Raw genomic sequence first — 60,948 nt, 5'->3', positions numbered from 1 at the left:
TATCGCAAGCTTAACGCCATCACTGTCTCGGACGCCTACCCCATGCCCAGGCCTGATGACCTTTTAGACAAGCTGGGGGGAGCCCGTTACCTCACCACCATAGACCTCACCAAGGGGTACTGGCAAGTGCCATTAGACCAAGATGCCCGGCTGAAGTCGGCTTTCATCACTCCTGTGGGGCTCTACGAGTTCCTGGTCCTGCCCTTTGGCTTCAAGGGGGCACCCGCTACCTACCAGCGTCTGGTGGACCAGCTACTGAAAGGGATGGAGAGCTTTGCCCTGGCTTACATGGACGACATTTGCATCTTCAGCCAGACGTGGGAGGACCATGTGTCCCAACTCAAGCAGGTGCTGGACTGACTCCAGAAGGCCGGTCTGACTATCAAGGCAGGGAAGTGCAAGGTGGGAATGGCTGAGGTGACCTACCTGGGCCACAAGGTGGGCAGCGGCTGCTTAAAGCCAGAGCCAGCTAAAGTGGAGGCTGTCAGAGATTGGCCAACACCCCAGACTAAGAAACAGGTCCAGGCCTTCATTGGGATGGCGGGGTACTACCGGAGGTTTGTGCCCCACTTTAGCTCCATCGCAGCCCCCCTCACGGAGCTGTGTAAAAAGGGAAAGCCTGACAAGGTGGTCTGGACAGAGCAGTGCCAAGAGGCCCTCTGTGCGCTGAAGGAGGCTCTGGTCAGGGCCCCAGTGCTGGCAAATCCAGACTTCAACAAGCCCTTCCTGGTGTTCACCGATGCCTCAGACGTGGGGCTGGGCGCTGTGCTAATGCAGGTGAATGACAAAGGGGAGAAACACCCCATCGTGTACCTGAGTAAGAAGCTGCTGCCCCGGGAGCAGAACTACGCGGCCATAGAGAAGGAATGTCTGGCCATGGTGTGGGCACTGGGGAAGCTGCAGCCGTACCTGTTTGGACGGCGTTTCACCATGTACACCGATCACTCACCCCTGACCTGGCTGCATCACATGAAAGGGGCCAATGCCAAGCTCCTGCGGTGGAGTCTGCTCCTGCAGGACTACGACATGGAGGTGGTCCATGTGAAGGGGAACAACAACACCATAGCCGATGCCCTGTCACGCAGGGAGGGCCCCGAACTTCCCCAGGTCACTGGCTAAGTGACCCCGCTCAGTGCGGTCTGGAAGGGGGGAGAGATGTGATGGAGTGGGGGGAGTGCATGTGTGAGTCAGGCTGGATGTCTGAGGCAAGCAGCAGCTCCCAGTGGCTAAGGATGACCCTGGGGCTACAACTGGCAGGTAACACCTCTGCCTGAACAAAGAGCAGGGAGGAGCTGAGAGGGGTTTGAATCGGGGGTGGCAGGGAGAGGCTAGGAAAAGGGAGAGCTGGAAGGCAGCCAGCCTGAGGAGGGGGAAAGCTACACCCCAGAGGGACACCCCTCGGGGTCTTCCCCCCAGGACAGGTTGGAAGGACTGTCTCTGGCGGCTATGCTGTTGCTTCTGTGAGAGACTGGACATCTGTTGCCTAATAAACCTGCTGTTGTACCTGCTGAGTGAGAGTCTCTCCTGCCAGCGGACGGGGTGCAGTGCAGGGGGACCCCTGAACCCCATCACAGAAGGTGCCTGTGTGTCTGTGCAGGAAAGCAGTTTGTCCACTGGGAACAGCAAGTTTATGAGAGAAACTGCTTCACCTGCTGGGAGTGTGTGGAGACCAGCGGGGGTGCAGGGGGCTGGGACAAAGAAGAGTGTGTCTCTGATTGTCTGTTTGTGGTGAACAGCAGCTGCCTGGAGAGAGAGCAGAGCCTGCATTTGAAAAAGGTGCCAAGGAGGAAACTAGTCCATTGTTTGAGAAAGACTCCCCCAGCCTGGGGTGGCTGGAGAGGGAACCAGGAAGGAGCATTCCAGGTGGGACTCTAATCCGGCCATGGGGGCTGGAACAGAGGGAATGGCTCTGGGATGGGCAGTGGTATCCCTGATAAGGACACTGGTCCTTGGTGCAAGAAAGGTGCTTCTGCTTCCAGGGAAGTGAATCCCTTTTCTGAGCCTGTGGGGGCTCAAGATGGGGCCAAGACCCCAGAGCTGGATCTGAGGGCAGCTGAAGCCCAGCTGGGACGTGGGCCTACCTGTGTGTCTCTCAGGGAGGATGATGCTTTAACTCGGTCTGATCCAGTCAGTATCATCAGGGAATCCCAGAGATCAGGCGATTCTGGTACTTGTTCTTTGCCTGACACTAGCTGTGTCTACACGTGCACGCTACTTCGAAGTAGCGGCACCAACTTCGAAATAGCGCCCGTCGCGGCTACACGCGTCGGGCGCTATTTCGAAGTTAACTTCGACGTTAGGCGGCGAGACGTCGAAGTCGCTAACCTCATGAGGAGATAGGAATAGCGCCCTACTTCGACGTTCAACGTCGAAGTAGGGACCGTGTAGACGATCCGCGTCCCGCAACGTCGAAATTGCTGGGTCCTCCATGGCGGCCATCAGCTGGGGGGTTGAGAGATGCTCTCTCTCCAGCCCCTGCGGGGCTCTATGGTCACCGTGGGCAGCAGCCCTTAGCCCAGGGCTTCTGGCTGCTTCTGCGGCAGCTGGGGATCTATGCTGCAGGCACAGGGTCTGCAACCAGTTGTCAGCTCTGTGTATCTTGTGTTGTTTAGTGCAACTGTGTCTGGGAGGGGCCCTTTAAGGGAGCGGCTTGCTGTTGAGTCCGCCCTGTGACCCTGTCTGCAGCTGTGCCTGGCATCCCTATTTCGATGTGTGCTACTTTGACGTGTAGACGTTCCCTCGCTGCGCCTATTTCGATGTTGGGCTGAGCAACGTCGAAGTTGAACATCGACGTTGCTGGCCCTGGAGGACGTGTAGACGTTATTCATCGAAATAGACTATTTCGATGTCGAAACATCGAAATAAGCTATTTCGATGTTGGCTGCACGTGTAGACGTAGCCACTGAGTGTTAGTGGGAGAGGGTAAGAGGACTCTGTCCTACCAGCATCATCCTCTAGCCAGACACAGGAAGAGCAGACGGGCAATGGAGTTATGCTGCCTAATGAAGATAAAGAAGCTGGAAGCACAAGGGAGGGAAGTGACCCTAAGCTTTTGTCCAGTGGTACGAGCTGCCTGCCTGGAGCAGGGCTGTGTGAACCGCCTGGTGGGCCAGAAGTGACCCTGGCTGTAGGTGAAACCCAGGAGTTGGTTGTGGCTCAAGGGAGCAGTGCCCCTGTGGAGCCAGACAGGGGTGAGTAGTTATCTGGGGGAGCTCTTGAGGAAGAGAATTTTCCTGAAACTTTTCCTGAGCCGTCTGTGGGGACGGTGGGAAATGGGAGTGAGGTGAAGGAGAGTGAACAGGAAAGGTGCTTGTCTGTAAGAGCCAGAGCAGCCCTTTGCCTGGGGAGAAGTTTGTTTCAATTCCTGATGGCCAGGACCTGCCTGAGTGTGAAGCCACTGGCTGTGCTCTGGCACGGTCCAAAGCAGGCAGTGTAAAAGTTTCTCAGGAACGGGAAGTTGGTCCACGTAAAGTGAAAACTATCAGGGAATGTGAGCAGCCCTGTGATAACCAAGTGAAACAGCTGCACAGTCAATCTCTGTGGGATGCAGGAAAGCGCCAGCAATCCCCCTTCTCCAGATGCTGGAAACACATACTCTCGTAATGGACCCCACTTCTGATTCCATGGGGAGGCAGAAGTTGGAGGTGGAAGGACACAGGAGCTGTGGGCCTGGTGGGCCAGTGAGGGATAAACAGGGATTCCTTCATGTGGATTCTGAGTTCAAATTCGACACATTAACACGTGGTTTGAACCGGGATGCGAATTTTCTGGGTTATTATAGGGGCTCTTTTGCATACTTGGCTTAATCTAATTCTTGACTCCCCCCACCCCCTGCCCCTCTACTCTCTGATTTGCTCACCTTGATCATTTTATTTCTGATCTGTCAACCTTGACTACTGTTTTTGGTTCACTGTGCCTTAAATATTGCATCTGTTCTGGTCTGGCTCTGGGCTGAGGAAGTGGGTCTGTCCCACGAAAGCGCATCACCTAATAAATTATTTTGTTAGTCTTTAAAGTGCTACTGGGCTGCTTTTTTGTTTTAATCGTGTACAAACCAGTCCGGCTCCCTCTCTGTCAGCTGTCAGAAAGCAGTTTGGTTTGCAAACTTCCAGACTGGCTGGGAGCGGGAGGTCTTCCTGAGGATCATTAGTGGCCTACTATTGCTAGAAGGGAGGGCGCACCCAGAGAGATCAGATTTCCACCCCAGGGGGCAAGGGAAAAGATTAGAACTTGATGGTGCAAAGGAAAGGCCTCAGCCGTTTAGCCCCAAAATACCAGATTCTCAAGGAGGTTACCCAAAGGTTGTGGTCTACCAAAGAGCAACGTAAATGTACAATTGCAATGGGTTTGTTCCTGTTACTCACGCTGACTGCTGTAACCAAGGGGTGCTGCTACCCAAAGCTGTAGAATTGTACCACGTACTGCATGTTTGGAAAGAGCCATGTAACATGATGACATTGATGTAGAATCATGAATTGTATGTTGAACGAGTTTGTAACTCTGAAATGTCACCGTTGTTCCCTGTAACTAGTCTTGCAACCTCTCACATGAGGAGGAACATTCCAAACCTATTGTGTGGCAGGGAAGGGGAAACTGAGGCACACAACCATTTTGGTGGTCTGGCTAAATGCCAAGGGTGGAAAGCATTTGTACCTTCCTTTACTGGGCTGTAAGTGAATTCCAAACATTGGCCAGAGCAGCTGTATGGACTGGTGGGCAGACGGGACAGAGGCCCAGACCAGAGAAGAAACGTTTGATCTGCTGGTGCTGCAGCAGCTATATGGGCTCTGCCGACCTGACTTGAGAACGTGGCTGATGGACCGGAGACCGAAGCCGGGAGACCAACCAACCTGAGGGAACTAAAGGGACTTGCCCGGCTGCATCCCATGGAAGGGGCCAATGCCAAACTCCTGAGGTGGAGCCTCCCCCAGCAGGATTATGACATGTTGGTGGAGCACATCAAGGGGGGCACCAAAACGCAGGGATGGCCGTGAACTTCCCCAGGTCAGAGGCAAAGTGACCCCGCTCAGTTCAGCCTGGAAGTGGGGAGAGATGTGATGTGGTGGGAGATTCTTTGTGTGGCTCCCAGAGGGTGGGGGACTCCTGCTGAGAGTAACCCAGGAGACCAGGTGACACCTCAGGACTGCAGACAAAGGAGGAGGTGGAGACTGAGGGGTTTGAATTGGAACTGGGAGTTGGGAAGCAGTTAGTCTGGGCTGGGAGAGAGAGAGACAAACGAGGGGGCAAGGCCCCGGCTCCGAGGGCCCCTTGGTGCCTCCTCTCCCCAGCATGGATGGGACTGGCTGTCCCTGCCGGCTGTACTGACTCCTCTGTACGACGCTGTGTCCTGTCGGCTAATAAACCCGCTGTTCTCCTACTGAGTGAGAGTCACTCCTGCCTGCGGGCGGGTGCAGAGCTTGGGGATCCCTGACCCCCATCACACCTTCTTTCTCTCCCTCACCCTGTCTCCCTCACGGGGCGCGGCAGCTGGAAAGTGAAAGCCGGAAATGAAATACAATTCTCACTGTGCGCTTCCAAACGGAACAAATGGGTCTCTGCCTGGACTATCAGGGAAAGTTGCTTTTTGCAAGGCTCCTTAGGGCTTATTAAGGGTGGGATTTGAAGCGTGCATTTCACAATCCATCACGTACCATCACTTATCCAGAACATTTCCTTGTGGACGTGGTAAACTATAAGCAGTTGTCTGCCTCTTGGGGGAAGGGGAAGGGCTGCAAAGCAGGGGAAGCTGTCCAGTGTCCTGGGCCAAGGGAAAAACCTTTTTTGGCCATTTCTGAAGCAATTCTCCGCAGTGAGCAAGGCCCACAGAGCCTGGCTGCCACATGGCGAGTGGGGAAGTGTTCCATTCCAGCTGCATGGACGGCTAAGTTGGGGGGATCCCTGTAAGGGAAAAAGAAATGCCGGGGGGAAAGGAGGAGGGGAGAAGCCCTGGAGAGCTGCAACCTGCACTGGGTAACACAGTGCCCGGCAGCTGCTGCAGTGAAATGTAAAAGGGCAGGAAGCGTGGGGAAAAAATCCAATGCAAATTCCTGTGCTTCTGTAGGTTGCCAAGGCAGACATCACCCTCCTAGCATGAACAGCTATAGACCACGAAGAGCTGCTTGTCCTGTATCACACCTGTAGCCGGTGTGGGGAGAGCAGCAGAGCTCAGGTGTGATAACGTGGGGCTGTGGCTTCTTGCAGCATTTTGCAAACCACTTGCAACACCCCAGGGAGTAAATACGAGGCCCTGGGGTGTGCAAATTGGGTCCTATCTCTGCCAGTAGAACAGCAGCTTGCCAGTGGCGCTCCCTGTGTTCTCTGCTTACCAGCCAGCCAGAGCAGCGGGGCGTGTGTGACGAGGCCTTTCCTGGGGGACGCAGTAAGGAAACAATTATCTGCACCCTACAACGTTGCTGGGTTTCCTTCCCAGCAGGTGTCCGGACGCACCTGTTGTACAGATAAGGAAATCGGCAGGGAGGGAAACTGAGTCACAGGACAAGGCATCAGCTGTACCCAGCAGGAGGCAGCTCAAGTGGCAGCTTCCCCCTTGCACCTGCAGCACAGACTGGCCCCCAGGCAGCTGGGCTGCAGAGGGGAGGGCTGGCTGAAGCCGTGGGAGGGCTGGCTGCAGCCGGCTGCGCCCCATGGATCAGGGCAGGAGGAGAAGACAGGGCAGCAGGTAGCAGAGATACAGAAGAGGGTGTGGCAGGGGATGGACTGAACCCAGCCTGCTGCACCCCTCTATGTCCAGCCCAGCCCAGCCCCCAAACCCAGAATCTCCCCAGAGCCCCACTTCTCCAGCTTCTCCCCCAAACTCCACTGACCTGCCAGCCCCTTGGCACCCCCACAAATCCAGGTTCTCCTTGAAGCCCATCTTATCCAACAGCCCCCAACACCCCAACAAACCCAGCTTCTCCACCAAGGCCCACTCAACTGCGGCCTCCAACACTCACAAAGCCAGCTTCTCCCTCAGATCCCACTGACCACCCAGCACCCTGGCAGCCCCCAACACCCCAGCAAACCCAGCTCCTCCCTTGAGCCCCACTCACCCAGCAGCCCCCAACACGCCAGCAAACCCAGCTCCTCCCCTGAGCCCCACTTACCCGACAGCCCCCAACACCCCAGCAAACCCAGCTCCTCCCCTGAGCCCCACTCGCCTGACAGCCCCCAACACCCCAGCAAACCCAGCTCCTCCCCTGAGCCCCACTCACCCGACAGCCCCCAACACCCCAGGAAACCCAGCTCCTCCCCCAAGCCCCACTCGCCCAGCAGCCCCCCAGCAAACCCAGCTCCTCCCCCAAGCCCCACTCACCCGGCAGCCCCCCAGCAAACCCAGCTCCTCCCCCAAGCCCCACTCGCCCAGCAGCCCCCCAGCAAACCCAGCTCCTCCCCCAAGCCCCACTCGCCCAGCAGCCCCCCAGCAAACCCAGCTCCTCCCCCAAGCCCCACTCGCCCGGCAGCCCCCCAGCAAACCCAGCTCCTCCCCCAAGCCCCACTCGCCCGGCAGCCCCCCAACACCCCAACAAACCCAGCTCCTCCCCTGAGCCCCACTCACATGGCAGCCCCCCAACACCCCAACAAACCCAGCTCCTCCCCCAAGCCCCACTCACCTGGCAGCCCTTGACAGCCCCCAAAGCCACTTGGCGAGTTCCTGCACCGGGGTGGGGCGCAGCCAGTGCCCCCAGGACCTGCAGCCGGAGCATTTCAGGGGTGCAGTTTGCCAGCTGAGCAGCTCCATCCCAGCTTCACCTGCAGCTCCTTCTGCTGCCTGTGGCTGCTGCTCTGACTCCGCCCCCAGCCACTTGGGCAGCACAATGAGCTGCAAATGGCTCTTAAAGAGTCACATGCACCTCTGAGGGAGCTGCCCAGCCGGTGATCTGCGCCCCCTGGGGTGTGGTGCCTGAGGGGAGTGACAGAGGCCCCCAGTCGTGCCCGGTGCTGCACAGACACCTCACAGGAGACAATCCGGTGCCACCAAGCTCCCAGTGCACAGACAAGTTTTATCTTCCCATGGGGAAATTGAGGCCCAGCGTGATGCTGTGACCTCTACGCTCACATGAGGTGTGTGTGGCAATGGCAGAGAGAGAACCCAGGAGTCCTGGTGCCCAGCCCTGCGCCTCAGTCACACGATCTGCTCAAGTCTCCAGCATTTCACCATCACAGTTCCCCTTCTGCGGGGGGTCTCACCCTGGAGCACTGGAGACTTTCCTTCCTCGGGAGAATTCACATCCGCCCACCACCCACGCCCCAGAGCAGTGTGTGCTGGGAGCCAGGACTCCTGGGTTCTGTTATTGGCTGTGGATGGCTTGGAACTGCCTCTGAAATACTGACTGGTGGGAGGCAGCGAATGGGACATGAGGCCTTGTGCTCACTAGGCCCTGAGAGCTCCCACAGTCTCAGCTGTTTGCTAACTCTTTCCACTTGCATTTCACACCTTTCTGCTCTTCTGAGAGGAGGACCAGCCCATTCCTGAGCGCTCTGCAGGGTGACTGTGAGACGTGTTGCTTTTGCTCATTGTCTGCAAACCCAGAGCCTCAGCTCTGGCCGACCTGTGCAAAACTGGCTGATCTAGTTTGTGGCTCCAGCCTGGCAAGGAGAGGTGCAGATGGGGGACGGTCAAGGAGGGAACACGCACGTCCAAGCTGGCTCCCCACGGACAGGCCCAGGGTGGCCATGAAGAGACAGGAGGTGCCCATGGCCGGGTGCAACTGCAGCCCAGGAAGGATGGTTCTCCTGAGAGCACTGGAAACCAGGAGGGACCCAAATGAACTCATGGGGCCAAATCTCCCTGCCAGGTGCTAGGAAACTAAATGAGTCACTAGGATGGAGCAGAGCAGGAAGGGGTCTCGGGGTCAGAGTGGCTCCCAAGCAGCGCGTGAGTCAACAGTGCGACGCTCTCGCAAAACAGGCAAACGTGACCCTGGGACGCATGAACCGGAGCGTTGTGAGCAAGACACGAGACGTCATCCTTCCGCTCTGCTCCGCGCGGGTTGGGCATCAGACCGAGTTCTGGGTCCGCGTCTGGGCAGCAGGCTTAAGGAAAGGGGTGGAGAAACTGGACAGGGTCCAAGTGCTGGATCAGCTTCAGGAAGCTGGGCTGACTGTCAGCTCTGTGAGGTGGCAGGTGGGAACGGCAGAGGTACCTGGCTTGGGCCTCAAGGTGGGGAGCAGCTGCCTAAACCCAGAGCTGGCCAGGCGGGGGCCATTGGAGACTGGCCAGCGCCCCAAACTACGTAGCAGGTCCTGGCCTTCATTGGGATGGAGGGAACCCCCAGAGGCTTGTGCCCCACTTCAGTGTAAGGAGGTAACCCAGACGAGGTGGTCTGACCGAGCAGTGCCGGAGACCCCCCTGCACGCTGAGGGAGGCCCTGGTCAGTGTCACGGTGCTGACAAACCCTGACTTTGACAAGCCCCTTCTGGTGCTCACCAACACCTCAGACACTGGGCTGGGTGTGAGGCTGATGCAGAGGGTGAAAAGGGGACACACCCCATCGTGTGATGGAGTAAAGAGCTACTAGAGGTTGCACCTCCTCAAACCAGAACTCCCTGCTCTGGCAACAGCCCTCGGCCAGTAGGACCAGGGATGTGTCTTGAGCAGAGAGCCGGGCAGGAGGGCAACCAGCTGGCAGCCCTGCAGGGATGGGGCAGGATCGCCGGCTTCTCTTGCCAGCCCTGCGCTGAGCTGTAGACTGGGACAGGAGCACCAGCTTCTCCCAGCCTTCTCCCGGGGTGCTGGGTTTGGGCTGGGGAGCCGGCTGCAATTGCAAGCTAGCCAGGGAGCTGGGGAGCCAGGGCCGGAGGCGCAGTGGGGGGCAGCCAGGGACCAGGGGGAATTAACTTCCCCTAGTCCAGCAAAATCCATCACTTGGGACCACTGAGGTTCTGAGGGTGCCGACCAGAGATGTTCAGCTTGTATCTCAGAACAAAGCTACGCCCGGGGGCGGGGGGAGGAATGCCTGTCGGAGGTGTGGGCCCAGGTCAGTTCTCACCCCATGTATATGGATGGGGCTTCGCTGTGTAAACTGACCTCCCTCCCCTGACCCGGCTGCACCAAAAGAAAGGAGCCGCCACGGCGCTGCTGGGGTGGGTCTGCTCCTGCAGGGCTGTTGGAACAAAGCCTGGACAGCGGGTGTGAAGCAGGCAGGAGGGTTTATTACACCCAGCGCTGGTGGAGTGACGCTGCGCCCATGAGGGCTCAGTGGAGCACGGCCAGACGAGAGGTTGCAATCGATTACATAGACTATTGATGGGTGGGGGGGACTACGCCATGGGTGTCACCCACGCCTGGGGAGGTTCTAGCAGCAAGAGGAAATGAGCACAACACGCCAATAACCTCACAAGGTTACGTTGTATCCCCACCCCCAGCTCATAGGACGTTTTCTCTCCAGGGCAGGTGGTTTCCTCTGCATGTCAAACAACACAGATACACAATGAGGGGTTCGTGCCAGGCCAGGCCAGAGGATGTGGTGATACCTCCACACAGGAGCGTCCGGGGGGGTTCATCGACAACACGGTTTCCCAAACTGGGGGGGTGTCCCCCTGGGGGGACATGAAGAAATTCCAGGGGGGGCGCGAGTCAGCCCAGACCCCCCCCCACAGTCATTCCCCCCGCCCAAAGAAAGAGCCGCTTTGCTTCCGGCTCTCAGCCTGGCCATTTCACGCGGGCGACCCGGCGCAGCCGCTGTGAGGAGCAGGCAGCCGGGGAAGGCCCACGTGGGGCTGGCTGCCTCCTGCAAAGGGGAGGGAGTGTGGGTTGTGGGGCAGGAGCAGGACGGGGTTAGAGGAGGGGCTGATGGTGCCTGGCTTTGGGGGCTCAGGCAGGTGGCTCACAGGTGACTGGCCCACGGTAAAAAAGAGGGGTGTGTGGGGGGGTGATGCTGAAAAGTTTGGGAACCTCTGAGCTGGAAGATTTGAAGCACAAGCCAGTAAGAGCAGACGGCACTAACCCCTGGGTCTCACCCGCAGGGCCCCCTCCTGGGCTGTGCTGCCTGGGGCAGCCGTCCCTCCCTGCAGACTCAAGGCCCTGCCGGCCTGAGCTGGGACCACCTCCCCTGGGTCTTGGAGAGCTAAAGGAGAGGCCCCAGGGTGGGATATTTCCACTCCTGCTCGCTGGGTTCCTCTACTCTGGGCCGACTCCGGACGCTCAGACTCGCCAAGGGGTCCTCAGCAGAACACCACAACCTGCCCCAGGGTCTGTTTCCTTCCGGCAGGGGCGGCCCATGAAGCTGGTCCCTGGTAAGGGCAGTGCCGCTGGCTGAGGTCCTGCCACAGGCAGGTGGGGCTCAATGGCCCCAGGTTACGGACAGTCACACGAGTCAGCTCACGTCAATCCAAACTCTCCATTTCTCCCCCTCCCCCCGTGAGCGCAGAGCCTGCGACCCCCCCCACTGCCCCGTGAGCCCAGAGCCTGTGACCCCCAACTGCCCCGTGAGCGCACAGCCTGTGACCCCCACACCCCCCGTGAGCCCAGAGCCTGCGACCCCCCCACTGCCCCGTGAGCGCAGAGCCTGCGACCCCCACCCACTCCCCCGTGAGCCCAGAGCCTGTGACCCCCCCACTCCCCCGTGAGCGCAGAGCCTGCGACCCCCCCACTGCCCCGTGAGCCCAGAGCCTGCAACCCCCCCACTCCCCCGTGAGCCCAGAGCCTGCAACCCCCCCCACTCCCCCGTGAGCGCACAGCCTGCGACCCCCCCACTCCCCCGTGAGCCCAGAGCCTGCGACCCCCCCACTGCCCCGTGAGCGCAGAGCCTGCGACCCCCCCCACTGCCCCGTGAGCCCAGAGCCTGCGACCCCCCCACTCCCCCGTGAGCCCAGAGCCTGCAACCCCCCCACTCCCCCGTGAGCCCAGAGCCTGCAACCCCCCCACACCCCCGTGAGCCCAGAGCCTGCAACCCCCCCCACTCCCCCGTGAGCCCAGAGCCTGCGACCCCCCCACTCCCCCGTGAGCGCACAGCCTGCGACCCCCCCACTCCCCCGTGAGCGCACAGCCTACGACTCCCCCCACACCCCCGTGAGCGCACAGCCTGCGACCCCCCCACACCCCCGTGAGCGCACAGCCTGCGACCTCCCCCACTCCCCCGTGAGCGCACAGCCTACGACTCCCCCCACACCCCCGTGAGCGCACAGCCTGCGACCCCCCCCACTCCCCCGTGAGCGCACAGCCTGCGACCCCCCCACTCCCCCGTGAGCGCACAGCCTACGACTCCCCCCACACCCCCGTGAGCGCACAGCCTGCGACCCCCCCACTCCCCCGTGAGCGCACAGCCTGCGACCCCCCCACTCCCCCGTGAGCGCACAGCCTACGACTCCCCCCACACCCCCGTGAGCGCACAGCCTGCGACCCCCCCCACTCCCCCGTGAGCGCACAGCCTGCGACCCCCCCCACACCCCCGTGAGCGCACAGCCTGCAACCCCCCCACACCCCCCCGTGAGCGCACAGACTGCGACCCCCCCACACACCCGTGAGCGCAGAGCCTGCGACCCCCCGACCCCCGCGGCCGAGGGAAATACGAGAACTGAGCCTGTCTGCCGCTAGCAGTGAGCTCTTACCCCAAACAGCGCTTGGTCTGTGGAACCGCTCCCTGCGTGCAGGGGCTGCCGGTGCTCAGGGCTGGGACAGACCCTGGCTGGGGCTGGGGGCATCGTTCCTTTACTGCAGCAGGGGATCCTCATCTGAACCCCCAGATGCCCCCTGCCCCCTCCTCCTCTGCCTGGGGGTGTTGGTGCCTGCTGAGCCGTGGCCACTCTGCCCTCCTGACTTGGCCCCCGCCCAGCGACCTGCCGCTGTCCCGACCAGACCTCCCACTAAGCCCCCTGCCACTGCCCCGACCCCACATCCTACCGCCGCCCCAGGAGGCCCCGCAATTACAGACCCCACATATGCACCAATTGCAGCACCTGCCGCAGCTCCTCCCACAGCTCCTCCCACAGCTCCCCTTTTAGTGAGCTGGTTCCTCTTTCTGCTCTTCTTGTCTTCGAAGCGGCTCTCGTAGGCTGACAGGAAATGGACTTTCTTCCTTTCCAGCTCCTCCTCCAGCTCCGACAGCGCGGCCTGGACCTGCTGCTCCTTCCCCTGCAGCTGCCCCCGGCAGCGCTGCACCAGCTCCTGGCGCTTCCCCTCCAGGCGTCGCCGCATCTCCGCAGGCTCCACGCTCAGGCACGTCTCCATCTCCTGGTGGTCACAGTCCTGCCGGCAGAGGAGCAGATGGGACGGTAGGACAGGCAGGAGTGTGACCCAGCCACACCTGCAGCCCCCTCAGCCCCGACCCACAGCCCCTACTAGCCCAGCTGGGCCCCCCCCCAGCTCTGCCGGGGCCCCTCACTCCCGACCCGCAGCCCGTCTGTGCTCACCTGTCGCTGCACAAATTCTTCAAAGTCCTTCCTGGTGGCTGTTACCGCTCTGCTGTTTTCCTTCTCCTGCCTCATCGCTGCCAGCGACTCGGCCATCTGTGGGGGAAGAGGGGTCAGGCTGGGGGGGGATGGGACCTTCTCTGAGCTGGGAGCCCCCCCACCACCACCTCCCACCCCAGTCCCCCTGGGCCCTGATCTCTTCTGTCACCTGCCCCAGCCCATCCCCCAACTCCCCCAGAGTCGGGGCACCTCCCCCCACCCCAGCCAGGGGCACATCCCCGCTGCCCTAGTGCAGGGAGCTGCTTCTCCGGCCAGGCTCCCTGGGGTCCCCTTGTGCCTCGGGGGGGGAGGGGTGTCTGATCAGGGCATTGGGGGAGCTGTTGTGGTGCCCAACCACGGCACAGTGCGACCGGCCAATGGCAGGAGGAGCTGGGCTTGGGGTGCAGAGAACCGAACACCCCGAAATGAAGCCAGAAGGAGGCAGGCGGGGGAGGGGCGACCTGGTACCTTCATGAGGGAGGAGAAGTCGTAGCGTTTGGTCTTCAAGTCTCGTGAGAAAACCTGTGGGGAGCAACGGCCGTGGGACAGGGACAGCTCAGCCAGCTTCTCGGGGAGCCCCCACCCCCCTCCCTGCAGCACAGCGCCCCCTGCCGGGCCCTGCCCCCTCCCTGCAGCACAGCGCCCCCTGCCGGGCCCTGCCCCCTCCCTGCAGCACAGCGCCCCCTGCTGGGCCCTGCCCCCTCCCTGCAGCACAGCGCCCCCTGCCGGGCCCTGCCCCCCTCCCTGCAGCACAGCGCCCCCTGCCGGGCCCTGCCCTCTCCCTGCAGCACAGCGCCCCCTGCCGGGCCCTGCCCCCTCCCTGCAGCACAGCGCCCCCTGCTGGGCCCTGCCCTCTCCCTGCAGCACAGCGCCCCCTGCTGGGCCCTGACCCTCCCTGCAGCACAGTGCCCCCTGCTGGGCCCTGCCCTCTCCCTGCAGCACAGCAACCCCTGCTGGGCCCTGCCCTCTCCCTGCAGCACAGCGCCCCCTGCTGGGCCCTGACCCTCCCTGCAGCACAGTGCCCCCTGCTGGGCCCTGCCCCCTCCCTGCAGCACAGCGCCCCCTGCCGGGCCCTGCCCCCCTCCCTGCAGCACAGCGCCCCCTGCCGGGCCCTGCCCTCTCCCTGCAGCACAGCGCCCCCTGCCGGGCCCTGCCCCCTCCCTGCAGCACAGCGCCCCCTGCTGGGCCCTGCCCTCTCCCTGCAGCACAGCGCCCCCTGCTGGGCCCTGACCCTCCCTGCAGCACAGTGCCCCCTGCCGGGCCCTGCCCCCTCCCTGCAGCACAGCGCCCCCTGCCGGGCCCTGACCCTCCCCTTAGGACAGCGCCCCCTGCTGGGCCCTGCCCTCTCCCTGCAGCACAGCGCCCCCTGCTGAGCCCTGCCCCTCCCCGCAGCACAGCGCCCCCTGCTGGGCACTGCCCCCTCCCTGCAGCACAGTGCCCCCTGCCGGGCCCTGCCCTCTCCCTGCAGCACAGCGCCCCCTGCTGGGAACTGCCCCTCCCCGCAGCACAGCGCCCCCTGCTGGGCCCCACCCCTCCCCGCAGCACAGCGCCCTCTGCAGAGACTCCAGCCCAGCCTGTGTTGCACACCGCCCCCTGTTGAGAGCCCCACTCCCTTCCCTGCAGGATGATGCCTCCTCCTGAGTTCCCCCCCACCTCCTTGTGGCCCCCTTTTTGTCTCCCATCCTGTCCCCTCCCTTCAGCAGACACCCCTCTCCCACCTTGATCTTGGCAGCCAGCTGAGCCCCGGTCAGCACCTGCCCGGCTCGGTCCGTCCGGACGTGTGTCCCTGCTGAGCCCACCACGCTGGTGACGTAGTCACCCAGCCACTGCCGGAAATCCTCATCCGTGTCTGCAGGGGGGAAGGACCCCGGCATCCGGGAGGGACCCGGGCACCAGGACAGGGCACGAGTCACATGGGGGATGTGGGAGCTGGTTTGGGAACCAGGAACTGAGATGGCGTCTCTGGGCAGCAGCTGCTTCCGACCCCCCCAAACTGCCTGGGGGCAATGGAGGAACAGGGGGAGGGGCTGGAGGAGTTGCAATGGGAGGGCTTTGAAGGCCTCAAATAGGACAACCAGCAGCAGTCCTTGGAATGGAGGGAGGGGGAGGCGGGGGCTGAGATCGGGGGCTGGGCTGGGCTGGGGTGAGCAGTAGGAGGGCTGGAGGAGCAGCTCAGGAGTTCGGGGTGGGGCGTTGGGGTCTCTTACCAGCTAGTGTCCCTGCCGTGCTCTTGGTGAACCCAGTGCCGGGGTGAGGCAGGACGTAGCACTGGGTGCCAGTCGCCTTCAGGGCTCCCAACACCCGGGGCTGCTCAGCAGAGCCCTCCAGTGTCTGCAGGGGTCAGAGGGACACTTGTGGCCACCAGCAGGAACTCGGAGCTGCCAGGGGACTGTTCAGCTCCTTCTCAAACTGCAGTTTGCTGCTCCCATGAACACATCTGGCGCCCGCTCTGCTCATTACCTGTATGAGGGTATCGAGGTACTCCCGCCCCCCAGCCGCCCCGTAGGCTTCAGCGTTGTCCCCATCTCGCACCAACAGATCCAGGCGCTGCAGCAGAGAGCACAGGGGAGGGTCACATGGGGATGGGGCCACAGGGAGGGGACCACAGATGGAGGCAGCCAACCAACCCAGCACGGATGCCGAGAACTGGGCATAACGTGAGCATGATTGCAGAACTATGGGGCCAGGATCTGGGTGTTTGCTCTGGCCTTGTCCAGCCCCTGTCAGTACAGGGCCCTGGTCTAGCAGGGAGGTTCTGAGGTGCTCTAGGAATAGAGACAATGAAGAGTAAGAATCCAATGGGGTGATGGGAACGGGGGAGGCCCCAGCATTGTAACCCCACCTCGGTGTTGTGGGAAGCGAGTACTCACCTGAACTTGAGGCAGATTGCAGGTCTCTCCCACTTCCTCTGCAGTGTGGACAAACACCTGAGATGCAGAGAGAGAGTGTCAAAGAAACCATTTCTCGTTTAGAGCAGAACATCCCCCCCAATCGATGTCCAATCGAGGCGCGTGGCCCAGGATTAAACAGGTGAAAAAAAAACACAGAACCTAATTAAAACATAAACAATATTCAGTGAGAACCAGTCACTGAAGAGAGAAAAGGGAGAAAAGGAAGAGAGAAATCAGTGTCAAAAATCAGAACTGAACACATCACCAACTTAAAAGCAATAAGTGAACTCGAAAACCAATAGCTGGTTCTAGGAGAGCAGTGATTGAAGACATGGAAAGCCAATAATCAAATTCAGCAAGCCAATCATTTTAGTTTGCAAAGAAATAATTAGAAGTAGCAAGCTGCAAGGAGGCCAATGGCACCTGAAAGATGAACACATACATTTGGGCACTAGCTTTCATGGGAAAACAACCCACTTCATCAGATGAATGACAAAATGGAATTCGCCCCATGGAAGCTTATGCTGAAATCCATTTGTTAGTCTTTAAGTGACACAGGACTTCTCCTTGTTGCTTGTGGAGAAAACTAGTGAAAGACGTCAGTCACTTAGCAGAATTAGCAAACTAAAGATTAACGTAAATAACAGCAATTATTGTAAAATCCAAAATCAACATCTGAAAACCATTTTTTAAAAAAATGGCTCTGGAGCCAAATAAACCAAAAATCAAAGACTCAAAAAAAGTAATGGAAGTCAGGGAATCAGACAGCAAAGTACAAAAGAAGAAAAAAAAAAGTCAGAGACAGAAAACCTGCAATGAATACGAAGAAAACCCAGCAACTGAATGCAGATGTCGACAATGAAGTCAACCAATGACCAAAACACAAAACCAGTATTTGAAGTAGAAGAAGCAGTCACTGAGGTCACAAAACTCAGTCAAATTTAGCAAACAAATAATGCTGGGTGGGAAAATCACTCGTTAAAGAAGTAATATATGAATACCAATTGAAACAAATGTTTAAAGACCCCATATTTTTGAAGAGAAATTAAAAGCCAATTACCAAGACACTGACAGTAGTAAGTGAAGCTCAAGAAACGCTGAAACTTTATGATGAAAAAACAAAAGCAGAGAAGTGCTGAGGAGCAGACCAACTTCAGTGTGAATATTAAAATATGCCAATCAAAGAAAGAAGCCCAATACATGAACTATATAATCTGAGAACTAAAGTCACAATATTGACAACCATGGGCCAAAACATCATACAAGAGAACTGAAAACCAAAGATTGAAAGCTGAAGGCCAAAGCCGCGAAGGGAGTGAAAAGTGCAGAGGGAAACCCAAGAAACACTCAGCTGTTCTTTGTAAGTGGAAATTTGCATGAAAATATTCTGGTTTTCTTAAGTTGTATTTTGTATTTTCTCCACTGTCACTCAAACAAGCTAATGGGGTACAACGAACAGCTGACAGCCAAGAGCGGCTGACAAACAACCAATAACTGGCAGCTCTTAATGAACATGTAATAACCAACTACAGAAGTGAGTTAGGTGGCCAAGTGCAGTAGCAGGCCCAGTGCAGACCTTGGTGACATTTCTCTGTTGATGTTTCTATTGTGAGAACTTTTTCAGAGCACATCTGCTCAGTTCCCAAATTTCAGGGGTTGTGCTCAGCCTCTGGGGGAGGAACTGCCCTGCTCTGGGCGGGAACTGGAAAACCAACTTCCATTCAGATGTGGTGAGGAGTATCAGCAGCCAGTGACACAACCCGACTGGGGAAAGGGGTAACGGGGTCTTTTGGCTGCTGAGCAGGGACAATGAGGGGCCCCCAGACCCCATAGTGGGGGGCTGGGGAGTGGGGCACACAGGGAGGGCTGGGGGATGAGCTGTAGGACAATGGGGGAGCTGGTTGGAAATACTCCAATGGAACCGTTTTCCCACCACAAACCCTTTGCTGACGCAGTGATGCAGGTAGCCCAGGGCTGGATTCTGCCCAGCCAGGCTCAGCGTCTGGGCACAGGGCAGCTGCAGGGGGTGCACAGCCCCAGACGTGGCAGCGCTGAGTCCTGGCCGGATGCCTTGGCTGTACTGGGGCATCGGGCCAAGAGGTATTTCCCTTACCTCGGGGGTCCCTGGCCGGGCTGAGCACGACACTGGCTGGGCCCGCGCTGCCCACACCAGTCAGCCAGAACTGGTCGGTTGTGAGCAATGCTGGTTGAGGGGAGAGGGGTGGGTTTACCTGGGCAACCCCACGTACCAGCCGCCATGGCTCTGGGGCACCAGCCCGCCATGCACTGCCCCAGGGTCCCCCTGCTCCTGGCAGCCTGAGTCCCCAGGCGCATTTCAGGTCACTGGTGGGTGTTGCAGAAATGGGCTGTGGCTGCAGCCTACAGCCCTGGCTCAGGTCCCTGTGTTCCAGCCCAGCCCTTCCTGGGGGCAGGGAGGCGGCTCCAGGCACTGCTGTTCCTTCTCCCTCCTCGCCCGGGCTGGACCACATGGCCACAAACAGCCAGAAGCTCTGTCCCTGCGCTGCCCTCACCCCACAGCCCTTCCTGCACACTGACCCCTCCTTGGGGCAGTATCCCAGAGCCCCGGGACCCCACAACATCTGTCAGCCCTCAGACAGAGAAGATTGAACCCTGCCACGTCAGGGGGGCACAGAAATCTCCTCTCCGACGGAGCTGCAGCCCAGCAAGCGCCGAGAGCTAACGGGGCGAAGGAGAAGTGGCCGCCTCAGCCCAAACATTACTGATCCGCGTTACTGTTCAGATTCTCCGCACTCGAGCCCTGGTCCAGGGGAGGGGAGATCTCTGGGCGTTTCTGACCACCAATGACGGACCCAAAGCCTCCCCCAGTTCTCACTCTGCCTGGACACCGGACTGCCACCAGCAGGGATCCAGAGTCCAGGTGAGTGTCAGTAGAGCTGTGTGTATCCCCTGCCCCACCCACCTCCAGGTAATCCTTCTCCGACCGTGTGAATGTGCTGCATACGTTAAAGATCTGGGAAACAATCACAAGGACACGTGAGCAAACCCCCAGCTGAGCTCTTCCCAACCCTCCCCGAAGCACAGCGCCCCCTGCTGGGCCCTGCCCCCCTCTCCCCACAGCACAGCGCCCCCTGCTGGGCCCTTCCCCCTACCCCCTGCAGCACAGTGCCCCCTGCTGGGCCCTGCCCCCCTGCAGCACAGCGCCCCCTGCTGGGCCCTGCCCCCCTCTCCCCACAGCACAGTGCCCCCTGCTGGGGCCTGCCCCCCTGCAGCACAGCGCCCCCTGCTGGGCCCTGCCCCCCTCTCCCCACAGCACAGCGCCCCCTGCTGGGCCCTGCCCATCCCCCTCCCCGCAGCACAGCGCCCCCTGCTGGGCCCTGCCCCTCCCAGCAGCACAGCATCCCCTGCTGGGCCCTTCAGCACAGCGCCCCCTGCTGGGGTCTGCCCCTCCCTGCAGCACAGCGCCCCCTTCTAAACCCTCCTGCCCTCCCTGCCCACAAGCACGGTGCCCCACCCAGTAGGAGCTGAGCAATATGCTGAACAGCGAGAGCTTGATGCTGGTCTCCGTCTTGCGCTGCAGGTCCAGGCAGCCCTCGGTGTCCACCAGGAACACGGCCACCTGCAGGGACAGACACACGGACAGATCCACCTAACAGCAGCCCCATTCCCAGCCCTGGCAGTGCTGCTGCCTGGTCCCCTGGGGGCTGCCCTGAGCGTGCTGGCTGGAGACGGGACCTGGGGGAGCAGGATCACGGTATGAGCAGCCCCTCCCCAGTCTGGCTGTAGGGAGCCCCAGCGCCGAAACTATCAGGCTCCCCCATTCGTCTCCCAGCTACTCCCCTCTCTCCTGCCCCACTTCTCCCACAGGCCCCTTCCCCCAGCCCCCAATTCCCTCCCCTGCCCCCGCCCCCGTAGGATCCCCCCTCCTCATTCCCTTCTCCTTCCCCACTGGGGCAGCCCCCACCCTACTTACCCTCCTCCCCTGGGCGCAGACCCAGAAGGGCTGGTTCCACATCCACACCCCCTTGGTCACGCTGGCCATTCCAGAGCGACACTCAAACCCGCTCAGCACTTCGTTCCTGTTGCTCATCCAGGCAGTGTCTGTCGAAGGCTGCAGGGGGCAAGCAGGGACCGGGGTTTAGATCTGGGGGCCTTATGGGGAAGGGGAGGGAGTGGGGATGGGTCGATGGAGATGGGGTGGAGTGGGGCTGGGGAGGGGTCTGCACTTGTTCTGGCTTTTGCCTGTTGCTGGGAGAGGATTCTGGTAGGGACTCAGGGACCTTGCTGGAGATGGGATGGCCTGAAATTGAGGGGTGGGGCCCTTGAGAGTGGGTGGGGTCTGTAGTGTAAGGAGTAGAGCCCTGGCTGGGGTGGGTGAGGTCTGTGGTTCAGGGAGTGGAGAGCTGGTTGGGGTGGGCAGGGTCTGTGGTGCAGGGGGTGGAGCACTGGTTGGGAAGGGCGGGGTCTGTGGTGCAGGGGGTGGAGCTCTGGCTGGGGTGGGCAGGGTCTGTGGCTCACAGAGTGCAGCCCTGGCTGGGGTGGGTGGGGTCTGTGGTGCAAGTGGTGGAGCTCTGGCTGGGGTGGGCAGGGTCTGTGATTCAAGGAGTGGAGCCCTGGCTGGGGTGGGTGGGCTCTGTGGTGCAGGGGGTGGAGCCCTGGTTGGGGTGGGTGGGGTCTGTGGTTTGGGGGCGGAGCACTGCCTGAGGTGGGTGGGGTCTGTGGTTCAGTGGGTGGAGCCCTGGCTAGGGCGGGTGGGGGTCTGTTGTTCAGGGGTGGAGCCCTGGCTGGGTGGGCGGGGTTTGTGGTTCAGTGGTGGAGCCCTGGCTGCAGTGGGTGGGGTTTGTGGTTCAATGGTGGAGCCCTGGCTGCAGTGGGTGGGGTTTGATGTTCAGGGGGTGGAGCTCTGGCTGCAGTGGGTGGGGTCTGTGGTTCACTGGATGGCGTCTTATCTGAGCCCCCTCTCCCTACTCACCGCGTTCTGGAGCTGACGCATCAGGCAGTTCAGCAGGAAGGATTTTCCCCGGCGCTGCTCCCCGATGACGGACACCAGGCACACGGGGGCGTTCCTCACCCCACCCTGCTCCAGGCAGCGGCTCAGGGTCTCCTCGTCCAGGGTCAGGTTCCCTCCCTCGTCCAGACGCACCAGCTGCACTGGGTGCCCCGGCTCTGCCATAGCCTCGAGCACCTGCTGCAGGGAGAGGACTGGGTCAGAGCTGGAGCCCACCCTGAGCCCGTCTCTCCCCAGGCCACAGCCCTGTTCCCCATCCCCATCCCTGGGCCAGCTCGCCCTGCCCAGAGCCCAGCGAGTGTCCGGCCCCTTTGCTCTGCTCTGCTCTGCTCTCACTGGTGTCACTGGCTCCATCTCTTCCCTGGGAGCCGCCCTCGTTTTCTCCACCAGCGCTCTCCTCCGCATGGCGGGGCCGTCCTGTCCCTGGAGCAGGGGGCCCTGCACCCGGGGCGCTGGGACCCCAGTCGGAGACTCCACAGCAGTGAGCCAAGAGGCAGCCCTGGCAGGAGTTGTGACCACACACAAGGGGGATGGGGTCACCCCAGGGATCCAGGCAGATGGAAAGGGGATGACCCCCGGAGCGGCTCCATCTCCCTGGAGCTCATTGGGACGTGGCCCACGCTTGGAACCTGGCACCCAGAGCAGAAGGGGTCTGATGGTCAGTGGCTAATTGGTAGCTCAGACAGCGTCCTCCTCACAGCAGGAGTCTGGGCACAGGCGGGGAAGACATGGCAGTACTGCTGGAACCCACCTGTGACTCAGTTTACCTGCCCATGTTGTGTCTCTGTCCCCTGGGTGGCACCAGAGCGAGAAAACAGATCGCAAGTGGCCATGACAGCGACCGGCTGATTCTGAGGCCAGGAGGACCAAGGCCGAGCTCCTGGGTAACAGGCCGGAGAACTGTCCCCAGTTAACTCCTGTGAGAACCGAAGGCAGATCTCCTGCCAACACAGCCCAGCTCGAGGGAGGCAGCACCGTGCTCCAGGGTGCGCTGCTCCCGGGGACAATTCCCTCCCTGGGAAACAGGGACGTCTGCTTTATAAATCTTCCATCCTTGTGCAGAAGCTGCTCGCGTGGGAGCAACTCCTCCCTGGAGCGTCCCTTTGGGGCTCTGAATGGGACGAGCTCCAGGAGTCTAACTCTGCTCCAGGCCACTTCTTACCATTGAGCCGTTTGCGTGGCTCCTCCCTGAGCCCTCTGGGCTGTATCCCCAGCCCTCCAGAACTGAGGACACTGGAACAGAACCAGGGCCCCGGCCCACGACCCCAGAGGGGCTGAACCCTGAGCTGCACTAGCCCGTCTGCTCCCACTCGCCATCCCCTGCTTGCACAGCCTTGCGCTCTCGGCCCAGCACCGCACAGGGGGCTGGTGTCCAGCTGGTTATCTCCCCTGGCCCCAACACTGTCCGTGTCCCAGCACCGCTGGAGAGACGCCCCCACCCCCAGCCTGACTCTGTCCGAGACTCTCTGGCCGTATCACAGTGCGAGCTGTTGGCCTGTGCCCATCTGACCCTAGTGCTGGGGCTGGTGGTGCAGTGAGCTGAGAGTTGGGCTCCCCCCTCTGCAGCCCCACAGAGACCAAGGCCACGGGTGGAGAAACCCAGGCAGAGAACTGGAAACGAACACGCCTTGCCCTACCGGCCCTCGCGCGGCCCTGTGCTCCTGTCCCTGTGCGCCAAAGTCTCTTTTTCAGCTGGAGATTCCCCGACGTCCCAGGCTGGGGTCCCTCGCAGCCCCCAACACCTCCAAAGGGGAACCTGGTCCCTCTGTACCTGTGGAACCTGCAGGGACATCTCCTGAGGGAGAGTTTTCAGTCCAAGCGGGTGTTTTCCCCTTACCAGCAAAGGGGCATTTTCTTTACTTCCATCTCTGCAGATAATCGATCAGGGTGTCACTGCCCGAAGAGCTGCCATATTCGCAGGGCTATTGGGGTTTCCCTGCAGTCCCTGGCTGCTGCAGGCAGGGAATTGCTGTGCTGGGTTACACCAAGCTGGGCCCCCACTGGCTGTGCTTCCAGCGGTAGCACCTGGCGTGGGCTGGGGAGCTGGAAAGGGGCTCCAAAGCATATCTGGACCCCCTGGCTTTGGGAGGGGGATATCTGAGCAGCCGACTCCCCTCCCGCAGGTTATCTCAGCACGTCAGAGCCCTGATGGTGGCTGACACAAAACAAAGCTTGTTCTGGGGGATGTCACATACTCAAGCCACTTTTCACGTTCACAATGGAGGTGGCAAACCCAGGGGACAAGTGCCAGGGATCTGAGATGCCAGGCCCAGAACTGCCCCCCTCCGCCCCCCCAAAAAAGAAAAAACTTACGAGGTGAAATCTTCCCTTCTCTCTGTGCAGGCCAAGCTCTTGTGAATCAAAAGTGAAACTGAGTCTTTTCTGTGTGGAGGGTGGGAATCAGGAAATGGGTGGGGTGACTCTAATGTCAGGGCAGGGCGGGCTGTGGGGGAGGGGGAGGGGGAGGGGGAGGGGGGGGACACAGACTGGCACAGGGAGACATGTGGGCCCAGTGTGATGGGGTTCGGGGTCCCCCAAACTCTGCACCCCATCTGCAGGCGGGAGTGACTCTCACTCAGCAGGAGAACAGCGGGTTTATTAGCCGACAGGACACAGCGTCGTACAGAGGAGTCAGTGCAGCCGGCAGAGACAGCCAGTCCAATCCATGCTGGGGAGAGGAGGCCCCCAGGGGCCCCCAGAGCCGGGGCCTTGCCCCTCCTTGGTCTTGCTCTCTTAGCCCACACTAACTGCTTCCAACTCCCAGTTCCAATTCAAACCCCTCAGGCTCCACCTCCTCCTTTGTCTCTAGAACAAAGGTGTTACCTGGTCATCAAGGTTACCCTCAGCAGGAGACCCACACCCTCTGTGAGCCCCACACATACACACACGTATCCCCCACTCCATCACATCTCTCCCCCTTCCAGACCGAACTGAGCGGGGTCACTCAGCCGGTGACCTGGGGAAGTTCGGGGGCCTCCCCTCGTGACAGGGTATTGGCTGTACCCTCGGTGCTCCCCTTGATGTGCACCACCTCCATGTCATAATCCTGCTGGGGGAGGCTCCAAGTCAGGGGCTTGGTATTGGCCCTTCTCATGGGATGCAGCCGGGCAAGTCCCTTTAGTTCCCTCAGGTTGGTTGGTCTCCCTGCTTCAGTCTCTGGTCCATCAGCCACATTCTCAAGTCGGGCAGGCAGAGCCCACATAGCTGCTGCAGCACCAACAGATCAAACAGTTCTTTTCTGGTCTGGGCCCTGCCCCGGCTGACCACCAGTCCATACAGCTGCTCTGGCCAATGTTTGGAATTCACTTACATCCCAGTAAAGGAAGGTACAAATGCTTCCACCCTTGGCATTTAGCCAGATGACCCAAATGGTTGTGTGCCTCAGTTTCCCCTTCCCTGCCACACAATAGGTTTGGAATGTTCCTCCTCATGTGAGAGGTTGCAAGACTAGTTACAGGGAACAACGGTGACATTTTAGAATTACAAACTCCTTCAACATACAATTCATGCTTCTACATCAATGGCATCATGTTACATGGCTCTTTCCAAACATGCAGTATGTGGTACAATTCTCCAGCTTTGGGTAGCAGCACCCCTTGGTTACAGCAGTCAGCGTGAGTAACAGGAACAAACCCATTACAATTGTACATTTACGTTGCTCTTTGGTAGACCACAACCTTTGTGTAACCTCCTTGAGGATCTGGTATTTTGGGGCTAAATGGCTGAGGCCTTTCTTAGCACCATCAAGTTCTAATCTTCTCTCTTGCCCCCTGGGGTGGAAATCTGATCTCTCTGGGTGTGCCCTCCCTTCTAGGGAGAGCTGGGCCATTGATGATCTCAGGGAGACGGCCCCCTCCCAGACAGTCTGGGAATTTGCAAACCAAACTGGTTTCTAAAAGTTGTTTTGTGAGTCCCAGACGCAGAATCCACATGAAGGAATCCCTGTTTATCCCGTACTGGCCCACCAGGCCCAAAGCTCCTTTGTCCTTCCACCTCCAACTTCTGCTTCCCCCGTGGAATCAGAAGTGTAGTCCATTATGAAAACATGTGTTTCCACCATCTGGAGATGGGGAATTGCTGGTGCTCTCCTACATCCTGCAGAGATGGACTGTGCAGCTGTTTTACTTGGTTCTGACAGGGCTGCTCACCTTCCCTGATAGTTTTCACTTTACTTGGACCAACTTCCAATTCCTGAGAAACTTTTACCCTGCCTGCTTTGGACCCTGCCAGAGCACAGCCAGTGGTATAGCAACAAAGGGTCCTGTGGCACCTTATAGACTCACAGAAAAGTTTTGAGCATGAGCTTTCGTGAACACAGACTCACTTCATCAGAACAAAAAGCAGTCAAGTAGCACTTTAAAGACTAGCAAAATAGTTTGTTAGGTGAGCTTTCGTGGGACAGACCCACTTCTTCAGACCGTAGCCAGACCAGAATAGACTCAATATTTAAGGCAGAGAGAACCAAAAACAATAAGGAAGGAGGACAAATCAAAAAAAGATAATCAAGGTGAGCAAATCAGAGAGTGGAGGGGTGGGGGGGAAGGTCAAGAATTAGATTGAGCCAAGTATTCAGACGAGCCCCTATAGTGACTCAGAAGCCGTGTCTACACAAGCTGCCTACTTCGAAGTAGCCGTGCCAACTGTGAAATAGCACCCGCCGCGTGTACACATGGCAAGCGTTATTTCGAAGTTGAAATTGCCGTAAGGCGGCGAGATGTCGAAGTCGCTATCCCCAACAGGAGATGGGAATAGCGCCCTCCTTCAACGTTGAACGTCAAAGTAGGGCACGTGTATACGATCCGCGTCCTGCAACATCGAAATAGCGGGGTCCTCCATGGCGGCCATCAGCTGAGGGGTTGAGAGATGCTCTCTCCAGCCCCTGAGCACTATGGTCGCCACGTGCAGCAGCCCCTTAAAGCTCCCCGCCCCCTTATTTCCTGTGCAGGAAACTGAGAGCTCATGCAGGCAGCAGCACAGCCATGTGCTCAGCCTGCACGTCTCTCAGCAGCAGCAGCATACCACCCTGCGCTGATGGCAGCCAGCCAGCCCCCCAAGCACCCCCAGGGCACCCCCCCAAGGGGAGCCAGGGCTCCCAGGCTGGCAGCCAGCAGGGGAAGAGGCAGCAGGGCCCCTCCTGGACGGAGGCCGAGATCCGGGACCTGCTGGGGCTCTGGGGCGAGGAGAAGGTGCTCCAGGTAATGGGGAGCAAGAGAAGGAATGCGGATGTGTTCGCTCGGCTGGCTGAGGGCCTGGCTGCCCAGGGTCACCCTGCCTGCATTCCTGACCACGTCAGGAGTAAGGTGAAGGAGGTGCGGCAGGGTTACGCCCAGGCCCGGGATGCAGCCAGCCAATCTGGGGCCGCCCCCGCCACTTGCCCCTTGGGTGGCTGGATGTCGGCCCTGCCAGCCTTCACAGCCCAGCCCTGGAAGAAGGCCTCTCCCTTGCTCTGCACCAGGTTGTGGAGTGCGCTGCATGCGCCCACAACCTGGGGGATGTTGGTGGGGCCCGCATCCAGGTGGGTGAGGAGACACCTCCAGCGCCCTTTGAGGCGGACGAAAGTGCGCTCGACCACCTGGTGCGCATGGTTCAAGCGCGTGTTGAACCGCTCCTGGGTGGCTGTGACATGGCCTGTGTAGGGGTGCATGAGCCAGGGCTGGAGGGGGTACGCCGCATCTGCAACGACGCAGAAGGGCATGGTGGTGTCCCCCACAGGGATCTCCCGCTGGGGGATGTAGGTCCCCACCTCCAGCCGGCGGCACTGGCCTGAATTTCTGAACACCCGGGCGTCGTGGGTGCTGCCAGGCCAGCCGACATAAATGTCCAGGGAGCAGCCTCGGCTGTCCACCAAGGCCTGGAGGACCACGGAATGGTATCCCTTCCTATTGACAAAGCGTCCTCCGCTGTGCTCCGGGGCACGGATGGGGATATGGGTCCCATCCAGAGCCCCAAAGCAATTTGGGAAGCCCAGGCTGGCAAACCCCACAATGGCGGCATCCGGGTCCCCAAGCCGCACGAGCCTGTGGAGGAGCAGGGCATTGATTGCGCGGACGACCTGCAGGGGAAGGACATGAGAGAGCACCGGTGAGGGGTGTGCAGGGTGTGCCTGGCCCTCCACCCCTGGGCTCCACCCCCTCCCCCCGAGGGCTTCCCCCCCGGGCTCCCCCCCCGGGTCCTCTTACCTCCATGAGGACAGCCCCGACAGTGGCCTTGCCCACGCCGAACTGCTGCCCTACGGATCTGTAGCTGTCTGGAGTGGCCAGCTTCCAGACAGCGATGCCGACCCGTTTCTCTACGGTGAGGGCACGTCGCATGGGGGTGTCCTGGTGCCGTAAGGCAGGGGTGAGCCACTGGCAGAGCTCCAGGAATGTCTGCCGGCTCATCCGCAAGTTCTGGAGCCAGCGCTCGTTGTCCCGCTCGCCAAGCACCAGCCGCTCCCACCAGTCGGTGCTCGTGGGGTATCTCCACAGCCGGCGGCGTGTGCGGCTGCGGGGGGTGGACTGGGAGGGCAGCAAGGTCTGGGGCTGCTTCCTCATCCCCTGGGGGCAGATCCTCTTCCTGAAATAAAAGGTGGTCAGCTGCCTCCTGCATAGCACTGAGCAGGGCAGCCACTGGTCCTGCAGGGGTGGCTGTGGGGTCCTCTGGCTGCTGCTGCTGCTGGGGGTCCATGGTGCTTCCATGGGGTGTGCGTGCTTGTGGCTCTGCAGACCGCGTGCTGTGCAGGCTGCGTGTCTGGGAGGGGCCCTTTAAGGGAGCGGCTTGCTGTTGCCCTGGAAGTGCTAGTCCGCCCTGTGACCCTGTCCGCAGCTGTTCCTGGCACCCTTATTTCGATGTGGGCCGCTTTGGTGTGTAGACGCTCCCCTGCAGCGCCTACTTCGATGTGGTGCTGCCCAACGTCAACGTTGAACGTCGATGGCACCAGCCCTGGAGGACGTGTAGATGCTATTCATCGAAATAGCTTATTTCGAATTCGCTACATTGAAATAAGCTGTTTCAATGTAGCGTCCCAGTGTAGACGTAGCTAAAGAGTCACACGCACCTCTGAGGGAGCTGCCCAGCCGGTGACCTGCGCCCCCTGGGGTGTGGTGACAGAGGGCCCCAGTCGTGCCCGGCGCTGCACAGACACCTCACGGGAGATAATCCGGTGCCACCGAGCTCCCAGTGTGCAGACAAATTTTTCTTCCCATGGGGAAACTGAGGCCCAGCGTGATGCTTTGACCTCTACGCTCACAAGAGGTGTGTGTGGCAACGGCAGAGAGAGAACCCAGGAGTCCTGGCGCCCAGCCCTGCTCCTCAGTCACACGATCTGCTCAAGTCTCCAGCATTTTGCCATCACAGTTCCCCTTCTGCGGGGGGTCTCACCCTTGAGCGCTGGAGATTTTCCTTCCTGAGGAGAATTCACATCTGCCCCCCGCCCACGCCCCAGAGCAGTGTGTGCTGGGAGCCAGGACTCCTGGGTTCTGTTATTGGCTCTGGATGGCTTGGAACTGCCTCTGGAATACTGACTGGTAGGGGGCAGCGAATGGGACATGAGGCCTTGTGCTCACTAGGCCCTGAGAGCTCCCACAGAGTCTCAGCTGTTTGCTAACTCTTTCCACTTGCATTTTACACCTTTCCGCTCTTCCGAGAGGAGGACCAGCCCATTCCTGAGCTCTCTGCAGGGTGACTGTGAGACGTGTTGCTTTTGCTCGTTGTCTGCAAACCCAGAGCCTCAGCTCTGGCCGACCCATGCGAAATTGGGTGATCGAAACTGGCAGGGATTTGGCTTGCTGGCCACAAGGCTGGACCTGATCCATCAAGATACCTGTTGAGCACAGCAAAAGTAGTAACAATATTTCTTGTCTATTGCTGTGTAGATGGGGGTTTGGTAAAGTTCTCCGGCGTCTCATCTCCTTTATTAGTCACTGCTTACCCCCTTTGAGCCTGAACACACAAGCACACTGTCACAATCACACAATACCGAATACTGATACTGCATCTGGGCTCTCACTTCATTTTGTTCTATCTCACTGACTGCCTGGCAAAGCCCCAGCCGCACACGCTGTCGTGGAATAAACACGCTCTGATTTTAGGGTCCAGGTCAGATAGAAGCAGTCTTTATTCCCATAGATATGGGGCGGGGGCGGGCACAGAGTGGCAGAGAGTCGGCCCTTGCCAATATGAGCCCCCCACCACTCAAATGTCAGGGCTTAAAACCTTTGCAACAGCAATTTCTTACAATGGAATTTACAAAGACAAGGAGGACGCAAAGCAATGTGCCCTTTAAGATTATTTGTTAGCTCCTACAACAACAAGAAGCCCTGTGGCACCTTATAGACAAACAGATATTTTGGAGCATGAGCTTTTGTGGGCAAAGACCCACTTCTGATCCTTGTTAGTTCCTGTTATCTCAGAATTGCAAGCACTGAAAATTCTTCCTTCACTTGTTCAGGAGACTCGCTTCTGATGGAGAATGGAGCACGCATGGGCTTCAGCCTTGGCTTAGTTTCTGGGCCTAGTGAGGCTTACCTCCACAATGCCTGCCAGGGATGGCTGACAACACAGACCAAGAAAGCGTAATTCTTGGAAAGTCTGGAAGGACACCTGAGAATCTATCAAAGTCCAGAACAGTCCCGAAAGTAAATGATCCATTAATTCAGACACATGAAATATCAAAATGCCAACCCTGATAACAGTTTTCCTGATTGGTCAACAATTTTTGGACCTCTCTGCTTTATACATTGAGTCTGTTCTGGTACGGCTGTGATCTGAAGAAGTGGGTCCCTCCCATGAAAGCTCGTCGCCTAATAAATTATTTTGTTAGTCTTTAAAGTGCGACAGGCCTGCTGTTTGGTTTTGGTAGAATACAGACTAACACGGCGACCTCTCTGTCACTGTTCATACCTGAAATGCTACTTCCAACGTTCTATGGCCCCTTTGTCACTAGCCCCAAACAAGCCCAGGCAGACACCTGCTGCTCTTTGGCGGCTGCCCCAGTTTTAGTAATTTGGTGTGATTGCTGTGGACTTCAAGCTTCAAAACCTGTGTTGTGTTGCAGCATTCCAGCCACGCTATTTTTGTTTCACTTTAACCGCTCTGTGCGTGGGTGTGTCATGAACACAACAGAGAAATCTGCCAGCAGAGAGAGGGTTATTTTAGAAGAAGAAGGGTACAGACAAAATGGCTGATTTTGCTACATGTAGTCAGAGCTGTATTTTGCACAAAACTATGACCTGATTTACTGACTTAAACCTTTGTATTCTGAGAGGAGCAAAGGGATTAACGCACAAAGGGCTGTTTTCTTAATACCGGTGGGGAAAATCTCACTTATTGGCCTGAGAGACTTACAGTTTCCCCAAAAGCCTGGTAAGCTGGTGTCTGAGAGACTGAAAACAGACAGTCAGGCCCAAACCCCAATGCGTTAGGTGCTGTACATTATTCATTCAGTAGCACCCAGTCATGGACCATGACCCCACAGTACCAGACATCTATATAAAAGGGGTGGCCTAAGAGAGAGAGAGAGTTTGTGGCACCGGCCAGGCAAGGAGAGGAGACATTGGGAGAATGTCAAGGAGGGAACATGCACATCCAAGCTGGCTCCACAGAGACAGGCCCCAGGTGGCCATGAGGAGAGAGGAGGGGCCCATGGCAGGGTGCAACTGCAGCCCAGGAAGGATGGTTCTCCTCAGAGCACTAGGAATCAGGAGGGACCCAACTGAGGTAACGGGGCCAAATCTCCCCTGCCAGGTGCTAGGAAATGACCCCAGCGCCAGGATAGGGCATCGCAGCCAGGCCTGAGTGTGAAATGACCTCCGAAAGCTAATGATAAACCTCGTGTTAGCATTCCTATAAAGAGAGAGAGAGGTTGCGGGAGGGAGGTGAAGGGATGACAGCTGAGGATGGGTAAAAGGGAAGAGAGATCATCTTCCTCTGTATAAGGAATGCAGAACCAGGCGCTGGAGGACTTTAAGGTATGTGTTCTTTGCGGATCATTTAGATGGAAGTGAGAAGGGCTTCAGGGTGTGTCTGTGTAAATAGTTGCTTTGTTTGCAAGACCTGCTGGGTAGCCAGTGAAGCAGCAGTGCTTTGCTTATTGCAAGCAACTTGTTGTAAAGTCATAAATTATGTTCTCACCCAGCATAGGAATTGTGGAATATCTCCAATGTTTGCAATTATTGTGGGGATGCAGGGCAGACGTCACTGAATAAAATGTGTATCACACAGGGCTCCCCTCAGCTGGTCGGAAGCCTCATGGTTCTACAGCCATAAATCTGGGTTGACTAATTCTCTCCCCACGCCCTGCCCCCCGTCGTTCAATGCTGGGGTCTGTGGTTATCTTGTGGAAATCCACTGCTGTAGATACTGACATTCTTGTGGCTAGCTGCAGAGCGGAAGCCACTGACAACAGAAATCACAGGGTTTTTCCTAGAGCCAAGCCAGCAAAGCAATACACCAGTGGTAGGCTGGACGGCCTGTGAGCAGTGGGCGGGGTGGCCAGTGGGAGCAGCCTGCAGGTGGCTGGCTAGTGATCTGGGTTGGTGCGGACCAGCCTGCACTGCAAGTGGAAAGTTGAGGTGGAGGTACACTGTAGAAGCAGGGGGTGTGGATAAAGCACCCTAATCAAGGGAACCCAGCTTAGCAGACTCTGGGGATGGTGTCTTGGTGAATGGAGATTTTTCTTTCCATTGTTTATGAACACTACATGTGCCACTGGGTAGATTTATGGGAGGCTACTGTTATTAAATGCACTGTTTCTATTCCATACTCTGTGGAATAAACTGCCTAGGGAGGTTTTGGAATCTCCATCACTGGAGATATTTAAGAGCAGGTGCGGGGCAACATAACATGATCTAGACTGCAAGAAGGAAATAGCAACTAGAATAAAGAAAGCAAGAGTGAGTTTGAAAGTGACAGATAAGGTCTGAAAAGGCAAAGTGATTAGCTTAGGAACGAAGCTGGGCATCTTGAAAACGTGTGTATTCAGCAGCATGTTGTACAGATGCGAGACATGGGTGATAATGAAAGATTTCAAAAGAATATCGGCGTTTGAAAGGAGTTGTTATAGAAAGATTCTAACAACAGGATGGATGCAGAAGGTCACCAAGGAGGAATTCTATAGGAAGATACAAGCAAAAGAGAACCTGCTGCAGAAGGTTATAACGGAAGCTATAACTCTTTGGGCACATTTGCAGAACGAACGACAAATGAAAAATCCAGACCCTGGTATTTGGCAAAATGGACGGTTTGAATAGGAGAGGCAGACCCCACAGAGACTGGTAGAGTGGATGTAGTAGATAGGCTGGGCCTACACTGGTACACTGGTACACTGGGGGAGTTCCCTGCCAGGTGAGCCTTCAAGGGCTGATTAGATTGGAGGCAAGGCTTTGAGCCAGGCCTGACCTGCTAGCAGCTCTCTCTATAAGAAGGGAGCTCCCAGCGAACAAGGGGCAGCAGCGAACAGGGAAGGGAGTTTGCCTCTGGGAGTTCGCCGAGGGAGGAGCCCCGTGTTTGTCCTTTTCAGGTATGGTGTTCCACCTGTGCCCTGCAAGGCAGCACTACCAGGAAAAGGAGTCTCTGAAGAAAAGAGCCTGAAGAGCGATGGGGGAAGGTGGACCTGGGGGCACTGAGAACAGCTGGGGGGAGAGGGGCCAGTGCAGTGAGGAGGGCGGACATGGGAGCAGATGGGGGTAGTGGGTTGGGGAGGGTCCTATGGTGATGGTAGCTGGGGGCAGGGGCGGTGAAAGGTGGGGAGGAGGGTCCTGGGGAAAGGAGGTCATTGCTCCACAGGGAGCTATGGTGACTCGTGGTGGCAGGGAGGTATGAAGTAGTGGGATCCTTAACCACATTCTCCACACCCCACTGCCTTGTGGGTTATCCTGGGAAGGAAGAAGGCTAAGGGAGTAAACCCTGACAGAAAATCCGGAGTGGAGTCTGAAGGCGGTTCGGTGTCAACTTCTGGCACTGTCCTGGCAACTCCTGCAGCTGAGCTGGTACCAGACGTGGAGGTTATCCTCTCCTTTGGACTACATCAGTAAAGCCGAGAGGGGGACACTGGTGTCTGGGCAGCCCAGAGTCTCCGTAATAAGTGCCCAGGCTCACGCCCGGAGAGGTACTCCGGCATCGCTGAACATCGTTGCGTCAACACGGAAGGCAACAGATACTGGCTATAAGCTCTTGCTCGATTGGCGTAGAGAACGAGCGCCAGGGGTTGCCTTCAACGGTGGGAGAGATCCTCGCATCTCACTGGACAGTCACCGCCCGCCTCAAGCTGGGCAGCCCCCAGCCAATAGGGTACTGTCCCGCCACAGTTCACCTGCCTCGCTGGGTGCGTGAGGCTTAAGGTTCCTGAACCTGACAAGTGACTGAAATTTGGGCACCAGGCAAACCAATAAGAAAATCAACAAGAAATGAGAAACATCAACAATTTAAGGTTGCTTGCTGGAATGTGCGGACCATGCTGACCGGCTTGACTGAAGATCTTCAGGCCATCAGTGACACCCGAAAGACCACTGTCATCAACAAGGAACTGAAGAGGCTCCGAGTTGATATCGCTGCACTGCAAGAGACGCGACTCGCAGATTCAGGATCTCTAAAGGAAAAGGACTACACCTTTTTCTGGCAGGGTAAAGCCCAAGAAGAACCCAGAGAGCATCGTGTTGGCTTTGCTGTCAGAAACACCCTTCTACAAATGGTGGATTTAGTCATGGGCGGATCAGAAAGACTTCTTCGGATCACGCTTCAAACTTGCGCCGGTCCCATCCACCTGATCAGCGCTTATGCTCCAACCCTGTACGCCACACCAGAAGTAAAAGACAAGTTCTATGACGTGCTTAGTGCTGCTGTAGCGCAAATACCTGCTCGTGAACAACTGTACATCTTGGGTGACTTCAATGCAAGAGTTGGAGCTGATTGGGCCTCATGGCCTTCCTGCTTAGGACACTTCGGTGTGGGAAAAATGAAAGACAATGGACAGCGTCTCCTTGAACTGCGCACGTACCACAATCTGTGCATCACAAACACATTCTTCCAAACGAAGCCACAGCACAGAGTGTCGTGGAGACACCCATGCTCGAAGCACTGGCATCAACTAGACGTGGTCATCACTAGGCGTAATAACCTCAAAAACGTCCTTCTGACACGCAGCTATCATAGTGCTGACTGTGATACAGATCACTCGCTAGTTTGCTCCAAGCTCAAGCTGAGACCCAAGAAGCTGTACGGCTCTACACCTGCTGGAAGGCCCCGCATTGACGCCAGAAAGACGGCAAACTCGGAGAAAGCTGAAAAGTTCAGAGACCCCCTCCAGGAAAATCTGCGCAGCGGCCCTGGGGGCGCCGATGTGACATCCAAATGGCAACATCTGAGGGATACAGTTCACAACTCGGCCTTGTTGGTGTTTGGAAGAAGAGCTAGAAACATGAACGACTGGTTCGAAGCTAACTCCGATGAGATGATTCCAGTCATTGAAACGAAGCGTGCTGCACTCCTGGAGTACAAACGCTCACCGAGCCAGAGTACCCAGCAAGCACTTACAGCGGCCAGAAGAACAGTACAGCAGACAGCCAGGCACTGTGCCAACAACCACTGGCTCCAGCTATGCAGCAGCATCCAGACCTGTGCCGACTTTGGTAATCTCAGAGGAATGTACGAGGGTATGAGGAAGGCATTAGGACCCACCCAGAACAAGATGGCACCTCTGAAATCCAAATCTGGTGAAGTCATCGCTGACAAAGCCAAACAGGTGGAGCGCCGGGTTGAGCACTACTCCGAGCTGTACTCACGCGAGAACATTGTGGTCGACGCAGCCCTCGATGCCGTTGAGCTCCTACCAGTAACGGACGAACTGGATCAAGAACCGACTGTGGATGAACTGAAGAGAGCCATCGACAGCATTGCAGTAGGAAAGGCCCCTGGCCAGGATGGTGAACCACCAGAGGTAATCAAGTGTGCCGCGGACACACTCCTGGAACCCCTACATGAGCTACTGTGCCTGTGCTGGAAAGAGGGTGAGGTTCCACAGGACACGCACGACGCTAACATTGTAACGTTGTATAAGAACAAAGGAGACAGAAGCGACTGCAACAACTACCGTGGAATCTCCCTCCTAAGCGTCACTGGTAAACTGTTCGCTCGTGTCATCCTTGGCAGACTCCACAAGATTGCTGAGAGGGTGTACCCCGAATCGCAGTGCAGATTCCGCGCAGAGAGGTCTACTGTTGACATGGTCTTCTCTCTAAGGCAGCTGCAGAAGAAGTGCAGGGAGCAGAGAAAGCCACTCTACATAGCCTTCATCGACCTGACCAAGGCCTTTGACTTGGTCAGCAGGTGTGGTCTGTTCAAGCTGCTCCACAAGATAGGCTGTCCTCCACGGTTACTCAAGATGATCCAGTCATTCCATGAAGACATGAGAGGAACCATCCAATATGACGGCGCATTATCGGATGCTTTCAGAATCAGGAGCGATGTCAAACAAGGATGCGTTCTTGCTCCGACATTGTTTGGGATCTTCTTCGCACTCCTCCTGAAGCATGCCTTTGGATCTTCAACAGAGGGCATCTTGCTGCACACAAGATCTGATGGGAAACTGTTTAACCTTGCAAGGCTGAAAGCTAAGTCTAAGGTGCGAGAAGTCCTCATCAGAGACATGCTGTTCGCAGACGATGCTGCTGTAGTGTCTCACACAGAAGACCAGCTTCAAAAACTTCTGGATCAGTTCTCCAAAGCGTGCAAGGACTTTGGGCTTACCATCCGCCTAAAGAAGACAAACGTACTAGGTCAGGATGTTGGTGAATCCCCATCAATCAGCATTGACAACTATACGTTTGAGGTTGTCCACGAGTTCGTTTACCTTGGGTCCACCATCACTGACACCCTGTCATTGTACATTGAGCTAAATAGGAGGATCGGAAAAGCGGCCACAACTCTGTCCAGACTCAGCAAGAGAGTGTGGAGTAACAAGCTGTACACTCACACCAAAATGCAAGTCTACAGAGCCTGCATCCTCAGCACCCTCCTTTATGGCAGTGAGACTTGGACCCTGTATGCCCGCCAGGGAAAGAGGCTGAACGTCTTCCACTTGCGCTGCCTCAGGCGCATCCTTGGAATATCATGGAAGGACAGAGTGACCAACACCGCCGTCCTCGAGCAAGCTGGAATCCCAACCATGCACACCCTCCTCAGGCAGCGTCGGCTCCGCTGGCTTGGCCACGTCCACAGGATGAATGATGGAAGGATTCCAAAAGACATCCTGTCTGGTGAGCTAGCCTCTGGCAAAAGACCTCCCGGACGCCCCCATTTGCGCTACAAAGATGTCTGCAAGAGAGACCTCAGAGAGGTAGACATCAAGCTGGACAACTGGGAAGAACTAGCAGACGACCGCAGCAGATGGAGGCAGGGGTTACACAAGGGCCTTCAGAAGGGTGAGATGAAGATCAGACAGCTAGCAGAGGAGAAGCGAGCACACAGAAAGCGCAATAAGGACTTGCCAGACACCCACTACACCTGCAAGAGATGCAGCAAGGACTGTCACTCTCGTGTGGGTCTTCATTGTCACAATAGATGCTGTAAATGAAGTCCTCAATTGAAACTTTAAAGAGCGCGATCCATAGTCTATGCAGACTGAAGGATGCCCACTATATAACACTGGTACAAAACTTCGAAATAGCCATGCTAATGGCCATTTCAAAGATTACTAATGAGGCACTGAACTGAATATTCAGTGCCTCATTAGCATCAGCACACTTCCGGCCCCAGAGCTTTGGAAACGCCACTTTCGAATGCCTGCAGCTCGGCGCAGCTACGTGGGGATCCTCTTCGAAAGGACCCCGCACATTTCACAGTCCCCTTATTGCCTTCAGCTGAGAGGAATAAGGGGATTTCAAAATGTGCGGGGTCCTTTCGAAAAGGACCCCCATGTAGCCGTGCTGAGCCGCAGGCGTTCAAAAGCGGCGCTGCCAAAGCGCTGGGGCTGGAAGTGTGCTAATGCTAACGAGGCGCTGAATATTCATTTAATCGCCTCATTAGCAATCTTCAAAATGGCCATTAGTATGGTAATTTCAAAGATTTGTACCAGTGTAGACGCAGGCAAACTGAGCCACTCCGCACTGGGCAGGGAAAGGCGAAAGGAAATAGCGAAAGAGGCATCAGACACCAATGGGCGCTGAGCCCCCAGTTATTGGTGATGATGGTGATGAAGATGATGATGAATATGAGCACCTGTCAGGAACGGTCTAGATGGTGCTTAGTCCTATTGTGAGGGCAGGGGACTGGGGCTGGTGACCGGTCCAGGTCCCTTCCGGTTCTAGTGTTCTGGGAGTCCATGATTCTGTGGCCCTGCCTTGCCCCAATGCACACTTTTGGCGAGGGTTGGCTCACAAGTCACGCTACCATTGGAGCAGGGGTACTCAAGGGCTGTTCTGCCTGTTGTGTGAATCAAGAACAGCAGGACTCTGCTTGGCGTGCCCAGACTGAGGGACTCACGGGCACGTGACTGGATTTTTATATTGGGGCTGGAAGGTATTTTATGTGGCCGGTGTATCTAGTGGCCCCAAATCTTGTGCCGAGGGGGCTGTGCGAGGCGGTTAAGGAACGCTAGTGGTGCCCTGAATCTAGGTATGCTACTGATGCGCCGTTCTCATGCTTGCATGGAAAGTTAGAGATTTTAGCTCTGCAGCCGTATTAGAAATGTTTCAGTGCTGGGGTTCACAAAGGGAGGAGGGGCTCCACCCCAGCCAGGACAATAGACCGAGAAAGGGCCCAGGTGGCAATCAGCCCTTTTGTGATGCTGTGGGATTTCCTTCTGCCCTTTCCTGGGACTGCAAAGAATGGGAACTCACCACAGTGGTCCACTGGTTCAGGTGCTAAACCAACACCTATGGAGAAGATGGAATTTTCCCTCCACATATGAAAAGCCGGAAGATGGGCCCTGGCAGGGACTTTCTCTGTTCTTCAGTCCTCATGAGTTAAGCCTGTCTGGACTAGGGGCCCATCCCTCTGTCCCTGAGCAAAGAGCACAGAGGAGCCGGGCTGGGTTTGAATCAGAGGCGCAGGCAGTTGGAAGCTCGGCGGAAGCTACATCCCAGCTGGGGCACCCCTCGGGATCCTCTCCCCAGGATGGGTTGGAATGACCGTCTCTGCCGTCTGTAGTGACACCTCTGTACCACGGTCGACTAATAAACTCCCTGTTCTACCTGCTGAGTGAGAGTCACTCCTGGCTGCGGTTGGGGTGCAGAGCTGGGGGACCCCGAACCCAATTACAGCCTCATGTCCCATTCCCTGGCCCCCACAAGTCATTATTCCAGAGGCGATTCCAAGCCATCCAGAGCCAATAACAGAACCCAGGAGTCCTGGCTCCCAGCACACACTGCTCTGGGGCGTGGGCGGGGGGCGGATGTGAATTCTCCTCAGGAAGGAAAATCTCCAGTGCTCCAGGGTGAGACCCCCCACAGAAGGGGAACTGTGATGGTGAAATGCTGGAGACTTGAGCAGATCGTGTGACTGAGGCGCAGGGCTGGGCACCAGGACTCCTGGGTTCTCTCTCTGCCGTTGCCACACACACCTCATGTGAGCGTAAAGGTCACAGCATCACGCTGGGCCTCAGTTTCCCCATGGGAAGATAAAACTTGTCTGTGCACTGGGAGCTCGGTGGCACCGGATTGTCTCCTGTGAGGTGTCTGTGCAGCGCCGGGCACGACTGGGCGCCTAGTTCCATTGCCATTGAGCCTCCCCTCCCCCCGCCAGTGGCACCGCCAGAGCCCAGCCCATTGCTGCAGACACAGGCAGCCCTGATCAGCGGAGGGGGGGTGTCGCTGCACCCCAGGGGGACCCCGCTGAGTTCCCCAGGCTGCCTGTTGCAGGGTCCCACCCAGGCAGCGTCTCTCCCCTTCTCCCTTCCGTCAGCCACACTCCAACTCTGCTCCCCGTCTCTCTAGTTCTGCATCCTCCAGGCTCTGGCAACGGCTTCCCCAGCCTGCCCCCGCCCCCGGTCCCGGTCTGTGCCCCCCCCGCCCGCACGCACACACAGCCCGCCCTGCCTCCCCCGCACTGCCAATGTGACTGCAGGGCCGCCCTGCCCACTTCCACATTCCCTCCCTTCCGCTGCGATTAGCAGCGCCAGGGAGACTCAGGGAGTTTCACTTTTGTTTCTCAGCAGCTTTGCCAGCACCGAGGAGAGAAGATTTGGCCGCGTAAGTGTGTGTGTGTGAGAGAAGGTATGTCCAGGTAAGGGGGGGAGGTGTGTGTGTGTGAGAGAGAGAGATTTGTGCAAGAGAGAGAGTGTGAGAGTGTGTGTCTGTGTGTGTGTGTGTGAGAGAGAGAGAGAGAGTGTGTGAGTGTCTGTGTGTGTGTGTGAGAGAGAGAGAGAGAGAGAGAGAGAGAGTGTGTGTGTGTGTTTTCCACCTCCGTTGTGAATGTGAGAAGTTGCGTGAGCCCTGGCTCCGTGTTCATTGCGCCCCGAGGATGGAACTCCTCACTTTTCCCGGGCAGGATCGGCCCCCTCAACCTATTCCCGTCTGCCCCAGGGCCAGACTCACCCTCCCATCTGCTTCCCCCCCCAGCACAGGACGGTCCCTGCCATCTGTTCCCCCACGGGGCGGCTTCATCCCCTGGGCGATTCCCCGCTGGGGTGCAGGTTGGTGCCTCTCCCAGTCCCTTCCCCTCTCTCACCCTCCCTGAGCTCTGCCAGGCCCTGCCCAGGCCCAGAGAGGACACGGCTCTCCGCGGGAGAATTCCCAGCAGCTGGGTGGGGGCTGCCAGCCAGGCAGGGGCAGTTTGGACCTTGCCCTCTGTCTGGCCAACATACACAGAGAGCCGCTCATCTGCCCCAGTGTCACTGCTCTGGGCTCCAGGTGGGATTGAAATACTGCCAGACTCTGCCCAGGACAAGCAGCTACATCTGGGCTTTGTCTTGCGTCAGCCTCGATCAGGGCACTGACATGCAGAGATAACAAGCAGGAGGGGAGTCGGACCCTCAGATATCCCTCCCCAAAGCCGGGTGGTCTATATACATTTTTAGGGACCCCTTTCCAGCTCCCCAGCCCCACTCCAGGTGCTGCTCCTGCAGGCACAGACATGTGGGGGCCCAGTTTGGTGTAACCCAGTATAGCAATCCCCTGCCTCCGGCAGCTGGGGACTGCAGGGAAGCCCCAACCGCCCTGCGAATATGGCAGCTCTTCGGGCAGTGACACCCTGATTGATTGTCTGCAGAGATGGAGGGAAAGAAAATGCCCCTTTTTTGTAAGGGAAAAATGTCCACTTGGGCTGAAAACTCTCCCTCAGGAGATGTCCCTGCAGGTTCCACAGGTACAGAGGGACCAGGTTCCCCTTTGGAGGTGTTGGGGGCTGCGAGGGACCCCAGCCTGGGACGTCGGGGAATCTCCAGCTGAAAAAGAGACTTTGGCGCACAGGGATAGGAGCGCAGGGCCGGGGGAGGGCCGGTAGGGCAAGGCGTGTTCGTTTCCTGTTCTCTGCCTGGGTTTCTCCACCCGTGGCCTTGGTCTCTGTGGGGCTGCAGAGTGGGAAACCAGCACTAGGGTCAGATGGGCACAGGCCAACAGCTCACACTGTGATACGGCCAGAGAGTCTCGGACAGAGTCAGGCTGGGGGTGGGGGCGTCTCTCCAGCGGTGCTGGGACACGGACAGTGTTGGGGCCAGGGGAGATAACCAGCTGGACACCAGCCCCCTGTGCGGTGCTGGGCCGAGAGCGCAAGGCTGTGCAAGCAGGGGATGGCGAGTGGGAGCAGATGGACTAGTGCAGCTCAGGGTTCAGCCCCTCTGGGGTCGTGGGCCGGGGCCCTGGTTCTGTTCCAGTGTCCTCAGTTCTGGAGGGCTGGGGATACAGCCCAGAGGGCTCAGGGAGGAGCCACGCAAACGGCTCAATGGTAAGAAGTGGCCTGGAGCAGAGTTAGACTCCTGGAGCTCGTCCCATTCAGAGCCCCAAAGGGACGCTCCAGGGATGAGTTGCTCCCACGTGAGCAGTTTCTACACAAGGATGAAAGATTTATAAAGCAGACGTCCCTGTTTCCCAGGGAGGGAATTGTCCCCGGGAGCAGCGCACCCTGGAGCACGGTGCTGCCTCCCTCGAGCTGGGCTGTGTTGGCAGGAGATCTGCCTTCGGTTCTCACAGGAGTTAACTGGGGACAGTTCTCCGGCCTGTTACCCAGGAGCTCGGCCTTGGTCCTCCTGACCTCAGAATCAGCCAGTCGCTGTCATGGCCACTTGCGATCTGTTTTCTCGCTCTGGTGCCACCCAGGGGACAGAGACACAACATGGGCAGGTAAACTGAGTCACAGGTGGGTTCCAGCAGTACTGCCATGTCTTCCCCGCCTGTGCCCAGACTCCTGCTGTGAGGAGGACGCTGTCTGAGCTACCAATTAGCCACTGACCATCAGACCCCTTCTGCTCTGGGTGCCAGGTTCCAAGCGTGGGCCACGTCCCAATGAGCTCCAGGGAGATGGAGCCGCTCCGGGGGTCATCCCCTTTCCATCTGCCTGGATCCCTGGGGTGACCCCATCCCCCTTGTGTGTGGTCACAACTCCTGCCAGGGCTGCCTCTTGGCTCACTGCTGTGGAGTCTCCGACTGGGGTCCCAGCGCCCCGGGTGCAGGGCCCCCTGCTCCAGGGACAGGACGGCCCCGCCATGCGGAGGAGAGCGCTGGTGGAGAAAACGAGGGCGGCTCCCAGGGAAGAGATGGAGCCAGTGACACCAGTGAGAGCAGAGCAGAGCAGAGCAAAGGGGCCGGACACTCGCTGGGCTCTGGGCAGGGCGAGCTGGCCCAGGGATGGGGATGGGGAACAGGGCTGTGATCTGGGGAGAGACGGGCTCAGGGTGGGCTCCAGCTCTGACCCAGTCCTCTCCCTGCAGCAGGTGCTCGAGGCTATGGCAGAGCCGGGGCACCCAGTGCAGCTGGTGCGTCTGGACGAGGGAGGGAACCTGACCCTGGACGAGGAGACCCTGAGCCGCTGCCTGGAGCAGGGTGGGGTGAGGGACGCCCCCGTGTGCCTGGTGTCCGTCATCGGGGAGCAGCGCCGGGGAAAATCCTTCCTGCTGAACTGCCTGATGCGTCAGCTCCAGAACGCGGTGAGTAGGGAGAGGGGGCTCAGATAAGACGCCATCCAGTGAACCACAGACCCCACCCACTGCAGCCAGGGCTCCACCACTGAACCACAAACCCCACACACTCCGCAAGAGCCCCACCCCTCCATTTCAGGCTACACTAGCTCCAGCATGATCCCCTCTCCTCAGCCAAGGCCCCCTCCCCCTGAAACAGCCACTGGCCAAAGCAAGTGCAGCCCCCTGCCACACTCCACCCCATCTCCATCGACCCATCCCCCTCCCTCCCCTTCCCCATAAGGCCCCCAGATCTAAACCCCGGTCCCTGCTTGCCCCCTGCAGCCTTCGACAGACACTGCCTGGATGAGCAACAGGAACGAAGTGCTGAGCGGGTTTGAGTGTCGCTCTGGAATGGCCAGCGTGACCAAGGGGGTGTGGATGTGGAACCAGCCCTTCTGGGTCTGGGCCCAGGGGAGGAGGGTAAGTAGGGTGGGGGCTGCCCCAGTGGGGAAGGAGAAGGGAATGAGGAGGGAGGATCCTACGGGGGCAGGGGAGGGAATTGGGGGCTGGGGGAAGGGGCCTGTGGGAGAAGTGGGGCAGGAGAGAGGGGAGTAGTGGGGAGACGAATGGGGGAGCCTGATAGTTTGGGCCCTGGGGCTCCCTACAGCCACGCTGGGGAGGGGCTGCTCATACCGTGATCCTGCTCCCCCAGGTCCCGTCTCCAGCCAGCACGCTCAGGGCAGCCCCCAGGGGACCAGGCAGCAGCACTGCCAGGGCTGGGAATGGGGCTGCTGTTAGGTGGATCTGTCCGTGTGTCTGTCCCTGCAGGTGGCCGTGTTCCTGGTGGACACCGAGGGCTGCCTGGACCTGCAGCGCAAGACGGAGACCGGCATCAAGCTCTCGCTGTTCAGCATATTGCTCAGCTCCTACTGGGTGGGGCACCGTGCTTGTGGGCAGGGAGGGCAGGAGGGTTTAGAAGGGGGCGCTGTGCTGCAGGGAGGGGGAGGGGCAGGGCCCAGCAGGGGGCGCTGTGCTGCGGGGAGGGGGAGGGGCAGGGCCCAGCAGGGGGCGCTGTGCTGTGGGCAGTGGTGGTTGGAGCTCAGCTGGGGGTTTGCTCACATGTCTTCTGATCATTTCCTAGATCTTTAACATATCCAACACATTTAAGCAGACGGAGAAGGATTACCTGGAGGTGGGTGAGGCAGGGGATACACACAACTCTACTGACACTCACCTGGACTCCACGTACCTGCTGGTGGGACCTCAGGGTCCGGGCAGAGTGAGGACTGGGGGAGGACTGGCTGTCTGGAGGGTTTGCAGTTAGAAAGGCCCTGAGGCTTCCCCCGGTCCAGGCCTCGGGTGCAGATGAACGGTAATACGGATCAGTAAGTTTCATGCTCAGGCTGCTACTTCTCCTTCGCCCCATTAGCTCTCGGCGCTGGGCTATCGCAGGGAGCGCCGGCTGGGCTGCGGCTCCGTCGGACAGGAGATTTCTGTGGTCCACTTGGCATGGCAGGGTTCAGTCTTCTCGGCCCTGGGGCTGTTGGATGTTCTGGGATCCCTGGGCTCTGGGTTAGAGCCGCCAAAGAGGTGTTCAGTGTGTGGGAAGGGTGATGGCAGAACTGGGACAGAGCTTCCGGGTGCTTGTGTTATCATTCCCCAGCCCAGCGTGGGGGGAACAGAAGGAACAGCAGTGCCTGGAGCCATCTCCCTCACCCCTCCGCAGGATGGGCTGCCCTGGGACACAGGGACCTTTGCCCAGGGCTCTAGGCTGTCACCCCAACAGTCCCTCTGATCTTAACCCATTCCTGCAACACCCACAAGTGACCTGAAATGCACCTGTGGACTCAGGCCGCCAGGAGGGGCAGGAACCTTGTGGCAGTGCATGGCACAGTCAGTGGCCCAGGGCTTTGATTGGTGCTATAAGGGGATTTCCTCCCTCTGTGTGCCCTACTCCCCAACTCCCACACTGGGGGGTTCTGTGGGTCCCTTTCCCTCCCACCATGCCGGGGCTCTGTGGACCCCGACTGTCCCTGCTCAGTGCCCAGAAGATCCCATTACCCCTTTTCCCAGGCTGGTTGGCTCATTGGCTGCTGATGCTCCTGACCACATCTAAGTGGCAATTGGTTTTCCAATTCCCTCCCAAAGCAGGGCAGTTCTTCCCCCAGAGGCTGAGCACGACCCCTGAAATTTGGGAATTGATCAGCTGTGGTCTGAAAAAGTTCTCACAATAGAAACATCAACAGAGAAAAATCATCAAATTCTGCATTAGGTCTTTTACTCCTCTTGGTCACGTCATTGATAGATGCCAGTTACTGGTTATTCGTGAGCCACTCTCTCCCGTCAGCTGTCAATTGTTTAGTGTCCCCCATTAGCTTGTTTGAGTGACAGTGGAGAAAATGGAAAATACAACACAAGAAAATCAGAATGTTTTCATGCAGATTTCCACTTTCAAAGAACAGCCGAACGTTTCTTGGGTATCCCTCTGAATGTTTTTTGTGTCTCCACACCCTTCCCAGGTTCCGGTCTTCAACTTTCTGCCTTTGGTTCTCAGTTCTCATTTGTCTGTTTTGGCCCGTGGTTGTCCATACTGTGACTTTAGTTCTCAGATTATATATTTCATGTATTGGGTTTCCTTCTTTGATTGGTAGATTGTAATATTGACATGGAGGTTGGTCTGCTCCTCATCGCTTCTCTGCTTATTCATCACAAAGTTCCAGTGTTTCTGGGGCTTCACTTATTGGTGTCAGTGTAACCCTTCTATTTATGGCAGATGCCCACAAGAAGGGCCAGGTTCAGTTCCTAGGGGATTCTGTCAGTAATGCAACCACACTGGCTCAAGCCCCCACCAAGTAACCTGGGACAATCTCACCCCACCTGCTTGGTACCTGTACAGGCACTTCTTCCCCTCTCCCAAGCATGGAGTCTGAGATAGAAAGTCTTTTTAAGAACAGTAGCTGCACATAAATCGACACAGTGACACACAGAATCAAAGATTATTAGAACTGGAAGGGACCTTGCAAGGTCAAGGCCAGTCCCCTGCTGTCACCGCTGACCAAGCAGTGTCTAGACCATCCCTGAGAGATGTGTACCTATTTTTGCCCCAGTCTCTAAAGCCTTGTCTACACGTGCCGGCTACTTCGAAGTAGCGGCACTAACTTTGAAATAGCGCCCGTCACGGCTACACGTGTTGGGCGCTATTTCGAAGTTGAAATCGATGTTAGGCGGCGAGACGTCGAAGCCGCTAACCCCATGAGGGGGTGGGAATAGCGCCCTACTTCGAAATTGAACGTCGAAGTAGGGCACGTGTAGATAGTCTGTGTCCTGCAACATCGAAATAGCGGGGTCCGCCATGGCGGCCATCAGCTGAGGGATTGAGAGACACTCTCTCTCCAGCCCCTGCGGGTCTCTATGGTCACCGTGTGCAGCAGCCCTTAGCCCAGGGCTTCTGGCTGCTGCTGCGGCAGCTGGGGATCCATGCTGCATGCACAGGGTCTGTAACCAGTTGTCGGCTCTGTGGATTTTGTGTTGTTTAGTGCAACTGTGTCTGGGAGGGGCCCTTTAAGGGAGCGGCTTGCTGTTGAGTCCGCCCTGTGACCCTGTCTGCAGCTGTTCCTGGCACCCTTATTTCGATGTGTGCTACTTTGGCTTGTAGACGTTCCCTCGCAGCGCCTATTTCGATGTGGTGCTGCGCAACGTCGATGTTGAATGTCGACGTTGCCAGCCCTGGAGGACGTGTAGACGTTATTCATCGAAATACCCTATTTCGATGTAGGCTTCATGTGTAGATGTAGCTTAAATGACCTCCTCAAGGACTGAGCTCACCCCTCTGGGTTTAGTAGGCCGATGCTCAAACGAGCAAGCGATCCCTCCCCCTGCTCTGTTGAGCTCTCTAACCTGCTCTTAAATATCTCCAGTGATGGAGATTCCACAGCCCCCGTAGGCAATTTAGTCCAGCGTTTGACCACCCTGAGAGTTGGGAAGTTTTTCCTAATGTCCAGCCTAACCCCCCCGCTTGCTGCAGTATTCCTAAACAAAAAACAAACCAAACAAACGAAAAAGCTAGGCACTGTCCCAGAGTCTGCTGAGCCAAATCCCTCGCTTCTAGCTCTTTATCCACATCCCCAGCACTTACAGGCTACATCTCGCTAGAGGGTTTTGTCAACAAAACTGGGGTTTTGTCAAGAAAACTTGCGGAGCACCTACACACACAATGTGTTTTGTTGACAGTCTGTTGACAAAACTCAGCACTTCCGCCAACGTCGTTCTGCCTTTTCGCGAAGAGGAAGAAACTTTCGACACAAAAGCCATGTCTGCTTTACGCTTCTTCCTGAAAAAAAATCGGGAAGAAAGGTGCTTTTGAAAACGGGGATTCCTTTTGAATGAGCCCCGTATACACATCTGGTTTTTTCAAAAGCAGTCTCTTGTGGAAATGAGATCACGTGAGAGTATGCAAATGAGGCTTGAGATTTTTAAAACAGCCCCTCATTTGCATTTCTGATCGGCCACATTTACATTCCCCTTCTGAAAGGGGAACATAGTGTAGATGCAACCTTTGACTTTTTGTTTTTTTTACTTTGGTATCTGTTTTTCTGACGTCCATTGCTTTCTTTCACTCTGTGACTTTTGGTTTATCTCAGTTTCAAAGATATTTTTCAGACATTGATTTTAGATTTGACTATAGTTGCAGTTCTTTATATAAATCTTCAGTTTGCTAATTCTGCTAAGTGACAGATTTCTTTCACTGGTTCTCTCCACAACCAACAAAGAGGAGCAGCCCTGTGGCACCCAAAGACTAACAAATGGATTTTGGTGTGAGCTCTCAGGGGTTGGATCCCACTTTGTCATGCATCTGATGAAGTGGGTTGTTTTTGCATGAAAGCTGGTGCCCAAATAAATGTGTTCATCTTTCAGGTGCCACTAGAGGACTTGCAGCTTTTGCTGAAACAGATCAACCTGGCTACCCCTCTGCAGCTTGTTTTTCTGGTTTCAGTAACTGATTTTCTGCTTCTGATTATTATTATTATTATTTTTTGTAGACTAAAATGATCGCCTTGCAGAATTAGACTGCTGGCTTTCCACGTCTTCAATGACTGCTCTCCTACAACGACCTATTGGTTTTTGAGTTCAATTACTGCTTTTAAATTTGTGATTACTGGTGTTCACAGTTCTTGTTTCTGAAACGGATTGCTTTCTTCCTTTTCTCAGCTTTCACTTCAGTGACAACTTTTCACTTAATACTATTTAGGTTTTAATTCGTTTTGGTATTTTTTGACTCATTTAATGCTGGAACACTTGTCTCACTTGGCCATCTTCAATTATTCCTGGGGGGATGTTCTGCTCAAAATGGCAAATGGTTTCTTTGACGCTCACTCTCTCTCTCTGCATCTCAGGTGTTTGTCCACACTGCAGAGGAAGTGGGAGAGACCTGCGATCTGCCTCCAGTTCAGGTGAGTACTCGCTTCCCACAACACTGAGGTGGGGTTACAATGCTGGGGCCTCCCCCCGTTCCCATCACCCCATTGGATTCTAACTCTTCACTGTCTCTTTTGCTAGAGCACCTCAGGGCCTCCCTGCTTGACCAGGGCCCTGTACTGCCAGGTGCTGGACAAGGCCAGAGCAAACAGACAGTGCCTGCCCCCATTGCTCTGCCTCCATGCCCTCCCTATGCTCAGGTCTCGGTGTCGGTGTTGAGTTCGATGGCAGCCTCCAGCTCTGGTCTCCTCCATGTTGCCCCTTCCCCTGTGCTCTCTGTTGCAGCGCCTGGATCTGTTGGTGCGAGATGGGGACACCTTTGAAGCCTACGGGGCGGCTGGGGGGCAGGAGTACATCAAAACCCTCATACAGGTAATGAGCAGAGCGGGCGCCAGATGTGTTCATGGGAGCAGCAAACTGCAGTTTGAGAAGGAGCTGAACAGTCCCCTGGCAGCTCCGAGTTCCTGCTGGCGGCCACAAGTGTCCCTCTGACCCCTGCAGACACTGGAGGGCTCTGCTGAGCAGCCCCGGGTGTTGGGAGCCCTGAAGGCGACTGGCACCCGGTGCTACGTCCTGCCTCACCCCGGCACTGGGTTCACCAAGAGCACGTCAGGGACACTAGCTGGTAAGAGACCCCAACGCCCCCCCCCCGAACTCCTGCGCTGCTCCCCCAGCCCTCCTGCTGCTCACCCCAGCCCAGCCCAGCCCCCGATCTCAGCTCCCGCCTCCCCCGCCCTCCATTCCAAGGACTGCTGCTGGTTGTCCTATTTGAGGCTTTCAAAGCCCCCTCATTGCAACTCCTCCAGCCCCTCCCCCATGTCCCCCATTACCCCCAGGCAGTTTGGGGGGGTCAGAAGCAGCTGCTGCCCAGAGACGCCATCTCAGTTCCTGGTTCCCAAACCAGCTCCCACATCCCCCATGTGACTCGTGCCCTGTCCTGGTGCCGGGTCCCTCCCGGATGCCGGGGACCTTCCCCCCTGCAGACACGGATGAGGATTTCCGGCAGTGGCTGGGTGACTACGTCACCAGTGTGGTGGGCTCAGCAGGGACACACGTCCAGAGAGACCGAGCCGGGCAGGTGCTGACCAGGGCTCAGCTGGCTGCCAAGATCAAGGTGGGAGAGAGGGGTCTGCTGAACGGGAGGGGACAGGATGGGAGACAGCAAAGGGGGCCACAAGGAGGTGGGGGGGACTCAGGAAGGGTCTCTAAGGTGCAAGGAGTGGGGTGGGCATCTCAACAGGGGCTGCCGTGCAGGAGGGCCTGGGGACTGAGCAGGGGGCGCTGTGCTGCAGGGAGGGGCAGGGCCCAGCAGGGGGCGCTGTCCTGCAGGGCGGGTCAGGGCCCAGCAGGGGTTGCTGTGCTGCAGGGAGGGGGCAGGGCCCGGCAGGGGGCGCTGTGCTGCAGGGAGGGGGGTGGGGGCTCCCCGAGAAGCTGGCTGAGCTGTCCCTGTCCCACGGCCGTTGCTCCCCACAGGTTTTCTCACGTGACTTGAAGACGAAACGCTACGACTTCTCCTCCCCCATGAAGGTACCAGGTCGCCCCTCCCCCGCCTGCCTCCTTCTGGCCTCATTTCGGGGTGTTCGGTTCTCTGCACCCCAAGCCCAGCTCCTCCTGCCATTGGCCGGTCGCACTGTGCCGTGGTTGGGCACCACAACAGCTCCCCCAATGCCCTGATCAGACACCCCTCCCCCGAGGCACAAGGGGACCCCAGGGAGCCTGGCCGGAGAAGCAGCTCCCTGCAGTAGAGCAGCGGGGATGTGCCCCTGGCTGGGGTGGGGGGAGGTGCCCTGAGTCTGTGGGGGGTTGGGGGATGGGCTGGGGCAGGTGACAGGAGAGATCAGGGCCCTGGGGGAATCGGGGGGAGGTGGTGAGTGGGGGCAGGGAATTTCCATCTCAGAGAAGGTCCCATCCCCCCCAGCCTGACCCCTCTTCCCCCACAGATGGCCGAGTCGCTGGCAGCGATGAGGCAGAGGAAGGAAAACAGCAGAGTTGTAACAGCTGCCAGGAAGGACTATGAAGAATTTGTGCAGCAACTGGTGAGTACAGAGGAGCTGCGGGTCGGGAGTGAGGGGCCCCGGCAGAGCTGGGGGGGCCCAGCTGGGCTAGTAGGGGCTGTGGGTCGGGGCTGAGGGGGCTGCAGGTGTGGCTGGGTAACGCTCCTGCCTGTCCTACCGTCCCATCTGCTCCTCTGCCGGCAGGACCGTGACCACCAGGAGATGGAGACGTGCCTGAGCGTGGAGCCTGCGGAGATGCGGCGACGCCTGGAGGGGAAGCGCCAGGAGCTGGTGCAGCGCTGCCGGGGGCAGCTGCAGGGGAAGGAGCAGCAGGTCCAGGCCGCGCTGTCGGAGCTGGAGGAGGAGCTGGAAAGGAAGAAAGTCCATTTCCTGTCAGCCTACGAGAGACGCTTCGAAGACAAGAAGATCAGAAAGCAGGATCTGAAGATGTGGAAGTGCGCTAAGGGGGTTGCTGTCGGGGGAGCTATTGCGGGGGCTGCTCTGGGAGGTGGGGCAGCTCTGCTTCTGGCTGGGGTAGTGGCAAAAACAGTAGCCACAGGTGCTGTGATAGGGGGTGTGGGTGGGGCAGTTGCAGGTGGCCTGGTGGGGGCTGCAGTAGGGGGGACGATGCCTGCTACACAGCAGGCACAAGCACCCGGTGGCAGAGGGAGGGAGGGGAAGGCGAGTCAGGGTGTTCAGAGGAGGAGCCCCAGCGGTAAGTGGGATATATGGGGGGAAGGAAAGGTCACCTCCACCCTGGGCAAGGGTCTGTCCCAGCCCCGAGCACCAGCAGCCCCTGCACGCAGGGAGGTGTTCCACAAACCAGACGGTGTTTTCTGGTAAGAACTCACTGCTGGTGACAGACAGGCTCAGTTGTCGTATTTCTGGACTAGGGGAGGTTAATTCCCACTGGTCCCTGGCTGCCCCCCATTGTGCATCTGGCCCTGCCCCACCCTCCCTAGCTCCTTGGCTAGCTTGTAATTGCAGCCGGCTTCCCATCCTTGACCTCAGCCAGCATGGATTTGTAAAGAATAAATCATGTCAAACCAATCTGATAGCTTTCTTTGACAGGATAAGAAGCCTTGTGGGTAAGGGAGAAGTGGTAGATGTGGTATACCTAGACTTTAGTAAGGTATTTGATATGGTCTCGCATGATATTCTTTTCAACCGTTCTCAGAGCAGTTATTAATGGTTCTCAATCCTGCTGGAAAGGTGTAACAAGTGGGGATCCACAGGGGTCTGTTTTGGGACCAGTTCTGTTCAATATCTTTATCAACGATATAGATATTGGCATAGACAGTACGCTTATTATGTTTGCAGATGATACCAAGCTGGGAGGGGTTGCAACTGCTTTGGAGAATAGGGTCAAAATTCAAAATGATCTGGACAAATTGGAGAAATGATCTGAGATAAACAGGATGAAGTTTCATAAAGACAAATGTAAAGTGCTCCACTTGGGAAGGAACAATCAGTTTCACACATACAGAATGGGAAGCGACTGTCTAGGAGGGAGTATGGCTGAAAGGGATCTAGGAGTCACAGTGGACCACAAGTTAAATATGAGTCAACAGTGTGATGCTGTTGCAAAAAAAGCAAACATGATTCTGGGATGCATTAACAGGTGTGTTGTGAACAGGACAGCAATGTGGTGTTGGCTCCTTTCATTTGGTGCAGCCGGGTCAGGGGAGGAAGGTCAGTTGACACAGCGAAGCCCCATCCAAATACATGGGGTGAGAACTGACCTGGTGCTCACACCGCAGACAGGCATTCCTGCCCCCGCCCCCGGGAGTAGCTTTGTTCCCAAGGTACAAGTAGCACCTCCCTGGTAAGCACTCTTGGAACATCAGTGGTCCCCAGTGATGGATTTTGCTGGTCTAGGGGAGGTTAATTCCCCCTGGTCCCTGGCTGCCCCCCACTGTGCCTCCAGCCCCGGCAACCCACAGCAGGGCAGGCGCTGGTCTCTGTTTGCCTATAGATGGCCGGGTTAGTGAGCCCAGGCCAGTCAAAGAACAGCTGCGGGGGAGGGTGCAGCACCTCTCCGGTCTCTGTCTGCTGGGCAGGGCTTAGCCGGTCCCAGAGGGAAGAGATACCACAAGAAGTTAGCTCCTGTCTCAGGGAACTGACCCGCCAAGGGATCTTCTCCCTGCCCCTCCCATTGCTCACAGATGGCCAGTTCCACATTCTCCCTGTCCCAGTGCAGCTTTATCATATCGCCGTGGTTCCCTGGGGGCTGAGAGCCCCGCTGGGCAGTTCCACTGCTTAGTTCAGCTTGTTCAGCAGCTTTACCACCTTGAAGGAGCTGTCCCAAGGCGCTTGCAGCTTGTTCTTCTGCCCAGGGATGAGAATCATCACCTGTTCCCCATTGGCATAGGCCCAGGCCCAGGCCCAGGTAGTGTCGTCATACCAGATCTACCTCCTCTGAGCCCTGCCTAGGGCAGGCCCATGAGCTTGGTGAGCTTTTCCTGGAGGCCAATACCTAATCCACCATCCACTCTCCATCGGGGAGACCTTTCTGCCCCACCCATCTTTATCAAGTCCAGGGGCCCCTCACTCTCCTCCCCTCCAGTGACTTGAACGAGGAGAACCCTGTGGATTCCTGGGGCACCTCTGTAGATGCACACACAGGTGGGGTAAATCCTTCTCCCAGTCTTGCAGGAGCTGATTCATAAAAGATTTCAGCACCTGCTTTAGAGTCCCACTGAATCTCTCCGCCAGCCCATTGCTCTGAGGGTGGTAGGCTCTGGCCCAGCTGTGTGGGACCCCACACTTCTCCCATGAGCATTGGAGTGGGGCTGACATGAAGCTGGGAGCCTGGTGAACGAGGACCTCCTGGGGAAACTGTTGGGGTTGAAAGTTTTATACTCTTTTAGGCTGTTTTAAACTTTGAATTTTAAATTTAAAAAGGTAGCTGTGTAAGGTAACCTCTTAACACAGGTAACACATTGATTCTATTGATTAAGATCTTTAACTGGATATATACCTCCTGTGTTAGAGTTTAGTGAATTTAGTAAGTAAGAGACAGTTTGGTATGGGGTCTATGTTAATGAGATTACAGGACGATGTTGAAGGCTGAGGACTTAATTGTTTGATTTACAACGCCTTTGCTTTGCTTTTCTCTGGGAGTCCTTGTAAGAGTTGTTTATGTGTGAAAGTGGAATGTCTGTGTGGAGATACAGGTGTGAAGGTTATTCCCAGAGCCAGATGGCCAAGGAAGGAGGGGCAAAGCGTGGGTGAAGACAGACTTCACGGCATCGGAGAAGGACCATCAGTGCGTACCCCGGTCGGGAAGTGATTAGACTGGCAGATTGACGACTCCAAAGCATGGAGCAGGCACCCCTAAGGGCAATCGATTACAGGATGAGCCTTTCAGAGATGTTTATTGATTACAGGGCGCCCCTTTTGCAGATGTTATGAGAACGATTGGTATGAAAAGAGAACACACCAGTCACAGACTGGCACAGCAAACCTCAACGGAGGGAAGGGTTATAAAAGCAGGTGCTTTGCCATGGGACTTTGGGTTCGTTTTGCCACCCACTCCAGGAGAGCATCCGATCGCGATGGACAAGGCCCTGCTCCCCTCTGTGATCAGTCCAGCTGGCCACTGGATTGAGCCAGGCTCTGGTCGGGTAACTATAACATCGTTTGGCAGGACTGTGTGTGGCTGTGGCTGAAAGCACATGCGACTGTTATCATCTCCATCAATGTGGCGTCCTGCCTTCTCCCCTATAAAGGATCTCGTGTGCTTCATTTAAGCGTAACGGGGTTGCCCGGTGAGAGTGCGCCGGTGCAGTCTCAGAGGCGAGGTCCGTGCAGAGTCTTTGCCACAGGCGGTGCAGTGGAACGGCCGCTCCCCGTGTGCGTGCGCTGGTGGATTCGCCGCTTTGAGCTGCCTGTAGAGCTCTTGCCGCACTCAGAGCAGGTGAGTGGCCGTTCCCCGGTGTGCCGGCGCTGGTGCGTTCTCAGGCCTGTTTTCAGTGCAAATCCCGTCCCGCAGGCAGCCCAGCGGTGCAGCCACTCCCCAGTGCGTGTGCGTTAATGTGCTTTCAAGCTGGGTCTATGCGCAAAGCTCTTGCGACAGTCAGGGCAGGGACGTGTTCGCTTCCCACAGTGCGTGCACCGGTGCTGTCTCAGGCTCGCTCTACATGGAAAACTCTTGCTGCATTCGGAGTAGCGGTGCGGCCGTTCCCTGGTGTGCAGGAGCTGTGAGTTCTCAGGCTGGCTGGCTGTGCAAATCCCTTGCCACAGACAGTGCCAGTGTGCCTGAGGTGATGTACGCTTTGTCACGCTCAGCACAGTGGTGCAGCCGCTCCCCGGTGTGTGTGTGCTGGTGAGCTTGCAGGGGTGCGATCTGGACCAAGTCCTTGCCGCAGTTGGCACGGTGGAACGTCCGCTCCCCGGTGCGTCTGCGCTGGTGGATTTCCAGCCTTGCACTGTCTGTAAAGCTCTTGCCGCACTCGGTGCTGTCACGTAGCTTCCTCCGTGTTCGCACGCGCCAATTCCAGGTCACGGTGTTGTCGTTGGTGGGACTCCTGCAGGGGTTGGCCGGACAGCGGGGCTTCTGCCCAGTGCATGCATGTTGATGGGCTCTCAGCTTTGAGCTCTCTGCAAAGCCCAGGCCGCATTCAGCACAGCGATGCTGCTGCTCCCTGGTGTGTGTGCTGGTGCTGGGTCGGTGTGGACGGGTTGTCGAAGCTCTTGCTGCACTCGACACAGCAGTGAGGACGCCAGTCCATGGGACGCCCCAGGTGTGCAGCCAGGTCTGGTCTCTGGCCGAGTCTACCCAGGCGATGGACTGTGTCCTGGTCATGGATACCCATGTGGGATGTGGGACCTTGTTTCTCTGCTGGGATCTTCACACATGCAGACAGTGTCCATGTTCCTCCTGGGACCTGAGGCCCAGCTGCAGAGAGGAGGGGGAATCCCTGCATTAGCTAACAGTTAAGGCTGCAGCCCGGCCCTGCTGCCTCTACCTGCGCCAGCCCCACTGCAGCCATCGCTGGGCTCCGCTGGCCAGCACCTCGCCTGGCTCTGCTTGGCCCTCCCGCCAGGGGCTGCAGACAAAGCTGGGCTGGAAAGGCCGCTTGCTGGGTGCTGCAGGATGCTTCCCACCCACCCAGCTCCAAGTGGCCCCACGCCTGCACCGCCACCTGCTGGGGGGGCGAGGGGCAAATCCAGCCCCCTCTCCCAGACACCTGGGTCCTGAGTCCAGCCACCAGGTACACTCGCTGCACCAAAAGCCCAGGTGGCGGGAGCCCATAAAGGGATAGCCAGCTCTCCCCCCAGTTGGCTGTGCCCCTGGACTCCTGGGTTGTCTCATGGCCCTGCGAGAGGAGTGGGGACCAGTGGGTGCAAGAGGGCCCAGGTCAGGCTGTGCAGTGCGTGAGTGGCTCAGGGAGAGGTGGATCAGGCTGTGTGGTGTTGGTGTGTGTTACAAGGTCTTGCAGCCCCAGCTGGTGTGTAGGGTGGGTGTTAGAGGAGGGCTCTGAGCATACCCCTGGATGCCGTGGCTCATGAAGCCATGTATAGGCAGCTTGGACACCAGTAAGGAACTGTTCGACTCTAGGCTGAGCAAGTGCAGAATGGTGCTAGAACATGCTTTTGGCCATCTCAAAGCCTGCTTTCGGAGCCTCTTGACTAGGTTTGACCACAGTGAAAGCAGTATTCCTGTGCACTCCATAACATCTGAGCGTAGGTCTCCAAAGCAAAGTTATTTCAAAATAACCATCCTAGCATCTAAATGACACACCTGCTATTTTGAAATAAAATTGAAATAGTGGTTGTCTGATTTTGAAATTGGTAAACCTCATCACAGGAGAAATAGCACCTATTTCTAAACAAGCGCTGGTAAGACAGAGAATAAAGCCTACTTTGAAATAAGCCACAGTGTGTCCAATGGTTCTATTTTGAAACAGGCTCTGCGGCTATGTCTACACTATAGACTTTTGTCGACAAAACCCCTGGAGCATCCACGCATAAAATGCATTCTGTTGACAGTTACTCGACAGAACTTGGCACTTTTGCTGACAGACTTCTGCCTCTTCCCCAGTGAGTGGGGGAGCGGGGAGCCCAGCACCTGCAGTAGGTGTTTTTGGGAGAAGGAACGCAGGTAGTCTTTGGAGAAGATACAGTGTAAAACAAAGGTTAACTGATGAACAATTATTTGAAGCAGTATTCTGAACAGAAGAGATGTGTTACATACAAGGCCAAATGAACCGTTTAAGCCCCTAGCACGCAAGCAGGTAGAAGGCACAGCACAGTCAGGGTTCGGGTTGCCCTATAAAAACAAAGGACACTCCTGAGAGGGAGTGTGCCTCTACCAGTATCTCTAAACTCACGTTGCATTAGTGTGTTCTATCGAGTGCATTAACACAACATGAGTTGGTTCGTACCGGTAGAGATACACTCCCTCTCAGGGGTGTCCTCTTTTTTGAAAGGTCAAATATGGTAACCCTAGCGGAGCAGCTCAGCTGACTTTGAGGGCTGACATAGTGAGCAATAGGTTTGGCTTGGTCTTTAGTCTCTGCCTTGAGGACATCTGTGGTGCTTGCAAAGTAGAGCTCTCATGGCTGTGTGCAGGACCGTGTCTTAGCAAAGAGGGAGTGAGCTGATGTAGCCAGACAAAATCTCCCCACTACAGATGAGCTTTTGCCTCCCCTCTAAGGTGCCTCAAGCACACAGGGTACTGAACAGCTGCTGACAGCACAGTCTTTGTTGTCTCCCACAGAGGCCCAGATGTGCTGGCTCATCGTAACCCTGAAAAACAGGAAGTACAGATAAAAGGCTGACAGGCCAACTGTCAATACGGGGGCCTCAGGAAATTACCCCAGCTGGCATTGATGGATTTGATGCGCCCACACAGCCATCCCAGAAGAGAAATCTCCGCCCTTGTACAAGAGTGTCCTGTACTCCCAAATTCTTTATCTCCTGTCTTACAAGTGCAAATTAAGTAAGAATTGCCCTTGTAAAAACTGGCATCACAAAAGACAGACCAGTACGATCTGGCACCATAGATAAGAAAGAGGATACGTGACCCAGGGGGTATAAAGATGGGCCCAGCAGCACTCTGACTCTGAGTGCATCTTCACCAACTACCTGCTGGTCGGGTCAGGTGATTGCCTCCCGAGGTCCGCAACTGGGGATGCCCACCCTCGTATTCGTCTTTCCGCGGAATTGAGTGACCAATCCTGGCTTGGCTACGCTGGTATCGAGAGACGCAAGGAGGGTAAGATGTACCCATATTAAGGATGGTAAGATGTACCCACATTAAGGTCTCCTTTTGGTGCGTACAGTTAAAGAATTAGAGCTCTATAGATAGATGTTGTTGCATTAAGACATCGTGGTATTGAATTGTAATGTAACCTGTTAACACCTGTACTCTGCTAGCATAAAGAAGCAGACAATAGCCTTTTGTAACCGCACGCTTATAACTGTAGCTTAATAAACTTGTAACTAGTTAAGATCTAAGCCTGACTACTGTTACTCTCTGTCACTACAACACAGCCAGCACAATAAAAAGAACTTTAACCATTTGGTTACCACAGCCTGGCCATAGGTGAGAGTGCTAGGAGCTCCCTGCTCTAGCAGTAAAAGACTTGGGTGTTTAGGACCTTGGGGCATCCATCAGCCTGGCCCAGGCTGCCTGCTGCGAAGGAGCCCTGTGCTCTAGCAGTTAAAAACTCGGATGGTAACAAGGGCATAGTTGGTACTTCACTGCACATTACCCGGCCACTGGCTAACAGTTGATGAGGGAGCTGCAAGGAGATCTGTGAAGGGGCACGTTTATGGGGGCTGCAATTAGCAGTATGTGTTGGGCTGTCCCTGGCCCACTGAGAAGACTCTCCCCATGCAGAGAGCTGCTCTAAGGGGGACAGGAAGGAGCACGGTGCTGCAAACAGTCCCAAATGAGCATTTTACAGAATCAACATCAAGTGACAATAAAGCAAAGAAATGTATTGATTTGATTTGCATTTTTGCATTCTTTGCCCAAATACAGTGATGAATTTCGACAGCGCTAAAGAAGTATGCCAAGCTAGTTTTCTTGGAGAAATTAGTAACTGCTTCTTAATTTACGCATGGATCTCGGGCCCCTGGCTTAATCAACTAGCATCTAGTGCAAGAAGAATAAAATCCTTTGTGGTTGTAGTAACTAGTTTTCAACGTTTCTGCTCTGCCCCAACTCTTCTTTCCAGATTAAGAGTAATCACAATAACTTGCCCTCTTTAATGTTTTCCTTCAGAGAACTTCTGAGCATATATGAGCATTATTGAATTAGGCAATGTAATGCACAGGGAGGAGGGTCAGATTCATCATCCCCTATTTTATAAAAGACAAACAGGCACTGGGAAGTAAAGAGAAATTACCCAACATAACACAGCAGGTCAGTGGCACAGCTAGAAACGGAACCCAGGAATCTCTAGTTCCAGTATTTCCAGCCACTAGCCCACATTTGCATCGGAGAAGTGGGAACAGAACCGCATGTCCTGGTCTTTAGCCATCAAGACCATCCATCCTCTGAAGGACAGAGGGGAATAAATGAGGGGCTGCTCTGGGTCAGGAGCCCCTTCTTGTTAGATCTCCTTTAGAATCCCAGTTCTCCTCACCAGATTCTTTTCAGCCTGTGGAACCCTGAGCTGCTCCACAAGTTACGGCTTAGATGCTCTATTGCACCAGTTATGTGGAAGAGCCTCATCTTCCAGAACACAGCACCAGGGGAAATGAGTAGTTGGCAGAAGCCAAACAGTGAAGTGGTGAGGTGACAGACCACAGGTGGTACCAGTTCAGGTCCAGGGGAGACAGAGCACTACAAGTGTGTTGTAGTGTTGCATTAACAGGTGTGTTGTGAACAAGACACGAGAAGTCATTCTTCCACTCTACTCTGTGCTGGTGAGGCCTCAGCTGGAGTATTGTGTCCAGTTCTGGGCACCACAGTTCAAGAAAGATGTGGAGAAACTCAAGAGGGTCCAGAGAAGAGCGACAAGAATGATTAAAGGTCTAGAGAATGTGACCTATGAAGAGAGGCTGAAAGAACTGGGCTTCTTTAGTTTGGAAAAGAGAAGATTGAGGGGAGACATGCTAGCGGTTTTCAGGTATCTAAAAGGGAGTCATAAGGAGGAAGGAGAAAACTTGTTCTTCTTGGCCTCAGGATAGAACAAGAGGCAATGGGCTTAAACTGCAGCAAGGGAGGTTTAGGTTGGACATTAGGAAAAAGTTCCTAACTGTCAGGGTGGTCAAACAGTGGAATAAATTGCTAAGGAAGCTTGTGGAATCTCCATCGCTGGAGATATTTAAGAACAGGTTAGATAGATGTCTATCAGGGATGGTTTAGATAGTACTTGGTCCTGCCATTGGGGCAGTGGGCTGGACTCGATGGCCTCTCGAGGTCCCTTCCAGTCCTAGTGTTCTATGATTCTATGATTAAGTGCGCCATCAGTGGCATGGGATTTGCTAACTTCTCATCATGGTGGATTGTCCCACTAATAACTGGGCCAGAAATTCAGATAATTCTTTACCTGGAACAACACTGCCCAGCTTTTTTAGTGAAGCAGATTTTGTTGAGTAAAACACACTACCATGATACTGTGTGTGATACGCCTGGAGATTAGCTGTTTGGGACATTTTATTGCTACTTGAATTAGTTGGAGAGTTGACCTGGATTTGGAGTGAATTAATAGGTTATTGGCTGTCACCACTGAGCTGATAAAATAGTAAGCACTCAAAAGCTCAGACTCAATTCCAGCATATATCAAAAATAGATTTTTTTTATTCTGAAGTCACGAATGGGTCCTGAGATCTCCATGGATGAAATTACATATTTCTTGGAATCTGTGTGTTGATTTTTTGGTAAATGCTTCCCATAGGTTCTCCTGAGCTTGTTCTTTGGCTATTATTTTGTCTGTTTGCTGGGAGATTGGCTGGTGAAGCGCCATATTGATCAGCAAACAGCCCTTTGAAAAATAAATTTCTAGTACTCAGAAAAAGTGATGCTGAGATCGGGCTGAATGAACCAGTCTGGATATTACCAATGATAATCTTTAAATGGATGATCTTCACAACCTGTGTCTGAACTGAAGGTTGCTATTGGAAAGTACATCAGAGGAACGTAGAGCATAGGGAAGTTTTCTGTTACCGCTCTTCTGTACCAGCCGAGCCCTGGAGAGCCATGTGCTGATGGAAAGTGCTCTTTGTAAGAGCCTCCTCCTGCTTAGCAGAGAACTTCACAGAATGGACACAGCTTCCCTCATCCAAACACTTGCTTGAAGACTTCATCTTGGGGCTCCAGAAGCAGATGGGAGAGCTGGCTTTGTTTTTCCAGACTTTCGGTTCAACCAGTATTTGTTGCTGAAGCTCAGGAAGGAAGATTTCAATAAAAGTAGAAAATTGAGCTGGATCTGTTGTGTTTTTAAATTGCATCCCCAGTAAGTTGTCTTGAAAATGACAAGGTCCCACTGTAGCACTTTCCAAATGTTCTTTGGAAAGGTTGCGGCTCTCTTAAGCCTTTCATCTTTGGCTTTCTCCAGAGCATCTTTGACCTTCTTTATCATCATGGGTAGAATGTCTTTCCCCAGCACTTCCAAACCCTAAGCATCTCGGTAGTAATCAATTATTTGTCTCCATATTCAAGCTTTGACAAAACTTTCATAGTTGCTCATGTATTTCACATCGCTGTTGAAGTTCCCATCTTCGAACGGCTTCTTCTTCACGGTGAACAGGAAGAAGATCCCGCTGGCATATGTAATAGACTGTCTGCTGCTGAGAATGTCATTCAGTATTTCCAGCCCAAGTCCTTTGCCAACATAATCTGTTAAGGCAATTTGAGACAATGATCACAGAAATTCTTGGCTGTATTTTGTAGGGCATTTTTTCCCAGTAACGGTCATCAAATATGGAGAAATATTGAGGTTTCAGCATCTCCAGCCATTGAGAAGGGTCATTTTCGTGCATCTTCTGAAACGTGTGAGCAGTCTCCCCCAAAACGTGATGTTTCAAATCAACTTTGAAGCAAACTGAAGTCTGAAGTTTTTTTCACTTTCTGCTGTTCAAGTTGCTCATTGACCATATGTAACAATTCTCTGCAAAATGTTTCACTACAGTGTGCCTCGGAATAGCCCTTCTCCTCAATGTCAGCATTACATTTGGCCATCAATGCGTCTTTAATCTTCTGACTGACGGAACTGCATCTGTTATCTG

General features: G+C 56.4%; 2 protein-coding genes across 2 annotated transcripts; one reads left to right on the top strand and one right to left on the bottom strand.

The window, feature by feature from the left end:
* Positions 1-12,482: 12,482 nt before the first annotated feature.
* LOC142014992 (RING finger protein 112-like) lies at positions 12,483-23,610 on the bottom strand. The gene is made up of 12 exons (XM_074998330.1): positions 23,581-23,610; positions 21,232-21,447; positions 20,233-20,370; positions 19,774-19,878; positions 19,222-19,272; positions 16,260-16,316; positions 15,850-15,936; positions 15,597-15,720; positions 15,108-15,238; positions 13,858-13,911; positions 13,351-13,446; positions 12,483-13,186 (listed from the first exon to the last, which is right to left on the bottom strand). Exons 2-12 carry the CDS (start codon positions 21,430-21,432, stop codon positions 12,650-12,652), a joined length of 1,581 nt encoding a protein of 526 aa, XP_074854431.1. The 5' UTR covers positions 21,433-21,447; positions 23,581-23,610; the 3' UTR covers positions 12,483-12,649.
* Positions 23,611-39,373: 15,763 nt separating this feature from the next.
* Positions 39,374-57,180, top strand: LOC142014987 (RING finger protein 112-like). Its single transcript, XM_074998324.1, has 13 exons — positions 39,374-39,428; positions 42,107-42,319; positions 42,635-42,772; positions 43,121-43,225; positions 43,434-43,484; positions 47,686-47,742; positions 48,053-48,139; positions 48,269-48,392; positions 48,751-48,881; positions 49,241-49,294; positions 49,708-49,803; positions 49,966-53,680; positions 56,486-57,180. The coding sequence occupies exons 2-12, from the start codon at positions 42,119-42,121 to the stop codon at positions 50,602-50,604; spliced, it is 1,683 nt and encodes a 560-aa protein (XP_074854425.1). The 5' UTR covers positions 39,374-39,428; positions 42,107-42,118; the 3' UTR covers positions 50,605-53,680; positions 56,486-57,180.
* The last annotated feature ends 3,768 nt before the right edge of the window (positions 57,181-60,948 follow it).

This window comes from Carettochelys insculpta, chromosome 6 (assembly GCF_033958435.1).
Source record: "Carettochelys insculpta isolate YL-2023 chromosome 6, ASM3395843v1, whole genome shotgun sequence".
NCBI classification, from domain to species: domain Eukaryota; kingdom Metazoa; phylum Chordata; order Testudines; family Carettochelyidae; genus Carettochelys; species Carettochelys insculpta.
Note: the sequence above shows the minus strand (reverse complement) of the source record. Positions and strands in the feature narration are given on the sequence as shown.

What these genes read in the sequence shown, in the direction of transcription:
- LOC142014992 (XM_074998330.1), bottom strand. Translation starts at nt 21,432, where the DNA reads ATGGCAGAGCCGGGGCACCCAGTGCAGCTGGTGCGTCTGGACGAGGGA. An exon ending in TATTGCTCAGCTCCTACTGG is followed by an intron (nt 19,273 to 19,773) that starts GTGGGGCACCGT and finishes ATTGTTTCCCAG; the next exon opens with ATCTTTAACGTATGCAGCAC. An exon ending in GCAATCTGCCTCAAGTTCAG is followed by an intron (nt 15,937 to 16,259) that starts GTGAGTACTCGC and finishes TCTCTGCTGCAG; the next exon opens with CGCCTGGATCTGTTGGTGCG.
- LOC142014987 (XM_074998324.1), top strand. Translation starts at nt 42,119, where the DNA reads ATGGCAGAGCCGGGGCACCCAGTGCAGCTGGTGCGTCTGGACGAGGGA. An exon ending in TGCGTCAGCTCCAGAACGCG is followed by an intron (nt 42,320 to 42,634) that starts GTGAGTAGGGAG and finishes TGCCCCCTGCAG; the next exon opens with CCTTCGACAGACACTGCCTG. An exon ending in GCGATCTGCCTCCAGTTCAG is followed by an intron (nt 47,743 to 48,052) that starts GTGAGTACTCGC and finishes TCTCTGTTGCAG; the next exon opens with CGCCTGGATCTGTTGGTGCG.